At 40.8% G+C, this 72,089-nt stretch overlaps 1 long non-coding RNA gene across 2 annotated transcripts; it reads right to left on the reverse strand.

Annotated features, from left to right (window-relative positions):
* Positions 1 to 16,618: 16,618 nt before the first annotated feature.
* On the reverse strand, positions 16,619 to 35,217 carry LOC120406907. 2 transcript variants are annotated; one of them, XR_005599656.1, is made up of 4 exons: positions 34,990 to 35,217; positions 30,057 to 30,215; positions 20,682 to 20,945; positions 20,387 to 20,541 (listed from the first exon to the last, which is right to left on the reverse strand). It is a non-coding gene; the product is annotated as an uncharacterized LOC120406907 (long non-coding RNA). The 2 variants fall into 2 exon arrangements; XR_005599655.1 differs by lacking the exons at positions 20,387 to 20,541; positions 20,682 to 20,945 and adding an exon at positions 16,619 to 16,767.
* Positions 35,218 to 72,089: the final 36,872 nt, after the last annotated feature.

The raw sequence follows: 72,089 nt of genomic DNA on the forward strand, positions 1-72,089 counted from the left end.
TGGCCTACCAGTAATAGCTAAATCCAGATATGGCAGATCCAGGAGTGAAGCCAAGGATTGTAGCTGGGAGTCAGAAACCAAAGCCAAAGGGTTAGCCGGAATCGTAATCCGATCATGAAGGAGCTGGGGCTGGAGCAGGGGCAAGGCAATGAAGGCAGGGACAGGAACAAGTGCAGCTGCAGGCTAGAATATGTTGAACAGCCACTGGCCTGCTGCTATTGAGCTTAAGTATGGCTGCAGGAGTCTGCAAGCTGAATCAGGTGGTACAGTCAGATAGCTTCTGTAAGGGCCCCCTGTGTTTGCTGGGTGGCCAGGAGACTGGTTATGCTGCAGGCTGGTTCCTGACAGTACTCCCCCTTTAAGGCCACCTTGTAAGAGCCATAGGACCTCATTTCAGGAGGTATTTCTGATAGGAGGCACATACGAGTTCTGGATCATGGACGGTTGACTGGCTCTCATGATTGTTCTTCCAGTTCATAGCCCTCCTAGTCCCCCCGATTATAGCTTGCCTCAAACTCACTTGAAGTCTAGAATTTCCTGGACCTCATACTCCTCTTGGCCCTGGGCATCTATGGGAGGTGGTGGTGGAATGGAGCAGCTGGAAAAGTGGTTCTCCATGTAAGGTTTCAGAGGGACACATGGAAAACTGGGTGGGCCTTCAAGGATTCCAGGAACTGGAGCCTAATTTGCTACAGGGCTAATTTGTTCTGCCCAATTTGGTGTGTGGCTTTTGAAGTGTGTGGAGGACAGCCGGGTCTTATCTCCTACAGGGTCAGTGTGGCTTGGCACTTTCAGTCAGTATGATGTTTATATGCCACCTGAGAGGCTTCAAAGTGTTTGGTAGGTTCTTGGTAGACCCAGTGAAGGTGGGCACCTAGGCCTGCTGTGTCGGGGACTTGGGATTCTGGACATGGAGGGTGGAAAATGTAGTTTGCATAGAATGGGCTGTGTGTGGGGATGCCTGTGTGTTCACAAACTCTGCATATGGCAGGACGATGGTCCAGTCATCTGGATTATAACTGAAAAAGCAATGTAGGTACTGCTGAGGACCTAGTTCCCTTAGCCTCCCCAGTTAGCAGATGAGTAAGTCCTGTTTGGCTCTGGTCAGTGGAGGATGACTGGGGCCAAAGCATGAACATGTGCCAGCACTGTTCTGTGGTTTCATGAACTTGTTTTGGTCCCCATCAAACTTAACCAGCATTGGAATCCCCAGCTCCCTAGAAGCAGGGGAGACAGCTATGGTCAGGGGATAGCTTGAGCTTGTAGGGCTGCAGTTTGCACTTGCAAGGATGTAAGCTGGGCCTGTAGGGTCTGGAAGATTTCCCCCAGTGTCCGGCACCACTGCCTCTGTGGAATCTGTCTGAAGGGCAGTCTAGCTACTCACTGCCCTTGTTCATTCTTTTGGGCTGCTCAACCTGTGCGCAGTGTGGCCTACTGGTTGGAGCAAGAATCCGGCCCATCAGTTGGAGCTGAATCCAGATGTGTAGATCCATGTGTGAAGCCAACGGTTGTAGCTGAGAGTCAGAGACCAAAGCCTAAGCTGAAGGGTTAGCCAGAGTTATAGTCAGCAGGCAGAGCTGAGGCCTGAGCTGGGAGTCAGAGATCAGGAAGGAGCTAGGAGCAAGGCTAGAGACAGGGACAGAACCAAGTGCAGCTATAGGCTAGAATGCATTGAGCAGTTCAATGACTGCTCATGCTACTGAGCTTAAGTATCTGGCTGCAGAGTCCAGCAGCCAATCAGACAGTTTCTGTTAGGGCCAACTGTGCTCTTTGGGTTGCCAGGAGATTGCCTCTGTTGCAGCCTGGATATATATATATATAGATATAGATAGATATATAGATATAGATATATCTCACACACACACACACCTTTTGCTGGGGCTTAGTGGATCAGCCACAGGGACTCCTGCTCAGACACCTGGCTCCATTTCTTCAGTAGCTGGATTCTGGCGGTGGCTTGAAAACTCTTCCCCCTTTTCCCTTCCTGTTGTATATAAGTCAGTTATGTTTGAGGGTGCTCTAGGGAATCCTCTCAGTGATCCTTCTTCAGATCCGAAGGCCACCCTTGTACATAAAGCTGTGGTCACAATGGGCATGTGGCATTTACACTTGAATTGACAATTAAAACTGGTAGCTTTCAACATTTAGAGATGCAAAAATGTACTTTGCTGGCACGAATGTTCACACAAAAGTGAAGTCTGGATCTAGTTGCAGATATAGTACTGCATGGAGGGAGGGGATGAGAAGCACCCAGTGACTGAGGCCAATGGTGAACAGGCACAAATGAAGCCCGAAGGAATAACGTTTAAAAAGCAGGAACGGGGAGAATAAGGAGCTTCACAGAGATATTGAAGGAGTAACTAAGCAAATACAGTGGAGGCAACTTAAAAGTACAGTCTCTCTGGGTGGAAAGGATTAGAAAAAGATAAGAAATATATATCTGTAGCTAAGACCAAATTCAGAGAGGATGTAGCTGGAAATGTAAGTTGTATAGCGGTATTGTAAATCAGAGTAAACGGCTGTAACTTTCTCACCAAAGGGATAGAAGCAACAGCTTCTGTCTCGAGAGGCTGTATCCAGCTTCCCACTCCGGCCCATTGGCTATTTACTGCCCACAGATTCAGAAGAGGCTGTCACAGCATCACTTGACGTGTCTGTCTGCGTATAGACAGGGCCTGCCCACTTCCTGATCCTGCCAGATATGGGGCCTCGGTATTCCCTCCTCCAGAAGTCCATCTCTGTGTGCAAAATGGGCATGCTCAGGTCTGTCATATCATTTGCATTTGCAAATCCAGGTTTTGCAGTTGGCTTTCATAGATGTGCTATTTCTGTTGATGGCCTTTATAGGTGCCACACTGTTTAATCTCTCTTATGGCCAAATCACATCCGTATGGTGGTATTTAGTTTAATTACTTTTACACATTTTTGATGAATTACTGACATTGCAGCCGATCACCTTCATATGTATGTTGTTCAGAACTCATTGAGTGACCCAAATGTCATAGGACTTCATGCAAAATATTAAATTATGTGAGGCTTTATGTACATTTTGGTAAATTCTCCCCAGTGTCCCCTTTGTCCCCTTCTGAACAACTCAGCAATGCCAGAGAATTTCTCTTGAACGAAAGATATTTTTTTCCATGCTAGTAAACTTTGAAAAGTCTTCTAACTTTTGAGGTATCATCATCATCATCCTGGCAAATAAGGTCAAAATACAAGAGCTAAATTATGAGTTCTAATGTATATGTGCACAACTGACAGACTGTAGTGTCAAAGTGGGAATCAATTTACTTTTTCATCTTTATCTCAAGCAATTGATGATGTACTCTAATTTGGTTGCTTGGAAATTATGATTGTTTGGAGGAGTAGTGGTGTCTGTTAGAAGTTAGAAACCTGCTGAACTCTGCTAAGAATGTTTGTACAAAAAGACTGTAATTATTAGATTGTTCTGTTCAAAGCTGTTTATGAAATTTAGTAGTCTTGCGGTTATTTTTAGGCTCAAGTCAGCTGTCAATTAGCTTCTTAAATCCTTCCTACAGAGACCACTTCAGTTCTTCATGCGTACACTTAAAACAAATGTTCTGTTGTTCTTCTGTAATCTTTAACTCAGTTGGTCTAGACAATGTGACCCAAGAGCTGAGTGGTTTTCCCCCCTCCTCTCTCCATCCCTGGTGTGTGTATGGATTTTAAAGTCTTAGTATTACTTCTTAAAAAACTGGGAAAGCAGAACTGTGCCTCAGGATCAGCTCTGTCACTTTGGATCTTTTTAATCTCCCATGTGACTTGTCACCTCTAAAGTATTTGCTATATTCTTACATATTCTACTTTTTTTTTCTGTTGGCACAAAAACATGCAGATCATACAAGGAAAAAACCTGAAAAACAGCGTTCTATTAGCAAGTTATTCTTGAGGTGTCCAATTCACACAATACATGCTTGACAAGTCACAGCTAAGATTTTTGCATATAGAATAGATTTTGGGGTATTGATTGCAATATAGTTGGTAGTAAAATAATAGGAGAATCCACGGTGACATCATAAATATTTACAAGAAGGTGAAAAACAAGTAGATGAAGATGGAGTTTGCAGTAACGGGGAACGGCATTTTTGGGCTTTGCAGGTATCCATGAGACTTATTGATGACTAATGGGACAGTCCTTTTGTCTTGAATAAAACTTTAATCTTTCCACCTCTGAGCTAATCACTTTCTTTGCCATCTATAAGAAAAATTGTATCATTCAAATAACCATACTTTAGCATATCTGATAATGCTGTTTATAGTTAAAGTTGACTCGGACTTTGCATTATAAAATCAATTTTTCCCCTGTTTTAATATCTCAGCCATTTCAAATTAGATCAAGCTGTAATTTCGTATAAAAGATAATGTTACAAAAGAATAGTTGAAATCAGCTATCTTCTTGAACTGTACAGCTTCAAATATGCCATTTGGTCTGAACATGATGTTCTTTGTCAGTATGCAGAAAAAGGAAAAAAAAAAGTTGGCTGGGCAGAGGTGGGGGTGGGAGGGAGAAGGAAAGAAGGGAAGTTTGTGTATTTGATATACAATCGAAGTTCTTCTAGGTGTATTGTGTCTTTTAAAATTTTTTTGGAATCCTTACAGTAGAAAATTATTTATGGAGCTTACCTAGCAGTTAGTTTTTTATGATCTAGGTCCTTATCCTGCAATGAGTTCCCTCTGGACAGACTACTGTCTCTATATGGAATGTATTGTAGGACCTGGGGATGTGGTTTGACTTATTGATATGTATTCTGAACTATTCTTTTTATTTAGTTTTATCCCTGTGTAACTCCTTTCACAATGCAAAAACTTCTTGGTGCAGACAAAACCCAGGAAAATCAAGGATGAGGCAAAGCTACAGCTGTGATCTTGTCTGTTATCATTCAGAAAATCATTATGGGTGTAGTTCAGCTCTTCCACAGAAGTTGACAGGAGTCAAGTGTCTGTATGTGAGGACTGAATTTGACTGTATGACTTTAAAAAGATATTTGAATAGACTTGTTAATATGCTATTTTGGTCCTCTTCTTGGTTTTCTTTCATCAAATTATATCTTGATGATAAACTTGTAATTCTATTACATTTAAATCTAGACCACTCAAGATGAAACAAAGTATTTTGAGATGTTTAAGGTCCATTTTGGTCAATTTCATGGTCACAGGATTTAAAAAATCATAAATTTCATGATTTCAGTTATTTAAATGTGAAATTTCACGGTGTTGTAACTGTAGGGGTCCTGACCAGAAAAGGAGTTAGGGGTGTGTGGGGTCACAAGGTTATTGTAATGGTAGCAGTACTGCAATACCCCCAACTTCTGCACTGCTGCTGGTATTGGTGCTGCCTTCTCAGCTGGGCATCTGGAGAGCAGCAGCTGCTGTCTGGGAGCCCGATCTGACGGCAGAGCCACCATCAGCAGCAGCGCAGAAGGAAGGATGGCATGGTGTATGGTACTGCCACCCTTTCTTTTGTGCTGCTCCCTGCGGAGTTGGGCCCTCAGTCAGCAACTTCCACCCTCCTGCTGCCCAACTCTGAAGGCAGCAGCACAGAAGTAAGGGTGGCATGGTATTAGGGTTACCAGATGTCTCGATTTTTATAGAGACAGTCCTGATTTTGGGGTCTTTTTCTTATATAGGCTCTTATTACCTCCCACCTTCTGTCCTGAATTTTCACACTTGCTGTCTGGTCACCCTACATGGTATGGTATTGCCACCCTTACTTAGCTGCTGTGTTCAGAGCTGGGCGCCCAGACAACAGCCACTGCTCTCCAGCTTCCCAACTCTGAAGGCAGCAGAGTAAGGGTGGCAAGACTGCAACCCTCCTAAAATAACCTTGTGACCCCTTGCAAATCCATTCCTCTAATACAAATCTCCAAATAAAATCATTGAGAGTTTTCTACAAGTATAGCAAGTTGGATTTGTGCCCCTACCAGCTGCTTCTTCATCATGAGATGTAAGGTACACTGATCTGATAACATATGTAAATTAATAACATATCTATAATTCTTTTAATTAAGAAAATGCTTTATAAACTATATCCCATTCAAATATCTTTTGTATATGTATTAAATGCATTCCTTAATTACATGAAAATGTACTATTTGTCAAATATTACAATATGTCACACTTTTTATACAGCCTTGGAAACATAAGTGGAATTTTCTAGGAGTGTGTGTGAATCCATGCCTTATTTACTTCAAAATAATTTTGAATGTTTAAATGGGACTTGAGTGGTATGTAGACCTCCATGCTGGCCTTCTTCACTGGGGTGAATTCCATCCTGATTGCACAACTATAAATTAGCCATATATGGAACATTGTCTTTCTTAGCAGCAATCCTTAATTATATTAGTAATGTATAATACACAGCATTAAAATAAATCTTTGTCTCATGTTAAAGCATCTATATTGTTTACCATACTGTACATATAGTGTGTGTATATATATTACAGCCTACAGTAGTAATAGTATTCAAAATCTAGTTATCCAGTTAACAGTTGTATGTATTTGTCACAAACTGAAATTAAACAGGTGTTTGATGTCAGGCAGTTAATTTGTTTCTTGGAATTTTTATAATTGTCAAATATTTTTATAGGAGTCTTTCAAGTATTATGAATTTGGCATTAGGCTGCATCCTCTTTTTATAAAAACAGTTAAAACAGGATACCATTCATTTCGTCACTGTACGTTTATTTCCCACTCTTCCAGCCCCAAGCTCTTGTCTTTGCAATCTGTTGAACTTCATGTGTGCTTTTAGTAGAACTGAACATTGTTTTCCTTCGTTTCATTGAAAAATTTTGTGCTCCAGACTTGTGAAAGAACCTGTTCGGTAGCCATGTTCTTGTTTTCATTAACTAACTTGTAGTCCCATCTCAGATACTTTACTTAAAAGTCTTATAGCCGGTGATCACTATCCTAAATACAGCAGTTTTTTCTTTGAAATTGTTTAACAGCATGCATAAAGGTAGTCAATTTACAAGGACTGCAAAATTCCATTGTTTATGAAAATGATGCCTAGTATTTGATTTGGTTCTTTTAATCCCTGAATTGTAGCCTTTTGAGTATGGACACTCAAGTATTTGTGCAGCACTTGCAGAATAAGGGCATAACCATGTACCTTAGATCATTCATTTTAAAAGTGCTGTCATCTCCCAAAGAACCATGAAACCATTGTTTGACAGTTATCTAAAAATATCAGCAATGTTCATTTCAAGTATTAAGCCATCATACAGTGCACATGGTATCAATGTATTGCCTTATCACAGCCATGGTGCATGCTGTCCTTGAGGATGAAAGCAAGCCATAGGAAAAAAGCTGCTGTAATGAAATGTCTTTAATGTTCAATGTAATAGGGAGGGTCAAGAAATTGGTGGCAACCATAAGTAAAGCAATGATTAATTCATAGGTGGGAAACTACTTGCAAAAGAGAGTGGTGATCCTGTTAACCTATTCCATATGGCAGTGGATGACAACTTAAATGGTCCCTCATCATAAATTTATGTTTAAAATTATTGGCCATTGGATGTTGTGAATCAGCAACGGGCTTTGAACACAAGGAATGAAGTTGTGGGGAAAGCATTTCAGCATCTTTTTGTTTCACTTCTTGGAGGAAGGTCCTGCTGTGCTTCTACTTTGTTTCAGTTTATTCTCTTACCAAAGGACTCTGATTTCAGTCCTTCATACTCCTCCACCTCAATCATTTTATTCTGCCAAAACCTCTCATCCTGTCCTTTTCCCACTTATTTTCATGGCTTCTTCCATGCTTCCCCTTTTATGCCTGGAACTCCTCTGCCCCTTGGGCACAATACAATCAGTCTTCATTCAGATCCTTCATTAAATCACACTTCTGCAAAAATGATCCATGGTAATCCACCAAAGATAGTGCTACCTGTGTAATCTGTCACCATGCTGTCGGAGCACTGTAAAATAAAAAAAAAGCTCCAAGGGCCAGCAGCTGTGTTATTCTCCAGGTGCTCTAGGGGTGAGCACACTAAATCAGTGACATAAATCGATCTTACGCTGCATTTTGATTCTCAGTCTTTTGTGTCAGATGTCTGGATTACCAACATGCTTCCACAATTTGTTTTGGGTCAGCTTTTAAAAACAATACAACAAAATTTGGTCCACTGGGGCAGGAGACCACAGGTATAAGATCACTAAGGTTTGGAGCTCAGTATTATGCTTTTAGCATTCTTACCTTTCTTTCCTCAATCTGTAATGCTCTGTTGTTCCCTTTCATTTATCAGTTTAATTCATCAAGTGAATTCAGCCAATAAGTTTTAGATTTACTCAATGTAAGCCATTTATCTGATTAAGATTTATTAGCTGAGTGCTAAAAACATTTCAGCCAGACAAAATTAGTGAGTGGTGGAATTCAAGATGGGGAAAATGTGAGTGTATTAGTAAAATGCCCCCTCCTGTGGACCAGTAGTCCATACCCTCTTTACAGACCTCCACAACTGAGGTATTTCTAGGCATTAAAAACATTTCTAATGGGCTTGGAGTTAATGTTAGCAACAGTTAACCCTTAAAATGGCTGAATCTTTTCTAGATTACAGTACTTTGGGATCACCATTGGGAAATGAGAATTGCCTATTTACGTACCCTAATAGTGAATCTAAATTATAACTTAGTACTATAGACATTATATAAATGATCTAATTTTGAAACTGAACTGACTAATTTCACAGAAGTGCAGGAAAAATTCTGTGGCACAACTTCAATGGCCACTGGTGCAAGGGCCACTTTTCTGGATGTATATCAAAATATCTATATAAATATCTATATCTATAAAAGTGTGTAGGCCTTAAGGTTGAGGGGTATGGTTATTTGTTCTCTTAGTGTTGACCACCCCAACTTAAAGTTGCTGCCAACTAACTTTGTTATACCACTGGCTTAGGGTCCTTGGGATTGCTGCGACAGAACAGAGCTCCAACATGAGGAAGAGGAGGAGATTCAGGACCAAGTGGAAGTGCAGATTCACCAGCAGGGAATTCCTCCTCTAACAGGATAATTCTCTACCGGGCATTTGTATGGCCCCTTTGTACCATTTGAGAGGCACAATGAGGGTCAGAACCCAGTTTGTGAAGCTGGTTCATCTTCATATTTCCTCTTCAGGTTGTGGTATAGCAGGTAAGCTGATGCATGGTTTCTTCTGCTGCTCATAGGCTATGTAAAAAATACACTGGCTGTGCATTCATCTCCAGTACACCCTAATGTACAGCTGCAGGAGAACTCTATGGAGCACAGATTTGCAGCATTCTGGTAACCAGCCTCAGGAAATATTCTAGTGTTCCAGCCTATGGAGCTATACACATTTGCAGAGAGCGGGAAGGGAATTTATTCCATTATTTTGCCATTTATTCTGGCTGATATGTAGGTAAAGTGTGTATTACACACTTTGGAAATATCCCCTAAAGCCATCCGTTTGACTTTCTACACTCGTCCAAATCTTAATGTGGAAACATTTAATTCTGTTTTGTTTCCTGAAGTGACCTAAATCTTTCTGTGGGAACCTGCTCAAATATTGCCAGGAAGCTTTTAAGAGATGATTGTGTGTACAAAGAATTCCCTTGACACAGATTTCAGATGTGAGCTAGTTTCATAAACAAGTAGTACCTATTGCTCACTTTTGGTTTTGCTTAATGAAAGAAAGTGTAGAATATGAAATTATTTTCTTTGACATTTTAGGATGGCAAATGTATTGTACATTGGGGGGTGGGGGTGGGGGAAATATAGACACCTCTTCAGAATTGGCCATAAATTCTAAGTGCCTCAGTTTTTGGGTGTCCAACTTTAGACACCCAACACATAAGTTTAGGAGGTGCTGAGCACTGGCTGCCCCCAATGAAATCAATGAGGGCTGTGGGTACTCAGCATCTCTGCAAATAAGGTCACTGGGGGTGTCTAGTCTATTCTGTTCAGGTTCTTATGCCATGCTCATCACCACACTATCTGCTTAGTGCACTCCTGGAAGGCACTCGATTTGACTATACACATGTGGTGTTTGTTCCCTCATCCTCTTTCTCCCAGAGGAAGTGTGTCTCGGGTACAGCTGGTTGGGATCTTTTTGACAAAATGTTTTTCCATTTAAAAAAATACTGATTTTTTTCTAAACTGAATCCTTTTGAAGGAAAGGGTCAGTCTTGGGCGGGGGGGGGGAAATTGAGGGGGAGAGAGAATTGTAATTGTCAAAATCAGAAGGGATTTTGTTTTTCAAAAATCTCAAATTTCTTCAAATGGGAAAACTGTTTCCTGTTTCCCACCCAGGTTGAGTGTCAAGTTTTATATCCAAATATAGTAGTCACTTCTGAAAATGATGACCATATATATATATTAGGGGATCACACATTTGCCATCTCTCTATGTTTTTTATGTTCCCACATACTGTGCATGTTTGTGATTGATTTCGTTTACATAAAATGTTAGATAGGCAAAACTAAACTGTAAAAACCTGTGATAAGTAAATTATACCATAATCTATAACACCATAATTCCCTATCTGTAAAATGGGTTGGTTAATGATACTGACCTCCCTTTGTAAACACTTTGATATCTGCTGATGAAAAGCATTATATAAGAGTGAGGTGGCATTTATTTATTTATCTTGGTTAAACATGAATATAATACAGTGTGCAAGAACTTTATTGGCTTCAGAGTCACATTACACTGAACAAATAAGCTATACACATAAAATTTTAGCTTACTGTATGGATTGTTATAAAATAAATGCTCCCCTAGGTTATTTTTCCCCATAGCCAAAAAAGTACAAAATCTCATTAAATTTAGTTCTCTACCAAGTGATATATAGATCACAAGCACCATAAAGAATATTTCCACTTATTGATGGTTAAGTTCCTTTGTTCTTTCTAGTGCAAATATAATATTTCATTGAAAGCTAGCAGAGTTTTACAATACATAATACTACTATAATACATTATTTTTCAAAGTGAAGGTTGGGTACAAGATTTAGTTTCCTTCCTTTTTACTCACACATAAATAAAGCATTTAACCAGCTCAGGATTTGCTGGTTTACTTAAGAAATCACCATTTCCATAAAAACAGTTACACATAAGAAAAGAACCATTAATCAGGAATAATCTTTGAGTACAAACTTAAATTTTATTTACTAATATAACAAACCATTTGAAGACCGTCTGGGGTGCAGTCCAGTTTGTAATTAGCTATATTTCATTATGTACCCTAGAGGTGATAAGACATTTCCTGATGCCTCTAGAAAGAACAATAACTAAGGATGCCTTTGTTTTACTACAATGTGTTAAATTAGTGTACATATTTATGAGAAAGACAGAAGAAAGTTGCTGTTTGGGTAAGAATTATACTGTAACTTTAAAGAATAACAGCTTCCTAGAAAGAAGAAAATGACAGTAAGTATCTTTGAACTGTTGATACCATCAAAAATGCAACTCACCAATGTCCCATCCCTTATGAATTTTGTCAAGATGCAGTAATAAAATGTATGTCCTACAGATTAATAATCTCTACCTACATTTATAATGTATTTTATTCTAAGTGATGTATTGCAGTAAGCAGGCTTGTTTTTTTAATGATGCTGAGTTACTGCCATTTAGAAAAGCAAAATAACTCTGGCCTGTGTGATTCTGCAGGGCCTCTAATAGATCAGCCATCTCTAGACGGACATTGTTCAAGGTGACCTTGTGGCTCCTCTGAGAGGCAGTGTACTTCTGTTGGTAATATTTGTCCTTTGCAGTGTCTTCCACTCCAAAATTTGGTTAACTTGTATCTAGCTTGACTCTCTAGTCCAGGATTCAAACACGTCAAAATAGAAGTAGTAGTGGTATCTAGGTTATCCAGGTACATCTGGCATTGGCTGAGCTGTCTGAATGTTAATTTGGCTGGTGTTAGTCATCAAGACATACCGTCCTGGCTTATTTTAACATCCAGATGGATGATGAGTCCTCTCTAGTGACAATCTTGAAAACCATATGACTACCCCAGGTGATTTCTGTAGGTGGCCATAGTGTGGATTTTATTTTGGGGCCAGGATTAGCAATTTGGGTAGTGAGGATTACATCCTTCTCATGGGCTGACTTGTCTCATTCAGTATGAGGTCTGGCTCTCACTGAGAGAGGGGACCTCTGTTGTTAGTCTACCCAGTTGGATTTCAGAACTCTGAAGGATAATGCTATTTATCCAGCCTACCACTCTTTTGGTGATTTACAGGCCCAGTAACCAGGGTCTAATAACCATTTTATGTCATTGACAGTCACTCATGTTCACTTGTAATGGCTCTTTCCTTCTTTGCAATTCTCTCAGGCTACCATAGTTTATGATGGAGACTCTCAGTGGATGGAGTGTGAAGGGAGAAGGCTAGTGCCAGTGGCAGCAAATGCACTCTTAATTTTATCACTCCTGGCATAAACTTCAAATGTTATGCTGTGGCTGTGATAGAAATGAAGAAAGTCTTCACTGCCACCACAGCGGCATCTGCAAGGTTCTGAATGTGCACTTCTGGACACAGACCTGATATAAAGCCTTACATTTTTTGCTGAAGGATTTGTTTTTTGTATTCTGCAAATACATTTGATTAGACTTGGAATATTTTGACTGCTTGCATGGTAACAGAGCTGTGTTGTGTTCTCAGCCAGTTTTGATCACAGAGGTTCTGGAAGTTCTGCAGGACCTCTTGGCTATGACTTGCAATCTGGACTTGGAAAAGATGTCTCACATAGCTGTTAAAATCTAGTAGGGATAAAACTGGATTCTTTATAGATAAACACTTGAAACTGTCAGTGTTGCCAGTTTTTTCCTTGTCTCTAATCTTTTTAGAGAAGACTATTGAAGGTTGAGACTTGTCATACCGTTGGTCCTGAGATATTGCAGATGCTTTGGATTCTGTTTTTCTCTGAGATGGTAGAGGTAAGGGTTTGCTCATCAGCATCAAGAACTTTCTTATGGGATACCATAGGTCAACTCTTCTCAGTGTGGATGTGATGCTAGAAGAGGCAATTTGAGCTGTAGCACCCTCAATATGTTGATGATACTTAATTCTGTGGTAGGTCTGAATTTCATTAGACCTGAGCAATGTGTGTGGTGTTTGGCTTTGCCAGTGTCTGGCTGAAATTAAGGCTAGTGGGCTGGGAAAACATCCAGAGGAGAAGGTGGTAATCCTATTTGTTTTTGACTGAGGGAGTATTTGCCCACCTTTTGTTATAATTTAATTCTTTTTCTTAACCATTTATGGGATACTGTCCAAAACTGTTACCTGTGAAATATAAATGACAGTAATGAAGATGTATTAAGTATGCAGTTTTTATATAGCTTTCCAATATGTGTATTGTAATTTGCGTTGGGAAGTTTTAGTTTGGGTTTGACTATGTAACGATGAGAGACTGAATGATGAGAGATGGAGCTTGAGCCAGCACTCTGTTCACTATGATCACCAATTAGATTCCCCCAAGAAGGTCTAATTGGCTAGGAGTGTGCCTGACTCCTAGGCCAGACCAAGGCTAGGAAGGTAATGAGATAATTAGCCCATTATCAGGCAAGTGCCTTTTAAAAAGAGCAAAGGAAGGAAGTGTTTAAGGAAGAAAGGGGGGAGCAGGAGGGAGGTACAACAGATGGATGGACTAGGAACCTGATAAGGGGAGCTCTCTGAGTAGAGATGCCTCAACCCCTGCCCCCTACGCTCCCCCCCCACACCCACCACATGAAGGGTGGAAAGCTGGAGAAGAGGGCAAAGGCGCGGCTGCATCAATATGTATTGGTGGTGGGATTGAGACACTGTAAATGAAGTACATGCTAATGTTTACTGGGAAGAAGGTCTCAGGGCGATCTGTGCTCAAGGAAGAGGTGGTGGTATGGTAGCTGAGCCCCTGTCATACCTGGGGACTTGTCTGGGATCTCACCTGTACTCATGTGAATGGAGAAGCTGGTGTAGTGGTTTTTGCAGTCCAGGTGATGGAGGGAACACTGCAATGGTTGGTGGAACAGTGTGGGGGAGTGGGCTGGTGTCTCGCTTGCCGCGGTCCCTTGTGTTCCCCTCCTTCTCCCCCCCCCAGCAGAGCCCCACACTCTCTTGGTCTCCCCTCCCTGAGGAACCCCAAACCCTGTAAACCCACTTGCCTCAGTGGCTATTGCCAGTCATCATCTAGTCCACGCTCCCTGGGGAAGACTGTAGTCTGTAAACCACTCATTGGCAAGGGGGTTGGGACCTGCTGACTTTGCCTGTCTCTGGGCTGTATCTCTGCAGCCCCAGTACCTTTCATAGGCCCTTTTCAAGGCCTGAAGCCTGGGTTTTTCTAGGCTGGAGCTCCCCAGCTCCCTCTACCCTTCCCCAGAACTGCTCCACCCTAGGTACCCGCCTCATCTTCCCAGGCAGCCAGATCCTTCTCTCTCGAGAGCGAGAGAGAGAGAGTCTGTGCTAGCTTCTGGCCCACGGCCCTCTTAAAAGGGCCGGCTGGGCCCTGATTAAGCTGGCGTCAGCTGTGGCTGCTTTCCCCATCATCCTACCTTTTTCCAGCTGCAGCCCTCTCCAGGGCTGCTTTAACCCCTTCTGGGCCAGAGTGGGGTGACCACCCCATTACAAGCAGCAAAAAGAGATGCTGAAGACTGCAGACCATCCACAGTCCCAGCATGCAGAGAAGTAGTCCTTGCTTGCCTAGAAGGCTGAGCAGAAAAAGAGCCTGCAGGAATTTATATGAGAGGAAACCCAGGTACAGCAACAACTCCTGCAAAGTTTAGAGAGTCCTGCAATGGGAAACAAAAACCAGGCACAAGTGATAAGATACTTTAAGATGGAACCTGCAGACAACCATGATGTCTTTGGTTACTTTCAAAAGAGTGTCAATGGGAGCCACTTGGGACAGAACAATGTGGGTCTTTCAGCTGGCACCCTATTTAACCATGGATGTACAGGTAGAATATATGGCTCTCAAGGATGAGCAGGCTTTGACATGGTTAAGGCAGCTGTCTTGGACCAGGTGGGCCTGCCCACATTAAAATACTGTCCAAAATATAGAGCTGCAAAATGGACTGGAGGATTACACAGGAAATTAACAGACTGGGCGTGTTTTGGTTATGGTCAGATGCACAAACGGTGGGGGAGATTATGGATTCTGTGATCCTGGAATAGTTTCTTCAGAGTCTCCCTGAAAATACCCAAGTATAGGTCAGGCAGCACCAGCCTGTTAATCTGGAGGCTACAGTTAAACTAACAGGAGTTTGCAGAGGTGGATGGTCCCAGAGTTGGTCACCAGTTTAAGGGACTAGATCTGGGGGGAAAAAAAGACAAGGGACTCTATGGTGGGAAAGGGCATTGAGAGGAAGAGGGAGGAATCCTAAAGAACTCTGGCAGGGGCTCAGGCCACTGTGTGTTTCCAATGTGGCCATGAAGGACACACACAGTATCATGTGTAGGTTTGCAGAATTGTTGTGTCTGGGCCAGGACTCTTAGGCAAGAAGAAAAAGGAAGAAATCTCCTACCATCTTAGCAATGGTAGGGGGAAGGTACCAGAGGGGCTTAGTGGAGATGTCTCCAGCCTGTTTGATAATCTAGTGAAGCCCCACTGGATACTTCCCAGAGGTACTGTCAAAATTGAATGTGTACATGGGGACAATAAATTCTACCTAATGGCAGAGGTGCCCCTGGCAGTCAAAGGGAAGTTTAGGTGGAAACACTCAGGAGTAGTGATTGGAAGTAGAAAAGGGCTATACAGTGCTCCCTTGGGCAAGATAAGGAGGAGGCCAGCACAGAGGGGCTGGAGAGACCGAGACACACAATTACAAGCTGTAGAGAGCAGGATGACAGAAGTCCCCCAAGGGTACTCAGGGGGAAGAGACCAAAAAAACAAAGATACAAGATCAAGGGGTGAGGGTAACACAAGCTTGTCCACGGAGGTTGAACCGTTAGCTGACCTCTGGCCTCTAGAATGACAGGAGCAGGCATCCCTGGAACTCTTTGGAGGGTTGGGCAAAACAGAGACCCAGGGTACTCAGGAGGTAAAAGAACAAGAGCAAACCCTGACATCAAACAAAGAAGGTGAAAGCAGGGAGAATAATTCGACAGGCTGCCCTTGGTGTGAGGACCTGTGAGCTGAGACAGAACTAGAGGGGCGATCTCCTCCCACAAAATGTGACTTTTGTGGATGGAGAATGGATGGACTTTATAGGAGGATCCAAGATGATCACCTTGAGGATGAGGAGCAGCATTGCTTTAATAAAACGTCCAGAAAAGGAGGGAGAGTGAGAGGGAACAAACTGCCTTCTGTTAGAAAATTGGGGGAGGTATGAGACAGAGTGCTGAGAGTTGGGGCTTGAGCCAGCACTCTGGCCACTGTTATAACCAATTAGGTTCCCCTGAAAAGGTCTAATTTATCAAGGGGTGTGCCCAATTAACTTCCTAACACCAGTTTGGCCTAGTAATGAGCTAAATAGCCCATTAACAGACATGCCTTAAAAAGATCACAGGAAAAGTGCTTGGGAAGGGCAGACAGAGCCTGAGAATGGGAACTCTGAGTAGACATAACTCAACCACACCGGGAAAATGGGCTGGACAGCTGGAAAATGGTGCAAAGGTGTGAATGCACTAATATATATTGGTGGCGGGATCGAGACCCTGAAATATAGTACACACCAGCATTTGCAAAGAAGGTGGTCTCAGCTGTTAGCATTTGTGGAAGGCGGGGATATAGCAGCTGTGCCCCTGTCACAAGATAGCATGTCCCAGCTCAGCAGATCCGCGCCTTGTATACATCCAGTGGCAGATCTGTTTACCTAGTGGCAAAATAAGAAGTCGGTTTTACTCTCAACCCTGCACAGCCCACACAGCTAATTTAGAGGGTGCTAGATTTTATTTCTCCTTCTGACTCTTCAACAAATGACTTTTGTTATCTAGTTCCAATCAGTTACACCTGTGCTGTGTCACGGAGGACAGAAGCAGAAGAAAATGGATAAGCTATATTTGGCATGTAAAACCATTATTACTGATAATGTTTGAGAATGAAATAAGCCAGTTTGGCTTTTAGATTCTAGGTTGAATTTGAAGCATTGACATGTAACATTCCTGACCTTCATTATTCTACTTATCAAATGTAATGTGCTCACTTTACATAGAAGCTTTAAGAGATGACAAACAGAGCCCCATAATGCTATTTTTAGAATAATTTTTCAAAGGAAAGCCACAGATCTAAACCTAAGTTGTTTTCCATTATGCTTATTTAACCAACAGCAGGCTAATCTTGATCTCTTGTTTTTAAATGTCTGTTTTTAACTGGTTCATAATACTGATGTCTATGGAAAAGTGAAATGCTTCCCATGCTTGCTCAGATGCTTTTGAATGTAGTTAAGGTGCAGTGGAACAGCTTTCAGTGATTTAGTATGATATTTCTGGTTTCCTAGAGACCAAGTGTTAAGGTTGTTAGACATTTCCTGCTATTCTTTTGAACTGTAAATACTGTTCTTGTAAATTGAAAAGACCAGTGTAGGAAGAGATTAATGCAATTTCCCATCTATTAAAATTAAGACTTCAGAATGAAGAAAAAATAAAAGGATTTTACACAGAAATTAAGAAGCACTGTAGATGGAATTTCCACTAGTCATGCACAGGGGACAAATTTGGAATTCCACAATCATTTTATTTTTCTCATGATCAGCTTGAAGAAAATATCAGCAGATCATTGTTAATCAAAGGCAGGTTCTGATCTCAGCTTTACTGATGGAAATCTGTAGTAATTCCATTAATTTCAATGAAGTTACTCAGTAGCATAACTGAGATTGGTATCTGGCCTTCTGCTTTTTGTCATTTTTAGAAAGTTCTTTGGTATACAAATGCAGATGTTGCAATTCTTAAATTAAACTATTTGTTTAGCATTTGGAATTGCAGCCTGATAACACATAGGGCTGTAGGCATGCGGACTCGCCCCTGTGGCACCTTCTGCTGGTGACTTCTGGAAATTAGCTCTCCAGCCTCCAAAGCGCCCTCTGCAGGCTGGTGATCTGCTTGTCCTCTGCCCCCCGGGTCCCTCCCTGGACCCCGGTGCCCCTTTAACTGGGGTGCTGCCCCTGGCAGTAACCCCTTAGTCTTAGGGTCTCCCCTCCCCAGGGAATCCCCACCTTGCCTCAGTATCTAGCCCCCGCGCCCTGGGGCAGACTGCAGTATCAGCCTACTCATCACTGGCAAGGGTGGGGTTTGGACCTGCTGCCTTTGCCTACCCCGGGCTGCCCTCTGCAACCCCCAGTACCTGTTAGCCCAATGCTAGGCCACAGCCTGGGGCTTTCCAGGCTGGAGCTCCCCAGTTCCTCAGCCTGTCCCCAGCCCTGCTCCACTCAGGTACTTTGTCTCTAGCTCCCTGCAGCCAGGCCCATCTCCCTCTACAAACAGAGACTTTTGGCTCACAGCCTCTTAAAGGGACCAGCTAGGCCTGATTGGGGCATGGCCACAGCTGAGCCTACTTTCCCCAATAAGCCCAGGCTTCTTGCCCCAGCCACAGCCCTCTCCTGGGCTGTTTTAAGCCCTTCAGGGCAGGAGCAGGGGACCACCCTGCTACAAGAGCGCTTACAGCCCCAGTGCACACTGTTTTTGAGGATCTGACGTTTATAGCAGGGCACAGCTGATTTTGGTGGGGGGTGGGAGAAATTACACAATCTAGTTACTCAGCATGTCAGTCTGAAGATGTAGGGGACCACCCATGCAGAAGACAAGTGAGGATAACTTTTTCTTAGAAATCTGGCCTGCTTTGAAATGCAATATCTTATACGACAGCTTCAGTGAAGATATTAACCAATTTTAAATACAGGTATAGCCATAATGCTTTCCAGGCCTGAAATACATTCTGTAGCCTATGTTTATACCCCTTAATTTTGAATAAAAAACAGTTGTTGGGCTTGATTCATCCCCACTGGTGCTGGGGAATGCAGATTGCACTGTGCTGTGCTTCAGAGGGCAGGTGTTTGCATTGCTACTCTCTCACAGGGGTTCTGCCAAAGAAAAGCAGCTTTCACATGTGGTTCAGGCTCTACAGGAGCTAGTAGAGAATGCATTAAGAATTTTTGGAATCGGCCTGCTCCGTGAGTGCTGAGAGCATGGACCCTCCCAAGCGGTTCCATCTACTTTTGAGGTTGCTCTACTACTAGCTCTGCCTCGACGCATGCATTTCAAGTGGTCTTGTGACCTCGTTCCAGGCAAACCTTTCATTCCTGGGAATATTGCACTTTCATGCCACGAGAGACCAGCGTAACTGTGGCAGGGCGATGACTCACTGGTGTGGCACCTCCTGTTGGTCATCCTGGCAATTAGCTCTTCCAGCCTGGAGTGCCCTCTGTAGGCTGGTGTCCCTCCCGGACCCCGGTGCCCCTCTACATCAGGGTTCTGCCCCAGCAGTAACCCACAATCTTGGTCTCCCCACCCAGAGGAACCCAACCCTCTATCCCCACCTTGCCTCAGTGGCTACTGCCAGTCACCATCCAGCCCCCACTCACTGTAAATGACCTGTGCTTTTTGCCTGACACAGCATAAGACAAGCGGGGAAGCTTTCAGCATCCTGAGTACCCTAGGTCAGTTTTGGCCCTGACAAGATCTATGAAATACATGTAAGCAGAGAACAGCAGGGCAATGGCAGAATGGCACTTCTTCCAGGACCTTTACAAGGTTTCCACACATTTTGCCCCTCAGCCTTCTGTCAGGTCTTCAGGAAGACTGCAGTGATGCATGCGTTCAGAGGCAGAAAGTCTGAAGGTGCAGCTGTGTTTTTCTTTTGAATGTTTGACATGTGAAAGTAAGCTCTTCCTTTCTTGTACTCACAATGGGTGTGCTTTGTTCTTTAAAATAAATGTTGTCCAGTTTACAGAATGAGATTTTTTTTTCCGACTAGCTGTGAGGCCTGACTTGATCCTGCCAAAAGCCCCATTTTCAAATGCTCTCCCATTGCTAGATATGGTGGAGTGATGGCTCTCATCATAGCTCTCCTCTGTTGGAGAGAAGGGGGCTATAAAAGGGAAGGTATTCAGGAAAAATCCCTTTCTCATAGCCAAAAAATGGTTAGTGTCTGATTAATAGTGCTTCATCCTGCAAATCCTTTATGTGGGAGTCCACAAATTCCAGTATATTCTGTTCAGTCTTTCACTTGTACAATATGGTGGGCTTTAATACTGTGGGCTTTTATACATAGATTGATTTATCTCCACATATCAAGAAGAATACTTACAAAAAGTTTATATAGCCAATAAATAAGGGAAGTGAGGATAAACAAGATAAAATGTTATATTGCCTTCTATATAGTACCAAAAGTCCTAGTTTGCATGGATTTTAATCCAGAGAACATAATACTTTGCACAAAATTCTTGGATGGTGACATCCATCCAAGAATCTCATATGACTTTAAAAAGTGGTTAAATATGATCACCCCCCATTTTACAGAGGGATGAAGTAGTACACAGAAGGACTTTCCCAAGGAAACACAATGAGCCCAAGTGAGAGGTTAGGGGACTTGGGTTCTCCCAATATTTGTAGCAGAATGCTTCATCCATCTGCCTTGAAGAGTTCCAAGGGTTCTGGAAAAAGAAACAAAATATTGCTGGTGTTTTGCTGTGCTGTACTGTACACATGATTTAAATTGATATGCAACATGTGCTTGTAAATGTTTAGGGCAGTATTTGAAGCTTGCAACAAAAATAATAAAATCTTGACTTACTGCATGCTGCCTCAGGTCACCACAAATCTAGCTGAAATAGCCTAGCCAGGACAGTAATATGGAATAAGGGAGATGAAAGTGATCAGATGTCCTCCACCTATGTGCTACTGTAATAGTTGTCAATCTTTTTTCCATTCCAGAATGTCCACTATTCTGCATCCCACCAAATCCCGTTTCTCATTTAGCAGGATCAGATGGGGAGTGTGGTTGCATTACCACATCACCATGCAGGATGGTGGCATAAAAACAGTCAGGCCACCATTCCTATGGAAAAGAGAGAGTAGAGATTTGTGGGGTTTTTGTTTTACCTTTTTTCCTTTTAAAGATCTTGTCATCAAAACTTCTTGGTTCTGGGAGTGTTGGGAGTAACTGTATTTTGTATTAGCCTGTTGCACTGGGAAATTCTGGTACTAAAGAACACTTTCCTTTTTCCATAGATGCCAGACAAGATATGCTGGTGGGAGAAGGACTATTTATTTGAAAATATTTAAATGATCCCTTGTTGAGTCATGGCATCTTATCTTTTAAAACTACCTGCTTATTAATGAGTAATCTGTATATTAGATGTGTGCTCTCCAATAGATGGCATTGCTGAAACCACAATTTTACATGACCTGCTATGCCATATTAACACACAGAGCAAGAGCTGCTTGTTCTTTATATAATTAAGGATTACTTGCTAATGAAATGCTACCAGAAGTCTAGTAGCTTAGGAGAAGGAGGGTGAGTGAGGGGATGGAATTTGTGCACAAGTCGGACAAAATGACAGGATAAGGGCATTGGCTATGGGTGCAAACACAAGTATAAGGTAAACATCTAGCCACCTCAGAAACGTATTAAAATATGAGAAAATGCTATTTTAGGAGCATTTGGTCAGAAATGGATTCTACAAAGAAGCCAAGGAGGACATGGTATAGAAAAAAGTGTGGTGAACAGAGACACAGAAGATGGAGGTCCATCAGGCAGTGCAAGTCAAGCAGACAAAATTGACAAGGAGAAGTCACTAAAGCTGCTACAAGATAAGAGTTAAAGTGGTAATTAAGTGAACAAAGAGAAATGTGCTAGCCATAAGAGAAAGAGTTGACAAAAAAGAGCAGCAGGCTGGGAATTTTATCTCTTGATTCTGCGGAAAGGGGGAGTTAAGACACAGATAATTTGTTGCTAGTGTGTCTCTTTTGGAAATGTCAGAATCAACCATTTCAACATTATAAAAATGAAACATTTTGATTTTTTTCAGGCTATATTCACAAGGAGATTTAGGCACCATGGGAGGAAGAAGAGGGTGGTGGTGTTGCTCACCTTATACGCACAAACCAGTGGTTAAGGCATTCACTTGGGATGTGGGAGAGAGGACCTGAACCCAGGTCTTCCTTCTCCCTGGTGAGTGCCCTAACAATCAGGCTATTGGGTATTCTGGGGTAAGCTCTCTTAATCTCTCCTTCCGCTTAATCTCTGTTCCACTTAGTGTATAAAGCTTAAATAGTCACTTGACCAGTGAGAAGTATTCTCTAACCTCGTGATTATTACACTCTCCTGGTAGACCTGAGTTCTAGGAGCTGCTTCAATAAATATCACTAGGTGAGTGTCTTATCCACTGGGCTTTCTGGGGTATACCATTACCACTGCCTCCATTTTTTGTGGATCTAGCCTTTCACTCCCTTTGCTTTTATTAAAAATACCCCAAACAAAATATTTTGTTCAACCTGCAACAAAACTTTTCCATCTTTTTTGATTTGCTGACAATTCCAAAAAAAAATGTTTGATTCAAAATCCCCCCCCTGCAGAACTGCCACTGAAAAGAAAAATCTATGTGTTCCCCATCCCCCCCCGCCACAGCTCTATAAATAAGTTCAGGGGCCAAGGACAGGGAGGTCACAAAAGCCATTTTAGCACCACCCTACACCAGGTGCTATGAGTTTTATGCCATGCCTCTAACCTCATGTATTGGCTGCTGCAGATTCAAGTTCTTACAAGTTCTGCTCAGATGAATTTTGAAAATGTAACTTCTGTAATAAAGTCTAAAAGTCCTAGGTGCTGAACTAGGGATGCTGCCCCACCCCCTTGCCTTGAAGTGGTTTCTGTTCTATACAGGATTTACAGTTTGGTTCAATGGCTCTTAGCACTCCAGTTATATAAAATGTTCTAGCAGCCCTGTTAAAAGTTAGCTTTGTACAGTCTTTCAGATTACTGCTGACTTTAATTCCAAGTTATTTAATGTTTTTTCCTTCAGGTCACCCAAAAAGACAAGTAAGCTGTGATTCTGTATTATTTGGGGCCTAATGCTTAGCAGAAGCACCTTTTGATTCTGCACATTTATTTTATATCTGGAAGTTAAACAAAATTAGTTTAGCTCAGAAATTGGGCCTGAGAGAACACCTGAGGCCTAATCAAATAGAGAGGTTCATCCCTCACCTATAATGTGATTTGTCTGTTCATTGCCAGGGTCTTCAAATCAGATATAAAATTATTTATTATGATTTGTTCTACAAGGGGAAAAATGTAAAGAAGAGAATATATCCGTGCCATGTTCCTCCAGTTACGTGTATTTCCTCTGAGTTCTGTCTGCAGATATTGCATGTCCTTTTCCCAGTATATCAGCACATTCAGTGGCTATACATGCATCCGTCCTTTTCTGTATTTTTGGGTTGTTTTTTTTTTCTTCTTTTTTTCTGCCAGCTGATGTCTACCGTCTGGTTTGGTACAGAGCCTGTTCCAGTTTCTTTGTGAAGGTCCGGCTTTGAGCAGCACACATCCCCTGATAGAGCTCTTCCTCATCTTCAAAGTGTCTCATTGTCTTTCAAAAGTGCTTGCTTATAAGAATGTTAGTTCATCAGTAGTCCAAAAGCTCTGTGCAGCTGGATTCCGCATGCCTTTCAGTAAAATGTGGCATATAGACTCTGTCTCTGATCCATTTAAAAAAAAAACTAACCAACTGACCAAAACAAGGAATCAGATTCAAACAGTATAACTTAATTGACTAAAGAAAGAGATCTTGGAGTCATTGTGGACAGTTCTCTGAAAAAATCAGCCCCACGTGAAGCAGCAATCAAAAAAGCTAACAACGTTAGGAACCCTTAGGAAAGGGATAGATAAAAGACAGTAAATATCATAAGGTCACTACATAAATCCATGGTATGCCCACAGCTTGAATACTTCATGCAGTTCTCATCTCCCCATCTCAAAAAAGATGTATTAGAATTGGAAAAGGTACAGTGAAGGGCAACAAAAATGATTAACGGTTTAGAACAGCTTACGTATAAAGACAGATTAAAAAGACTGGGACAGTTCAGTTTAGAAAAGATGACTACAGGGGCATAAGATAGAGGTCTATAAAATCATGACTGGTGTGGAGAAAGTGAATAAGGAAATGTTATTTACTCCTTCACATAACACAAGAACCAGAGGTCACTCAATAAAATTAATAGGCAGCAGGTTTAAAGCAATCAGCGCTCAGTTAACCTGTGGAACTCATTGCTGGAGATGTAACTTCATGCTCTCGGTGTCTCTAGCCATTGACTGTTGGGAGTGGACAACAGGTGATGGATCACTTGATAATTGCCCTCTTCTGTTCATTCCTGCTGAAGCACTTGGCATTGGCCATTGTTGGAAGACAGGATACTTGGCTAGATTGACCATACTGGGGGCTTGGCTACACTCGAAAAGTGTGAGTGTGGTCGCAGCGCCAGCACTGGGAGAGAGCTCTCCCAGCGCTGCACGTACTCCACCTCCCCGTGGGGATTAGCTTGCAGCGCTAGGAGCCGCGCTCCCAGCGCTGCAGCACTGTTTACACTGGTGCTTTACAGCGCTGTAACTTGCAGCTCTCAGGGGGGTGTTTTTTCACACCCCTGAGCGAGAAACTTGCAGCGCTGTAAAGCGCCAGTGTAGCCAAGGCCTATGGGTCAGACCAATGGTGGTTCTTATGACTGCAGTGCAGTTGTGCTGGCTTATACCAAGACTGACTTTGGCCTGTTGGTGGAAGTGAACAGTAGTTCAGCTCATAATGGAACGTGGGCCCAACAATGGAAGAGTTGCTTCAGTGACTTCAGTTGGATCAGGATTTAGTATGGTGCATATGCTTCCCTGGTATTATTTTCATTCTGTATTTGGGAGCAATTTTGGATTGCTATGGGTGTGGCAGGAAGCTTATACAATCTCCTCTTTTCCTGCTGCCAGTCATTTACTTTTTAAAGGCACTAAATGTTAAAACAAAATTTATTGCATATCTATAAGCACTTCCTTTGATTAAAGTATACAAGTGTCATTTGAAACAAAGTGAACTCTATGATTGATTAGAATAGAACATTCCACTGGAGTATGTTTCAGTCAAGGCCACTTTTTTTTTTTTAACATCCCAGCTGGGGTAACTACAGTTTTAGTTAACTTTCCTTATAACAAATGATGAATCCCAAGATGGCCTAACAGAAGAGAACTGGTGTGACCAAGACTAAAAGAGGCATATCCTGCTACTGACTCTATGAAGAACTCACCATTACAGATATTAGTAAATGGATACTTTTGAAGAGACTTGTTATCTACTTTTAAAGTACATGTTAATGATGACAAAAGAGTAATCAAGATGCAACAGCAAGTGTTCTGTCACTCTAATTTATACATTTCCTTACATTTTAAAATAAACACCAAAGAGGTAATGAATACACACTATAACCACCATTATATTCAGTACCATTTTAATATTAAATAGAATATATGTAGATGATCAAATTTTTCCAGTATTGTTGTTAAAATTCTAATATAAAAATGTAGATTGAACAGATATAAAAATGTAGAAACTGTTACAATTCTTCATTTCCTGTACCAAAATCTAAAGTCCTTGAAAATAGACATTTCTATTCAAGAATATGAGCTGCAGAAACAATAAAAATGTGTATACAAATTAAGGACCATCCTTGTTCAGCACATACAAGTGAACATAGTTTAGTCAATTGGCAAAATACGTAAGATCCAAGTCTCCACTAATTTACACTTGTGTAAATCAGGAGGACTTCTATTAGTCATTGGAGTTATATCTGGTATAAAACTGGTGAGAGTATAAAATCAGGCCACAGTGCTTTGTGATGTGGTGTGTACCCCACACAGGCAACCAAAGGGTTAAGGGTGAGAGGCCAGTTATACTACCTGGTTGCACCTATTGGGTGGGCCAGCCTTAATTAAAGATGAAGCTCAGCTGAGGAAGAAGCTAGGTGATGACTATAAAGAAAGGAAGCACAGATAGCACTCCACAAGGGAGCATCATCAGCCCTAACTTATTCAACATAATGGCAAACAACTTCCTGAAAAGGATGAGTGCAGGAATGGACATTTCCTTTTTTTTGGCAGATGACTGTGCCATATGGGCTAAAGTCAGAAACCAGGAAATAGCTGAGAAGCGAGTTAATGAAGCACTTAGGAAAAATGTGGAATGGGGAAACATGGGGCTTCTAATTTTCAGTTCTCAGAACTGAAGGAACCATATTCACTAAAAGGAAAACTAAAACAGACTGTTACCTGTCTCTATATGGACAGCAAATATTCTAAAACTATAACCAACTACATATTCCTCAGTGTGACATTTGATAGCAAGCTAACATGGAAGGATCACATTGCAAATGTTGTAGATGAATGTGAAGGTAAAATCAGTCTACTTAAAAGTATTTACGGAACCAGCCGGGATGCAGATAATAGAGCATTAATAAGAACAGTTTTTCTGAGTATGGATGCCAAGCATTTATTTCAGGACCAAAAATGAAACTACAGAAGCTAGACCTGAAGTGCAGACATTATTCATTGCATGTGGTGCCTTCATCATGACCACTTTTGTGTATAATGCAGGTAGCTGCTGCTGAAATGCCTGTATCATTAAGAATTAAATGATTGGCCTTTACCTTCTGGGCAAAGGTAATAGGAAACAGGGAAGATGGAAACACTAAACAAATTTGTGGAGAATGCTGGAAAGTCAGCGGACAACATGGGTGGGGAAACCAAAAATATCTTATGTTAATGGGATTAAAATATGGACAAAGGAATGGAGAGAAAAGAAATTAGCATATATATCCTTGGAAAATGCATTATAAATGGAAAATTTTTCTTCCTGTCCCACAGCCAATATAAATGCAGAACTACATACTGAAATTAAAACTGGAAAGGAACAGCTAAATGTATTAAATATAACAATATGTATGTGATAAATAGGGAAAACATTGCCAAATATTATAGATGGCTATAAAGATGAGACAACTGGAAGAGTGGGAACAGCATTCAGCATCCCGACATTTGGAATAAAGAAACTAATTAGACTATCAATTTTTGTAGCCAATATGGAATAATGTTGATATTGTATTGGATACTGCATATGTGACCTGCCTCCATTGTCATCTTGTCAGATTCACGATCAGCACTACAGGCACTCAAAATGGGAATTCAGATTCATGATACAATTAATGAAATATTGTTACTAACAGAATTGGTACAGGTGGGAGTAAACATTGAAATAACATGGATCCCAGTGCACGTTGGGGTAACAGGAAACAAGGTGGCATACATAGTAACAAAAAATTTTTGTAAAATGAAAGAAAAATGGATGTAGAGGTCCCTCTAAGTGAACAGGACTTTAAAAACCTCATTAAAATCAACTCAGAGGGGAGTGGCACGAAGCATGGACAAAAGAAACAAGGGGGAAAAGATTTCATGATGTATGCCCTAGAATTGAAAATGATGATATCCTGCAAGAACCTGAGAGAGAGTAAAGTAGCTCTACTCTGAATACTTGCTGGACACTCCCTCTGTGGCTTAAACAGTAACTTGGCTTTTATTAATAAACACAAAGATTGGCTGTATGAGACCTGCAAGGTCAAAGAAACAGTTGATCATATCCTCTAGGAGTGTAACGCTAATGGGGGATTTTATGTGACAAAGTCAGGCACCTAAAAGTGATGAAGTTTACACTAAAATACCTAGTATGATCAACAGGAAAATGGGGCACCATTAAGAAAGCAATATGATAATTTAAAAAAATTCTGGGAAAAGAGAGAGACTATAACTATATATAATGAAATCCAACAGCTGGTGGAGTGCGAGTCTACTATGCCATAAAATATAAGGAGAAGGCTGCAGGAAAAGAACTGTCATTTTTCTGTGAGTCGTTGAGAGGACAGGAGAGCGATGGAGCAGTCACTGGGGGTGACAGGCTTTGGTGTTGAGCCCTGATAATAGGGCATGATCTGGTCTTCCAAAGAGAGAGAGTCTGGGGGGGCATTCAGTTGAAGAACAGGGAAGGATGAAAAGTCAAGCCGAAGGAGGGCAGAATGGGGTTTTGTTTGTACTTTTAATTTGGGTTTTTGTTGGGGGATTCTAGAGGAGAGCTGTGGGTGTTCTGGCTCTGAGACAAAGGTGACTGTAGGGAGGTGTGGAGAGAAGGCCTGAAAAGAGGCTACCATAGGAAGAAGTTCAGGTAGGCAGCACCAGGAGTCTGGGGACAGACTTTGCTGCTGGTTATAGGTTTCCTGGACTGCAACCCAGTGTAGTACAAGGCCCTGGGTTCTCCTTCCAGCCACTGGGGAATTGGCAGGAGGCCTCTGAGAAGAGGATAAGGACAACTGAAAACCCTGAAGGAAGGATGTGGGCACTGGAGTCTGGGCCACAGACCTTTTGTAAAGACATTGGACTCTTTCTATTGGTGTGTCTGTCCATCTGGAAGGGCTGGAACTAAAATGTGACCTGCCAGAGGGCTGAGTCACAAGAAGTGAGGCTGCCAGCAGGGTGTACTAGGCAGGAAAGAGCTGCTACGAGAAGCTTGGCCATCAGAAGGGGGTGCCAATGGTGAATCTGTTCTTCTACATGTCTATACTTGTACATTACAACCTCAATGCCAACCATTTTCCATCTGTAACACCATTAATTTTCATGTGTAAAAAGGCCAGCAATATTAAAGTCAATTTAATTCCTTGCCCCAATCTCCTGTATACAAGGACACTGAAGAAAATGTAATTTAAAATCATAAGGCAAAATAAGCAGAAGTTGTTAGTTATAGGAATGTTAGAGGGAAATATTCAAATAAAAAACAAAAATTATAGATTATGTTCAGTATGTTCAAACACTATGAAATAGTAAATCATGCATCTTGAGAACCAGAGACATTTTACACACACTTCTTAGGCTTGGAACAAGGAGTGAAAAAAATAAAATGCATGCATTGGTGATGTGCTCTGTGCAACACATTCCTGTAACTATTGAGGTATTTCAGGAATAAATAAGCTGAGATGCAGCTGAGAACAAAAAAGGAGAAACATTTCCCCAGCAAGTTTTGTGCAGTGCTTTCAAAGGGTAGCTAGCTTGCCTGAGACAGAGGGCTCCATGTTTTCTCTCCTAAGTAAAGGTGTTCTTCTTTCACTTCTCCTGTCTGACTGCTCTACTCGGGGGGGAACTCTTCTGTCAACTGAATGATGGCTTTTACAACTTTTCTCTTCAGCAAGGATATAGTCCAGCACTTCTCTTGATTTGCTAGAACAGCTTGCTCCTCTTACTCTAATGGGGCCTGATCCAACTTGGACTAAAGTAATAGATAGACTTCCATTGATTTGAACAGGAGTTGGATTGAGCCTCTGGAGCAGAACTATAGTGCTCTTCACTGATGACCAACCAATGGTGATGAGTGTTTTCTTGGCCATCTCATTTGTCATATATTTAGCTGACACACCCAGGCTGCTCAGCTTGTAGAAACGTTTTGCTAGATTGGGGCCAGAGAGCTGAGCAACCCATGAAAATATAATATCCTGCTTGAGACATTTGGAATCCTTGGAATGAGAGGAGGAAAGATCTAGCTAATTATTTTTTTTCCCCTTAAATTTCTTATGAGAGCCCAATCCTCTCCTCCCCATAGCAAACATTTTTAGGATATCTAATAAAGGCTGAGAACTTTTGAGTCCATAGACAAACTTTTTTTTTTTTTTTTTTTACACTGGTGCTGTAATTGTAACTTTCAAATCCTCTTGTGATAGGAAGCAGTTGTTATAGTCTGAGGGTTACGGAATTTAGGTAAAATAGTACTAATATATACAATAATATAAAATCACTCAATTGAGTGACAAAAATAGTAAACCTGTTTAAGGCAGTGTGTGCTTCTTTTGGTTTTCTTGCTTCTATCTTGTATCTTGCCAAATATAGGTGAATTAATTAATATTTTTATGTAAATATGAGCAATGACAATTAGTGTTTTTGAGATTAATTCTATAAAATTGTGATTTGCTTAGATTTTTTTTCTCTCCAGGATGTTTGATTACTTATCTACACAAAATGTTATGAATTATTGATATATTTTAAACATTTTCTTTCATGAATTAATGCAATGAGTACAAAATGTGAAATAAAATAAAAAAGTACCTGCCAAGTGTCTGTATAAAAACATACTCGAATCCCCAATATATTGAAATTACAGACAATATTAGTGTACCATGTTTGTCACAATGACCATAGAGAAAAGTGTAACAATTTAAATGTGAGTGGATATTTTCCATCTCTCTGCTTTTGCCAAACAGCAATCTGTAAGAAAGAAAGTTTTGGAATAAGTGACAATTCTAACAGATTTTAAATGGACTAGTCATTCAAAAGACAGCTTTATCACCCCTACCTACCGACACCCCCACCCCCGGGATAGAAAATACTATATGTTCAGTTTTTAATGAGTATAATAGATTGTCTAAAGCACTTAAATTCTAGTACTATGGAACTATCATTTTCGCTGAGTTATATATTTGACAATTTCCCCACATTTTTTCAATGTTCGCATTTTGGTAGTCAAGAAGTTTTTATTTAACAAGTCACAGTATATAGCACTAGTGGAAAAAACATTTTTCAAGTTCTACATAGTACACAAACTACATTAGAGTAAATGTACAAGCTGCAGCTTTACTACAAAGAAAGACTCAACCTAATCCTATCTGGTTAAGAGCAACATGCAGGACATTCCCATTTCTTTAGTTCTTGATGTGCAGACAAACACATTCTCCTCACGGAAATATAGTGTGCTCTATATTGGTAATTGATCTAAATGGATATTAAACTGTATGAATGAGTTAGCAGAAACACAAATTCCAATTTAATTTTGTTTTCAATATAGATTCCTCCATCCCACACACATGCATCCTTCCCAGCAGCTTCTTTTGGCATTTCTCTTTGTCAAGAATTAGTGTTATAGATACTGGAATACAAAGGGACTTTATAATTTCAGGATCAGAACTCAAGTCACAACCACTGAGTTTATGAAATCTGGAAAATGATTTATTTTAATGATTTCTTAATTTTCATGGGAAAAGAGCTAACAGACTCTAAGAATGCAGTGGCAGTTATAAGAATTGGAGGTAACAATTGACTTAATTCACAGAATGCGGAATTGTCTAATCCCTTTAACCACAACCATCTAAATGTTTCAGTTTATATACTGTGTACTTTATAATTGAATTTAGTGCCCCTTTTCTATCTTCTAAACTGGAGATTGACCTATCTTCCTTCTAAATCAAATAGCTCATCTTCCCCAAATGGTCTCTCTTTCCTGATGTCCCCCGGCATCAAAGAATAAGTATAGAAAAAAATTATACTGTGAAGCACATCAGTGAGTCACAAAATGCAAATCACGGTGTAAATAAATATTTTAGGGTAACCCCACTCCAGCACATCTTTGTTGCAACGGATTTAACATCATACATGGCTCCTATGTTCTTTTTTGCTTTAAACCAGATGCCAATAGGATTACTGTGTAACCCTTTAAATCACAATACACCTGTATGGATGTTACTGTATTATCCAATTCAAAGGACCTTTTTTATTTCCGATGACACTGATTTTAATTTGTCAAAAAATGTCTTAACTAGCTCCTTCAAGTTGGATATAGGATTCAGCCCCAGTTTAACCATGAAAACAGGGGCCAAGTGGAGCATCTGCTGATTCTAACCAGTAAAATACTGGAGAAAATACCATAGAGCAATGGTGGAGACAGTAGGGTTTGTTTGATTTGTGTTGTCATGTTGGACATTGGATTAGCCCATATACTTATGGGTTGTGAGCCAAGTGATGCCTTTTGAATCTGATTTCAAAGACAACAGCAGGAGTCTCAGCTGATGAAAGCCCTAAAGGAGTTGTTGTTTCTGTCCATTTAGTAGACGTAATGGATGACTGACTGTAAAGCTGAAGCATGTCAGAACGTATTTGCCATTTAGTTCAATGTATCTTAAGCATGAGATGAAATAAGATTGATATATTTCATACAAGTGATCTGACAATTTGATTCTCCGAGCAACTTTTTCATGCTTCCAACCCTCTCAAAGAATCTTATGTACAACAGTGGTTGAAAAGCCCATCTTTGTATTTTGCAGCAAAGCAATAAGAGATTAAATCGTTATCATCCATTTCTTCTCTCTGTAGCTCTAGCCATGAAATCACATGTTTTGGTAGTGTAATATGAATGTTGCATATTTAGGGCTTGCTTTTGCTGTCAGTATGTAAAATAAAACTTGTATTGAATTTAGTGGGAATTTTGACTGTGTTAAGACTGAGATTAGATCCTTTTAGGTTTCAAATTTGTGGTTTGGACATAGTAAGTTACAGAAGTCTTTCCAGACTGTTCCCTGTGCATAGAAGGCACAAAGAAAAGATGTGAGAAGATGATGAATGGGCTGAAGAGATTGGTGGTGTTGGGGGAGCCAAGGGAGATGAAGGACTGAGGAAATAGGGAAAGGGAATTGTGACTATCAGAGTGAACAGTGAGGTTCATTACATTGTGCAGTTCTAGGGTATGTGTGTAACACTATAGAAGGGAAGCAAAAAATGATTGCTTCTCAAGCAAGTGGTGGAAGCCTCTTTTACAAACTAGCCTGGGCAAAAAACTGGCACATGTACCATGCAAAACAATCATGCACTAACATAAGAATTGCCATCTTGGATCAGACCTATGGTCCATCATATCCAGTATCTTGTCTTTGACTATGTCAATAGATCCTTCAGAGGAAGGTGCAAAAATTCTCCTAATCCCTAGCAGTTAGAGATTTGTCATAAATTTTGAAGCATGAGGCTTAATATCGCTTCTAGAATGTGTTAAGATGAAGTGTTTTATAACTTTGGATATTCCGTATCCCTTTTTGAATGCTGCTAAATTTTTTGCCTCAAAGATATCCTGTGGCAATGAGTTCCACATTTGAGTTACATGTTTGAAAATCTCCTGACCTACTTTCCTACACAGTTCATTTTATACGCGTTCACCATGTTCCCCCTTGTCCTGATGAATTAGATAACTCCAAGTCTTTTTCATCTATAATCTCTTATTCTGTGGTAAAACAGGTTATTTCTTGTTTCCCTTCTAAAATATTACACAAACATTTATATAATCTCAGGGATAGAACACTTTTTTTTTTTTTTGCTTTTTGAACTTAAATTAAAAAACATGATGAATTAGGAGAATAACTAACTTAGTTCCATCAGGAGAAGATGACAGAACTGCTCAGATTTGTCAGCTGCTTCTAGTTTTCTAAAATGCTACAAGAATTAATTGCTTCCTTAATGGAGGCAGCTGACTACTTCTCTGTCAACTTGGACTTCAACTCTTCTTTGCCTGGCCTTCAATGGCGCTCTCTGTCTGCAAATTTGGAGGTGAATATTTCATCCCCTCCCAGGGCAAGAGGGAAGGAGAAATTAAATCCAAAGTTATTGGAGATGCAGAGCTTGCAAGTCCACTAGCAAGACAGTTGTTATCTAATGAATGTGTGCCCAACATGGGATCTGCTTGGATGGAGTGAAGTTCATTAGAATACAAATGAGCAGTACAGGCCTAACCAGTGGTGGGAAGTTTGTGCAGGAAGGGAAGTACAGAAATGTTGTGAGGGTTGGGCTTGCAGTGGGCTTGGAAAGCATGGCTAAATCCCAGGGGTAAGGACAAGTGGGCAGAAGAGTCAAAGGAGAGCTCTTCTGCCAGCTGTGCTCCCCGTGCTGCTCCTTAGCCCTGTTGTGAACTTGAATTTATCCAAAACTCATTCAGGCTTCATCCAGCCTCCTCATCAATGCATTTTGCCATCCCTCTCCAATTCTGTCACTTGTTAAATCTGAGAAACTCACTCCCAGTCAGATGGACTTCACCCTGTCTGTCAAAATGGGGTCCTTTCAAGGAAACCTCACGAGGTTCATCAGAAGGAGCAGCTGCCCTTGGAGCAGAGGTTCAAGCTCCACATCTCTGGCAACTTTGAAGAATTCCTCGCTACCTGTCATGGTTCCTTGAGCCAGCATGTGGTGGGAATGGCCATTAATTGAGGGAGATGGAGGATACCACAGGTTAAGTTGTCAGAGACATGGAGCTTGCAGCTGGGCTATGGAGGCATCAGCTCCTTCTATGGGGATATGAATGTTGTCTTAACTGGTATTTTCCTGGATTTTTATTGTTGTACTGATAGAAATGCAATTTAGCAGTCTTAACTCAAAGTTAATGATGTTTTTCTGTGGTATATTCTGTACTGCAATATTCTATGCCTGGTCTTCACTAGCTGGGAGTTCAATTTCTCAGGTCAAAGAAACCCTGGTTCAGTTATCGATCCTAACAAAATAAATACAAAAATAAAAAAAAATGTGCTTCACGCACTTTCTTTCAATCATCTCAGGCATATTTCTTTGATATTTTAATGACCATTTCCTTCTTAGTTCACTTTTAGTTGTTAGTATATGAAGGAGCTGTCATTTGGGAAGTGTCTGTCTGTCTATCATAGATCAGAACATACCAATGTACAGTTGTCTGGACTGGATATCAGTTTAACAAGATTGTGTTGGAACATTAATAGTCAAGCAAGCTTAAGGTATCATTTTGGTTTTTTGCTGTCTAATGACAAAATCTGGCCCTAGATGGTAACTTGAATACTAATATGGCATCAAAATGATACCCTGGAGTGTCACTGAAATGTTTAAGCATGCTCAAAAGAGTTTCAAAGTCTCTGTTCCTCTCTAGCTGATATCACTAGTTGGAAAAAAAATTACTACAAATAGAAGCCTAAACATTGACTTGTGATTTGAGCTTTACTTCAAATATTTAAACATTATGAACAAAATTACCATGGCTTGGGTCTAGACTGTTGTAAATTTTGACATAGAAAATACCCAAAATCATTGGGGAAAAACACTTTCAGGTCAGGACATACAGTAGAGACACTATATGTTCAAAGGTTCTTATTTCCAAGAAGAAATGCAAACCATTCAATATACCATAGGAAAGAAAACAATGGAAAACATCTTCAAAAGGCCACAGGTCAATCTATTTGAACTGCGCTCTCAAAAAGATTAGTACCTTTGAATATACAGTTAGTGGAAAAACTGCCTCCATGCAGTGGACACTGCCATGTAGTTTTCCATTGTTCTTCAGAAGAACCTGCCACAAAGGTAAATATTTCTGAGGATGATGGGCTAAATTCTGTCCTGATTTACATCCTGTGTAATTCTGTTTGAAGCCAGTGGGATTAGACAGAGTGAATTGCAGCTGCTCAGCTCCTCTAAAGACCTTGCTAAATATTGTTGTTGTTTTTAAGGATATGGAATGTATACATGTAGAGAATGCATCACAATTGACATGTTCTAACTGCATATTATTGAAAATACAAAACCAGTTGTACTACATTGGGGAGGCTTGGCAGAATTTTTTTTTATAATTTTTGACTGATAATATAGAGGTTTATTTTAAAGCTCTTTTTTAGATTTTTATCCACTTAAATTTTCAGTTATGGGAAACTATGGGGGGAGTGTCAGATAATCAGTTAGTGACAGTAGACAGAGAGATTTAAAAAGTCCAAAGCTTTATAAACCAATTGTCGATATCTCTTGTAAAAATATACAGAGTAAAGATCCTTAAATCAACAAATAATTCCTGTTTTTACTATTCATTCACTAGTCCATTTGTAACAAGCCTAATTCAAAAGTCTAAATCACTGGATTGTGGATGTAATAAGTACTCAAGCAGCCTTTTTATTATTTTGCCTGTCTGTGAATTTTCTTTTCATCAGTTTGTGTGTATGGTAAAATTGACATTAACTGATTAAAAATCTAACCCTTCCAAGCCTAATTATGAAGAATGTCTAACGTGGGGCTTTGGTGACAAATGACTACCTCTAATATTGTGTTTAATGAAGTCACCAGAACACTTTGATGGAATATGTCTTTGTTAAGGGTTAATTATCCATTATTACTAGAAATAGATCTATCAGATTACAGTGAACTAAAGTCTAGAGAATTCTGACCCTTAATAGTCTAAACCACTCTGACCACTTGCATCCGAAGAAGTGGGTATTCACCCACGAAAGCTCATGCTGCAAAACGTCTGTTAATCTATAAGGTGCCACAGGATTCTTTGTTGCTTAGTCTAAAAAGAGTAGAGTGGGGTGTCAGTCTTGTTCTGTGTTGAGGGATGCATTGAATTTGTATTTGTGGTCTATGAGATGGGATATAAGGTTAGGAAGCCTATAGGCTACCCTTAGTTCACAGTAGAACTCCCCTTGATGTGAATGACAGATTTGCACAAAGATCAAAGATATAATTTACCTTCTATGTAGTAATTAAACATATAGGTGCCAAATTGTGGATCAGCCCTATGCAGCCTACAGAGGCATGAAGGAAAGTAAGACACCCCTCCCCACTCTTTGCAGACGTTGCTGGAGAGCAGGATCTTTGTACCCAGTATCCCCCATCTCCTCCTCTTCCCCACCATATATATATATAGACAGAGAATGGGCAGATAAGGGTGGGAAATGGATGGAGCTTTTGTTCAACCTTCCCCAACAGCTGGTTATTACAGGTGAGAAGGTGCATAATTATGAAAGTATAGCTTTCTACTACTGATCAGGGACAGTAGCGAGCTATGTGCTGCACCTTACTCAAAGGGACAGTCTTGTTCTAGCTCTTAGTCATCATTATTTGTTCATACCTTTTATTGTTAAATTCAGCATCACATAGTGAGAAAATATATTCACCTGTAACACCACTGCTGTTTCTGACCTTTGTTATATTTCATTTCCCATCCTCCAGTCTCCACATTTCCCTAACCCTTTTACATTTTCCTGCTTCTAATGCCTAATTCCCACCACCTATTTCTCTTTTTAAAATTTTTTTGGCTGTAGTTTCTTGGGGACTAAAGGTGGCTCTCCATCATCCCCATCATAGTTCCTGATGATATAGTGCAGAATTTAGCCCTCAGTATTCAGACTAACATGCAGAACGTCATTAAGATTCATACTCAGGCAGCATATAAAGCACAGTCACCATCTTGTTTCTGTACATCAGATTTCACCTTGGTATGATACAATAATTCCAAAGTCAAGCGATTTGGGAGTTAGTCATTCATCCATCTTGTTGCAATTTCTGGACTGTGTTTAGAGAAATGTTGTCCTTCCCCAATCCCCAGTCCTTTCCCACACAATGCCGTATGTGTCCTCTTACTCTTTGTTTTGGCTATCGTCATAGCAGAGAAATTAAGCTAGGAATATTGCCAAATATGTTGTTTTATATGGATATTTGTATTACCTCTGGCTCACATTTCTTGGGATATGAGAGTGATAATCTTTGTCTCTTGAGGTTGTAGATGAAATTAATCTTGACTGCAAAGCTTCATAAAGCTGTGTAATAGACTTCTGGACAAAATATCCAGGAAAGAACATGGTGGTATGAATCTGGTCCAGCCACAGAGATTTTTCAAAGGTTCCTTGAAAACCGCAGAATGATTACATGACAATGGATGTTGTCAATCTGTAATATTTAGTCCATGCCTGGGGAACTGAATGACTCTCTGTATTTAGTTTTGAAGGCTACAATTTCATGTTGGCCTATTGACCAAGAAAAGTAGTATATGAGGCTCTGGTTTTATGATTTTTAAGAGGTCTGAGGGAGGTCTATACCATTTCTAGTGTAAAGAGATGTGAAAAACATTTGGGTTTTGATTAGCACCTTTTTTGCTTTCCTTTTTGCTATGAAATGCATTCTCCAAGTTTTCAAAATAAATAAATCTTAGTGTAATATACTTGCTCAATACATTTGGATGTAATTTAATTCTGGAATGAATTTAATGCAATTGTATTTACATATAAATAAAAGACCTTTTTTGTAGGGTTTGGATAGTGTAGTGATCTGGTATGATCAATAACATAACAGAGGCGAGGAAGGCAAACAGACATGTAACCCAATGTACAAAAGAAATTAAAGGGAAGACCCCAAGCATTCAAGAGGTGGGGGACATGACCACTAGCCTTTTCGGAGAGAGAGGCAAGAGGAGATGGCTACTGAGAAGGGAAAGAAAATTTAACACCCAAGCTGGGCAAGGAGAAAAATGACTGTGTGCTCTTTTACCAGCCATGAGGCTGGCACAGATTTCAAAATGTTCTCTAATGTGCTCAACTAGCCAATTGAAAGGAGTAAAATGAAACTACTTAATATTTTCCAGCTCAGCAAGTGATAGTCTTGGAGTTTGCGTCTGAGATCAGCTACAAAGGGCTAGATTATGGCTTTACTTTATACACCCATGCAGGAGAATAAGAGGGAGCAAGACTCTTACTCCTATGCCACTGCAATCTTTCATCATCTGCCTTTCAGTCCTCTTAGTCTGGTATGACTTTTATAATCTTCAGACCCCTGCCTCTTCCTCCCCTTCTCCCTTCAGAGCAGTTGGAAGTGTTTTCCCATTGTTTATGAAAGAGGAGTGTGGAAGTACCAATACTTGTTCTACTTTAAATAGCCTTTGCTCCAGTAAGTTTAAAAATCAATTGGAATTGATGGAAGTATTTTTCCTATATTTTTTTAAGTGAGTTGGGCCTGAGTATAGAAGATTTTTGCAGTTACATTTTTTTAATCAATGGCAAAAAAATTACATAAAATATTCAAGGCCATTTTGACTTTGTTCGTGATTACAATATGTTGAGGCCTTGAACACCTGCTTCCAATGATGTTAATAGAAGTTGAGGACTCAGTACCTTTTGCAAATCAAGTTGGTAGCATCTGTAGTGAAGACCAGCCACTGATTTCACTATTCTCATACCAATTTTATCACCCATTAGATAAAAATGAACTACTGTTTCATTTCTTAGGCTGACGTGTATATTTTTTATTCTGTTTTTTTCCTTCTCAAACAATGCAGTGTAACTGTTACAAAGAAAATCTGAGTCAATGAATTTTTAAAATCTTTTTTAAAACATCTGCATATAGTGACAGAACACAGTACTTTGAAAAAGTAATCTTGGACACTGGGTAGCCCCTTGTAGTTACAAACAAGCATAGATATTTTATAATTCACTTCATGCTGGCTAACGAATAACTCTGAACACAAAGCAGTACATTTTTCTGACCTCTCTTTTTCATAAGGCCTTCGATCAATGTTGGGATGCTGCTTTAGCTACCATTTATATCCAAATTCATGGCTCACCTCTCCCACTGTTCTATGCATTTAATTCCTTCGAATTTTATATCCAGTTACTTACATTCTTTACTTTAAAACACACAAATTAAAAGTTTTAATTTTTTTTCTAATGCCTGTCAATTTTGAGTTGATATATATGAAATTAATTGGTGGTTAAATAATAGAGGTATTAATTGAGGAAGCATTCACCCTTGAATAAATCGTAATAGGTGATCTTACATACAGAATTAATTTCACTTATGTCATAGTTGTAAATAAAATATAGATTAAAGTACAGTTACCACGCAGAATATCTGTTTTTGTTATAAATATTTTTATATTCATAATACACAGCTATATCAAAAGTACTTCCATTCTGAAAGGTACATTGTTTTTGTCAAGTCACAGGCATCAAATGTTCTTCAGAATTATTCGTGTAATTACTTAATGGAACAAATTCCCAAGAGAGACTTGCATGCTAAACTGCCACTATAGGCTGCTGAGCCCAACATTTAAGGTATGTCTATACTTAAATGGCTACGGCGGCACAGTTGCAGCGCTTCAGTGTAGACACCATTGCCATTTTCAAAACACCTCCTCAGTTGATGTCTAATCCTGTAAGCACCTAAATTCCCAAGGCACCTAAAATTCTGCTGGTGAGCATGCGCATAGCCACCTCAGTCCTGATACGCTTGAGCAGCTTGCCACCAAACTCATGCCTAAGCCCCGGTGGGATTCACAAAGTAGGGTCTCCCTTGTCTATTTTGCCTATGGGGTCCAATCTGGTAGAGCTCAGAGGCTGCCTTAGAACATAAAGTCCGAAATGGATCTGAGTATCTATTGGATCAGGCCCCACACAAAATAGAGGCAGTGATGGTGGTGTTCCCCCTCTTATCCAACAGACCAGTGGATAGAATACTCACCCAGGATGTCGGAGATCCAGAGTGAAATCCCTCCTCTGCTTGATGTAAAGCAGATACCCACCTCCCAAGTGAGTGTCCTAATGACGGGGCTATGGGTACTCTGGGGTGAGTTGCTCTCGCTTTCTCTCCTGACAAAGATGTTTCACTTTGTATAAAATACTTAAATATTTCTTACCCCATATCACCAACAATGTGTGCAACACCTGAAACTTAATATGGTGATGCATGTCTCAGACACATTTTCAATTAGGAGCTGTTGGCAGCTGATAAGTTAGAGTAGCCCTGAGGCTTCTCTAAATTATGCAGCCTAGCAATTGTTTCACTTAGGATTGGGGGGAGCATAAAGGTGGCTTGAATCCACTTTTCCACATTCCTCCTATCTTCCCTGCCACCAGGAGCAGTGATGGAGTACAGTTCAGGATCAGGGCTTGTCTTTTTTTTAATGTAGAAATTTTTTTTATCTTAACATATGCAAAACATTTTGAATCTTATGACTTTTTTTGAAAGCAAAAAATATACAGAATTAATGTACAACTGTATAGTTGGAAAATTATTAATTTTCATAAAGGCTTCAGACAAGATGTAGAAGCAGATTTTTATGCTACACTATAGTCATTAGCAGCAGGGACATCCATGGGAACATAGACATATTAATGTGGGGATTGAGGGCTGATGTTTTCTATTATCGCAACAGAAAGATGTTGAGACGAGCTACAAATCAAATATAAGAGCCATACAAGTTTGAACAAAGTGCATTCCTTAATTCTTAGTTCATACCAAGATTCTACATTCTGCTAAATTTTGTGCAGATTAAATCCTATTTCCTGTTTGCCTGCCTTAAATAGGGCTAGAATTGGAAAAACAAAAGTAGAGAGATTCTCTGAACCTCTGCTCATAAACCGAACTTTGTATGTTTCAGTTACACCAGCATAATTTAGGCTCCCTAAAATTAAAGAGGAAAATTTTAATTTAAAATGAAAGACTCATAGGGCCAGAGCCAAAGCCCCTTGAAGTTAATGGGAATCTTTTAATTGACTTCAGGTGGTTTTAGATCAGGCTCATAGTTAGCCAAATAAAAAAAAGAGAAATGGTTATCTACTGTTGTTACCCAACTACCTACATTGGTCTTTGGACTCTTTTGGGCTGATGCTTTTGTTCCATCCAGTGGAATGGATTAAATTATGGAATAATAAAACTGGGTTATAACAACCACCCAAAACTGTACTTTCTCAGTTGGATCCTGGTCTCCCACTGAGGTTGCGTGGTCCAGATCTGTTTTCCTGTGTGGCTTGCACTCAGGCCTGGTCTACACTACGCATTTAAACCGGTTTTAGGAGCGTTAAACCGATTTAACGCCACACCCGTCCACACTAAGAGGCCCTTTATATCGATATAAAGGGCTCTTTAAACCGGTTTCTGTACTCCTCCCTAACGAGAGGAGTAGCACTAATATTGGTATTACCATATTGGATTAGGGTTAGTGTGGCCGCAAATCGACGGTATTGGCCTCCGGGCAGTATCCCACAGTGCACCACTGACCGCTCTGGACAGCAATCTGAACTTGGATGCAGTGGCCAGGTAGACAGGAAAAGCCCCGCGAACTTTTGAATATCATTTCCTGTTTGCCCAGCGTGGAGCTTCGATCAGCACGGGTGGCGATGCAGTCCGAAATCAAAATCCAAAAAGAGCTCCAGCATGGACCGTACGGATGTGATCACTGTATGGGCAGGCAAATCTGTTCTATCAGAGCTCCGTTACAGAAGACGAAATTCCAAAGCATTTTTTAAAAATCTCCAGACAGAGGCCACAACAGGGACTCAGCACACTGCTGCGTGACAAACGTAATGGAAAGCCAAAGAATCAAATGGACGCTCATGGAGGGAGGGAGGGGGGACTGAGGACTCAAGCTATCCCACAGTTCCTGCAGTCTCCGAAAAGCATTTGCATTCTTGGCTGAGCTCCCAATGCCTGTAGTGTCAAACACATTGTCCGCGGTGGTTCAGGGCATAGCTCGTCAATTTACCCCCCTCACCCACCCCCAGAAGTAAAAGAGAAAAAAATCCTCTCTTGACTCTTTTAAATGTCACCCTATGTTTACTGAATGCTGCTGATAAACGCGATGCTGCAGCAGTCAACTGCAGCATCCTCGCCCCCCCCCCCTTGGTGGCTGATGGTACAATATGGCTGATATCCATCGTCATCATCAGCCTTGTGGCAGATGGTGCAGTGCAGTAGGACTGCTATCCGTCCTCATCATCAGCCCGTGAGTGCTCCTGGCTGGCCTCCGGTGAGGTCGGCCGGGGGCGCCTGGGAAAAAAAACTCCTGATCATTCCCAGTAGATGGTACAGAATGGCTGGTAATCATCTTCATCATAGCAACAGGGGGCTGAGCTCCATCAGCCCCCGCCCTTCATGTGTAAAGAAAAGATTCTGTTCTGCCTGGACTATCATAGCAGCGGGATGCTGGGCTCCTCTCCCCCACACTGCTTAATGTCCTGTCTGGACTATCATAGCAGCTGGAGGCTGCCTTCCCCTCATTTTATCTCAGTAACAAGTCACTGTTTCTTATTCCTGCATTCTTTATTACTTCATCACACAAATGGGGGACACTGCAACGGTAGCCCAGGAAGGCTGGGGGAGGAGGGAATCAACAGGTGGGGTTGTTGCAGGGGCACCCCCTGTGAATGGCATACAGCTCATCATTTCTGCGGGATCTGACACAGAGCGGCTGTGCTCTCTGGTTCTCTGATACACTGGTTCTCTAGTACGCTTGCCCCATATTCTAGGCAGGACTGATTCTATTTTTAGACACCATAAAGGAGGGATTGACTCGGGGAGTCATTCCCATTTTTGTCTTTTGCGCCCCCGGCCGATCTCAGCCAGGGGCACCTATGACAGCAGCAGATGGTGCAGCACAAAAGGACTGGTAACCGTCATCTCGTTGCCAATTTACAATGGCATGGTAGATGGTACAGAACGGCTGATAACCATCGCTGCTATCAGGCAAAAGCAAATGAATGCTGCTGTGTAGCGCTGCCGAATCGCCTCTGTCAGTGGCATCTAGTACACATACGGTGACAGTGACAAGAGGCAAAACAGGCTCCATGGTTGCCATGATATGGCGTCTGCCAGGGCAATCCAGGGAAAAAGGGCATGAAATGATTGTCTGCCGTTGCTTCCCCGGAGGAAGAAATGACTGACGACATTTAGCCAGAACCACCCGCGACAATGATTTTTGCCCCATCAGGCACTGGGATCTCAACCCAGAATTCCAAGGGGCGGGGGAGACTGCGGGAACTATGGGATAGCTACGGAATAGCTACCCACAGTGCAACGCTCAAGAAATCGATGCTAGCCTCGGACCGTGGACGCACACCACCGATTTAATGTGCTTAGTGTGGCCGTGTGCACTCAATTTTATACAATCTGTTTTACTAAACCGGTTTATGTAAATTCGGAATAATCCCATAGTGTAGACATACCCTCAGTGAGGCCCCAATGCCCCTTGACACTCCCCTAGGTTTAGCACTTCCATGCTGAGGCTCTGATACTGCCCGGTCTCTGCTGAACATGACACACCCTTTGTGATTCTTAACCCTGGTCTACACTAGGAGCTTAGGTCAAATTTAGCAGCGTTAGATCAATTTAATCTTGCACCCATTCATGTGAAGAAGCCATTTTTTTCTACTTAAAGGGTTCTTAAAATTGATTTCTGTACTCCTCCCTGATGACTGGAAAAAGGCTAATGTAGTGCTCATCTTTAAAAAAGGGAAGAAGGAAGATCCAGGGAACTACAGGCCAGTCAATCTCACCTCAGTCCCTGGAAAAATCATGGAACAGGTCCTCAAGGAATCAATTCTGAACCACTTAAAGGAGGGGAAAGTGATCAGGAACAGTCAGCATGGATTCACCAAGGGCAAGTCATGCCTGACTAATCTAATTGCCTTCTATGATGAGATAACCGGCTCTGTGGATGAGGGGAAAGCAGTGGATGTGCTATTTCTGGACTTTAGCAAAGCTTTTGATACAGTTTCCCACAGTATTCTTGCCAGCAAGTTAAAGAAGTATGGGCTGGATGAATGGACGGTAAGGTGGATAGAAAACTGGCTAGACGGTCGGGCTCAACGGGTATTGATCAATGGTTCCATGTCTATTTGGCAGCCGGTATCAAGTGGAGTGCCCCAAGGGTCGGTGCTGGGGCCAGTTTTATTCAATATCTTCATTAACGATCTGGAGGATGGTGTGGACTGCACCCTTAGCAAGTTTGCAGATGACACTAAACTGGGAGGAGTGGTTGATACGCTGGAGGGTAGGGATAGGATACAGAGGGACCTAGACAAATTAGAGGATTGGGCCAAAAGAAATATGATGAGGTTCAACAAGGACAAGTGCAGGACTCTGCACTTAGGACGGAAGAATCCCATGCACTGCTACAGACTAGGGACCGAATGGCTGGGCAGCAGTTCTGCAGGAAAGGACCTAGGGGTTATGGTGGACGAAAAGCTGAATATGAGTCAACAGTGTGCCCTTGTTGCCAAGAAGGCTAATGGCATTTTGGGTTGTATAAGTAGGGGCATTTCCAGCAGATCGAGGGATGTGATCATTCCCCTCTACTCAGCACTGGTGAGGCCTCATTTGGAGTACTGTGTCCAGTTTTGGGCCCCACACTACAAGAAGGATGTGGATAAATTGGAGAGAGTCCAGCGGAGGGCAACAAAAATGATTAGGGGGCTGGAGCACATGACTTATGAGGAGAGGCTGAGGGAACTGGGATTGTTTAGTCTGCAGAAGAGAAGAATGAGGGGGGATTTGATAGCTGCTTTCAACTACCTGAAAGGGGGTTCCAAAGAGGATGGATCTAGACTGTTCTCAGTGGTAGAAGATGACAGAACAAGGAGTAATGGTCTCAAGTTGCAGAGGGGGAGGTTTAAGTTGGATATTAGGAAAAACTTTTTCACTAGTAGGGTGGTGAAGAACTGGAATGGGTTACCTAGGGAGGTGGTGGAATCTCCTTCCTTAGAGGTTTTTAAGGTCAGGCTTGACAAAGCCCTGGTTGGGATGACTTAGTTGGGTTTGGTCCTGCTTTGAGCAGGGGGTTGGACTAGATGACCTCCTGAGGTCCCTTCCAACCCTGAGATTCTATGAGGGGATTAGCACTGAAATCGACATTGCCAGTTCAAATTTGGGGTACTGTGGATGCAATTCGATGGTATTGGAGCACTCTGGGATAGCTCCCGGAGGCCATTGTGACCACTCTGGACAGAGCTCTCGACACAGATGCACTAGCCAGGTACACAGCAAAAGCCCCAGGAACTTTTGAATTTCATTTCCTGTTTGGCCAGCATGGCGAGCTCATCAGCACAGGTGACCATGCAGTCCCAGAATCGCAAAAGAGCTCCAGCATGGACTAAACGGGAGGTACTGCATCTGATCGCTGTTTGGGGAGACAAATCCATGCTATCAGAACTCTGTTCCAAAAGACGAAATGCCAAAATATTTGAAAAAATCTCCAAAGACATGATGGACAGAGGCTACAACAGGGACCCGCAGCAGTGCTGCGTGAAAATTAAGGAGCTCAGGCAAGCCTACCAAAGAGGCAAACGGCTGCTCCGGGTCAGAGCCCCAGAGATACCGCTTCTATGATGAGCTGCATGCAATTCTAGGGGGTGCCCCTACCACTACCCCACCCCAGTCCATGGACACTTGCAAGGGGGGAGTCTTGTGCAACAGGGATGAGGATTTGGGGGACGAGGAGGATGAGGATAGCACATAAGCAGAGAAACCATTCTCCTGGACAGGAACTGTTTATCACCCTGGAGCCAATACCCTCCCAAGGCGGGATCACGGACCATGAAGCTGGAGAAGGCACCTCTGGTGATTGTAGCTTTGTAAATATAATGCATGGTTTAAAAGCAAGTGTGTTTAATGATTAATTTGCTCTGAGGACTTGGGATGCATTTGCGACCAGTAGAGTGAACCTCCTTTTAAATGGCCAACCCAACAGGTGCTTGGTATGGGAAAGGAAGGTGCTGCTGTTTGAAACCATTTCCACATGTTATGAAGGTTGAAGAGGTGAAAGACTGTAGCTTACCATGGCTGCCTGCAAGCCAAATTCTGTTGCCTGTGTGTGTGTGATCTCTCACACCAAACTGGCAGGCCCTCAGTATAAGAGGCAAAATGTGACCTTGTACCGAAAGTACACATGCTATGTAATGTTAACAGCTTGGTTCACCGTGAAAGTCTACCCATTGTTCTCTAAAATGTGTCTTTTAAAATACTACTCTCCCTTTTTTTCCTTCCACAGCTGCAAATGTTTCAACGCTCCCCCTATCATCTCCGTCCCAGAGGCTAGCGCAGATAAGGTGTAAAAATGCACTCGAAATGAAATGTTCTCTGAGGTCATGCAGTCCTCCTGCACTGAAAAAGCTCAGCAGAATGTGTGGAGACAAACAATGTCAGAGTCCAGGAAAGCAGAAAATGAACACAAGGACAGGAGGGACAAGCGAGATGAGAGGTGGTGTCAGCGTGATGAGAGGAGGCAGGATGCAATGCTGAGGCTACTGGCGGATCAAACTGATATGCTCTGGCTTCTGGTGGAGCTGCAGGAAAGGCAGCAGATGCACAGAACGCTGCTGCAGCCCCTCTGTAACCTCCTACCCACCTTCCCAAGTTCCATAGCCTCCTCACCCAGATGCCCAAGAACGTGTGGCGGGGGGACCCTCTGGGCATCCAACCACTCCACCCCAGAGGACTGCCTAAGCAACAGAAAGCTGGCATTCAATAAGTTTTGAAGAGCAGTGTGGCCTTGTCCTTCCCTCCTCCCCTCATCCACTAACCCACCTCCCCCACCCATCCTGGGCTACCTTGGCAGTTATCCCCCTATTTGTGTGATGAATTAATATAGAATGTGTGATTTTGAAACAATAATGACTTTATTGCCTCTGCAAGCAGTGATTGAAGTGGGGAGGGCGGTTGGCTTACAGGGAAGTAGAGTGAACCAAGGGGGAGGGTTTTCATCAAGGAGAAACAAACAGAACTGTCACACTGTAGCCTGGCCAGTCATGAAACTGGTTTTCAAAGTTTCTCGGATGTGCAGCGTGCCCTGCTGTGCTCTTCTAACCGTCCTGGTGTCTGGCTGCGCGTGATCAGTGGCCAGGTGATTTGCCTCAACCTGCCACCCTGCCATAAACGTCTCCCCCTTACTCTCACAGATATTGTGGAGCATGCAGCAAGTAGTAATAACAATTGGAATATTGGTTTAGCTGAGGTCTATCCGAGTCAGTAAACTGTGCCAGCAAGCTTTTAAATGTCCAAATGCACATTCTGCACATTCTGCCCTTGCTCAGCCTATACTTGAACAGCTCCTGACTTCTGTCCAGGCTGCCTGTGTATGGCTTTGTGAACCATGGCATTAAGGGGTAGGCTGGGTCCCCAAGGATAACTATAGGCATTTCAACATCCCCAACGGTTATTTGCTGGTCTGGGAAGTAAGTCCCTTCCTGCAGCTGTTCAAATAGACCAGAGTTCTTGAAGATGCGAGTGCCATGTACCTTTCCCAGCCATCCCACATTGATGTTGGTGAAATGTCTCTTGAGATCCACCAGTGCTTGCAGCATCATTGAAAAGTACCCCTTGCGGTTTATGTACTGATTGCCAAGGTGGTCTGGTCCCAAGATAGGGATATGCGTTCCGTCTATTGTCCCACCACAGTTAGGGAATTCCATTGCAGCAAAGCCATCTGCTATGACCTGCACATTTCCCAGAGTCACTACCCTTGATAGCAGCAGCTCAGTGATTGCATTGGCTACGTGGATCACAGCAGCCCCCCAGTAGATTTACCCACTCTAAATTGATTCCCGACTGACCAGCAGCTGTCTAGCATTACAACCTTCCAGAGGGCTATTGCCACGCACTTCTCAACTGCGAGGGCTGCTCTCATCTTGGTAGTCTTGTGCTTCAGGTCAGGGGAAAGCAAGTCACAAAATTCCATGAAAGTGTCCTTATGCATGAGAAAATTTTGCAGCCACTGGGAATCATCGCAGACCCGCAACACTATGCAGTCCCACCAGTCTGTGCTTGTTTCCCGGTCCCAGAATCAACGTTCCACGGCATGAACCTGCCCCATTAACACCAGGATGTACAAATTGCCAGGGCCCATGCTTTGAGAGAAGTCTGTGTCCATATCCTCATCACTATCGTGATCGCGCTGTTGTTGCCTCCTTGCCTGCTTTTGCAGGTTCTGCACTTACTGCAGGATAATGCGCGAGGTGTTTACAATGCTCACAACAGCAGCGGTGAGCTGAGCGGGCTCCATGCTTGCTGTGGTATGGAGTCTGCAGGAGAGCAGAGTTGCAGTGGAAGTGGTGGATGATGACGGATGCCACGAGAATATATATTTATACCGAATGATTAGAGGACCTGCGAGGTGGATTCATGGTACCAGGAGACCAAAGTTGCAGTGGAAGCAGTGGATGACAATGGTTTGCAGACCTACTGAACCATCTGCTGCCAGCAGCACCCAAGATGCAACAGCAGCGGTGATGGTGAGCTGAGCTGAGTGGGCTCCATGCTTGCCGTGGTATGGCATCTGCATGGAAAAAAGGCGCAAAACCATTGTCTGCCGTTGCTTTCACGGAGGAAGGGGTGACTGACAACATGTACTCAACCCCTCCCCCCACGACAATGTTTTTGCCCCATCAGGCATTGGGAGCTTAACCCAGAATTTCAATGGGCGGCAGAGACCGCGGGAACTGTGGGATAGCTACCCACAGTGCACCATTCCGTGAGTTGATGCTAGCCATGCTATTGAGGATGCACTCCACCGACCTACAGCACTTAGTGTGGACATACACGATCGACTGTATAAAATCGCTTTCTAAAGATCGACTTATATAAATTTGACCTAATTTCTTAATATAGACATACCCTTAGATGCTTCCAAGCTCTTATGGGCTTTGCTTGCTCTTAGTGCAATATGTCTAATGCCCCCTTGGGATTGGCAGGCTTGTTGGTTTCCCTGTTGCTGTGGCTTGAGGTTGCTACTTGTACAGTTAATCCTCCTGTGTTACTGAGGAATTGCTGTTCCTGCCTATCCCTAATGCCCTTTTGGGAAGAAATGCTTCTTACTGCTGCATTACCTAACAACCAGCACTAATGGGTGGCTGCAGGAGCCAAGCCCAGGAGAGCTGTGCGAGTGTTTGGCTCCTACTAGCAGCAGTTGGCACTAGCAGATGAGGTCTCTCTCTAGTGACCCATCAGATAGGTAAGAGCTGGGCTTTTAGATAGGCCAATTATGTATGTATTTAGTATCACTGGGCCTCTAATTGACCAGAGGTGTGGTTGACAATATAAGATGGCTGCTGAATGGGAGCCAGACAGGAATTTGGCTCCAGGAGTGAAGTAAAATGTCAGTGGGCCAAAAAGAAGTGGGTTTCCTCTTAAAAGATGCAAACAAAAATAGGTACACTGTTATAAAGGAAATGTTACAGTATTTCAAAACCTGTATCCCCCTGATATAGGAGTTGTAGGAAATGGAGCTCAAGGTATTAGAAACAGCTGCTTATCAACAAACTGTATTTACTAGTATGAACAAATGTAATGACCCTCATCTTGGTAATCAGTGGAAAGTGAACCAGAAGGCCTCCAGAGCTAAATCATGAACGTTTATAATTTGAACTAGGACTCAAGGACTACAATCACTAAATGTGAGCTGTAGTAGCCACATCCTCCTGAGATCAAGCACAAAGGAGGATATGTAATATACATTGAATAGAGGGTTACTCAGATATCTTGTAAATGTTTAGGGGCCTAATTATGCTGAATATTCACTGTGTATTTAAATAGATGGCCACAGAACCAGGCCTTTTTCACCACCTCTCCTATTCAATGAGCACTAGAGTATTGGTTTTCATTTAGCCATTAAATGGCTTTTACATGCTTAAGTTCAGCATTTTCAACAGGAAGAAGTAGGTGGTATGCCATGTTAGAGTGAAGATCCATTTATCTAATTAGGGTGCACCTTATTGAAATCAGTGGTGCACTTTTTTTGGAACCAGTGAATTACCTTGTATGTAATAAGCCAGTTTTATTCTTGCAGCTAGATTTAGACCACTACCTTATGTAACTGAAACATGCCATAGAAAACTCAGTACTGACAATATATATGTAGAGAACGGCAACCATAAAATGTATATCTATGCAGTTTTTTAAAAATGAATTATATATCAAGTTGGTATTGTACAATCAGATTAAGTATTTGAGGATTTAAATTGTTTTTTTAACTAAGAATCAATCTTAATCTTGTAACAACAAACCAAAATATGTCAAATACCTTTGTCAAATTTACAGTTTTTTAACCCAATGGTACAATATGTTTTCGCATTTGCCCCTCTATATTAATGTACATCACAGATAAAAATGCAAAGTTTTAAGAGTGAAGAAAGGAAACATGCTGTAATTACTTGATGAATTTGAATACCGTCAAATTTGGCAATCATACCTACAATGCAGAAACAATCCTGTAACTGTGTGCCATCCCCCCACTCCACTGATTGTGACTAAAAGGGAGTGTTCTCTTCTTCACAATAAGAGGAAATCTCATTTGTTAGACTAAGACTTTTAATATCATCTTCGTAAGCACTGCTTCAAGACAAATCACAATGCCAAACACTGGTTTAATGGGAAAAAATGTGACTGAACGTGGGAAAAATGTACTATTTGATAATATGAAGATCATTTTCTTCATCTTCATTACTTTTATGTAACCTATTTAAAAAAAGAAGACTATTGCTAAAGAAATCAGTTTTCGTTGTTGAACTGAGCCCAAAGTCCTCACAGAGTGTTTCCAAGAGGCTTTTAATATTTCATCTTTTTACCACAATGGAACATTAAATCTTGTAACTAAATGATTCTCTATCTGCAACACTGCAGTGGGTTTGACCGTTCCCTCTTCACCTTCATCCAAAGTCATCTGTTTTGTTCCTTTTGACAGTTTAAAATACAAGGGGGAAGATTTGGGGATTTGGATCTGATATCTGCATCCCTGATACTATACCACTGCGATTTATGGGAAGTTTTCCATTCACTTCACTGAGCATAGGATCAAGTCCTGAGTGACTGGGCAACATGTCCATAAACTTTGTGAATTACAGTGATAGAATATAATGAAAAAATAAGGGATAAGCAATGTTTCTCAGCTATGCTTGGCTGGCCTATTTCTAAATTAAGATGATATAATGTTTTTTAGTCAAATGTCTAAATACCCTAGACACATTATATTGACTTGTATAGGAGATTGGAATCAGTTTAATACCAAACAGGCTCGCATTTTCAGGAAGAAATCCTAGACTTGCCACAGACTGTATCTGATGGTAGGTCCTTATCCATTGTGACAAAGTTCCTCCTCTACCTTGGTGGGTCCTGCGCTTATTGGCAGATTTGCTCACCTCAGTGATCTTCCCCTCTGGTGGAACCCACAGTCTGGGTCAACTCCTCCTGTGTCTGATCAGGAGTTGGGAGATTTGGGGGGAACCCGGGCCCGCCCTCTACTCCAGGTTCCAGCCCAGGGTCCTGTGGATCGCAGCTGTAACAGCTGCTTGACAGCTGACAACTCCCTGGGCTACTTCCCCATGGCTTCCTCCAAACACCTTCTTTATCCTCACCACAGGACCTTCCTCCTGGTGTCTGATAATGCTTGTACTCCTCAATCCTCCAGCAGCACACCCTCTCACTCTCAGTTCCTTGCACACTTGCTCCCAGCTCCTCACACGCACACCTCTCTGACTATCTGGGAGGCTTTTAACTAGTTCCAGTCAGCCCTTGATTGGCTTCAGGTGTCCCAATCAATGTAGCTATCTCCACTGCCTTCTAGAAAGATCTTAATTGGCCCAGGTGTCTTGATTAACCTGGAGCAACTGCCATTTGGTTACCATGGTATCAGGGATTTGTTTAGCCTGGGGCTAACATACCTGTTCCTCTCTACTTTACTGTAGCCATCTGGCCTTGCCCCAGCACACCATCCAAATTCTATGATTCTCTAAGATGATTGAAATATTTTGATATAGTTTTTATAATATATTATCTTTTGCTGTCAAGTATCAGAGGGGTAGCCGTGTTAGTCTGGATCTGTAAAAGCAACAAAGAATCCTGTGGCACCTTATAGACTAACAGACGTTCCGCAGCATGAGCTTTCGTGGGTGAATACCCACTTCTTCAGATGCAAGACATACATCTGAAGAAGTGGGTATTCACCCACGAAAGCTCATGCTGCGGAACGTCTGTTAGTCTATAAGGTGCCACAGGATTCTTTGTTGCTTTTATCTTTTGCTGTTCTTCTTCACGGGGCTAACGAAGCTACGTAACTGATGCAATTCAACAGGGGGTTGGACTAGATGACCTCTTGAGGTCCCTTCCAACCCTGATAGTCTATGATTCTATGATTCAATTCTCTACAGAAGTGCACTGAAACTACTATCTAAATGTATCAATATTTTCTATCTGGCAATAGGTACTTTAAATTAAATTTAAAAAAATTACATAGGGGAAGGGTGGTCATTTTTAAAAGGCACAGGAGTGGAAACCAGAAGGCTGGGGTTCCATTCCTCGTGTGCCCTTGGAAAGTCATTTATCCTCTGTGTGACTCAATTTCCTAGTCTGTAAAATGGAGATGAATCATTCTTATGACAAGGGATTAACTTCTTAATGCTTGTTAAGGATTACTTTATTAATGCTTGTTAAAGCACGTTGAGATCCTGGGCTGGAACATGCTATAGAATGCAATGTACTATTTTTAGTATTGGCTTTGTAGAGGCTGGTTTACAGCATGTTTTGCCCACTCATGTGACACATGGTTTTCTAGAGTAGTATGATCCATTTGGATAAAATGGAACAAAAAGAGGAAAATATTGTTCTATAGCACATGCAAAAATAGAAGCAAGATGATAACTTGCTAGTCAAACATTTTATAAAGCTGATTATCTTTTATTTATATGGCAGTATTTCAGCTATCACTATCCTCAGTCCACAATGTTACAATAGAAAAATCTATTTAAACTCCCATTTTATTCCAGGCAACTCGAGTGAATTCTCAAAGGGGTGGCATCTTTTTGCAGTGAGAAGAAGTAGAAAATTAAGCACAGAATTGCATGTGTGATAGATAATGTGATTTATGGGATTAAACGTTCTGCTAGAGTGTTGTGGGTGGATGAAATTAAACACATGTTTAAATTAAGGATTACAGAACATAAAAGTGCCATATAAAGACAGGACAAAATATCACCTGTGGCCATACATTTTGTTGATGAGAAACATGAGGTTACATCCAGGAGGCTGTTTTGGAATGCAGGACGTGAGAAAGCAAAGTAGAAGTAGTGACAAGAAACCCAAGAAGAAAATCCTGTGGGCTCCTGGATGGGCAGATACTCAGTGGGGAATACAGACTTCATTGAGAAGGGCTGTGAAACAGAGAGAAGAATTTTGATCCATTATCCCTGGAGGAAAAGAGTAGGGAATAGAATAAGAGTGTAAAGTGTGTGTGTCCTAGACCAAAAAAGAATCAATCCATGTAAAGATGGAGTTAAGTTTCAGAATACGTATCAGTAATTTAAGGGTAAAATACATTACATAAATGTTCTAATTATACCAAAATAAGGTGTTTTGTTAGAGTTAAGGTTACACTAAAAATCCAAATATGATAAGGTCAAAATGAGTAGTTAGGGTACCCAAACAACCTCAATAAGTCTTCAAAAATCAGCTCAATCTAATCTGGGACCACACACATCTGAATCATAATTATATAGCTCTTTAAAAGCAACAAAGAATCCTGTGGCACCTTATAGACTAACAGACGTTCTGCAGCATGAGCTTTCGTGGGTGAATACCCACTTCTTCAGATGCAAGTGAAGAATAGCTCTTGCATATCATCACACTGAGGTAGAGCTACAGTTGTATGCGTTCGTTAATTGAGCATTTCTTATAATGTTTGAACTTCCTGCATACGTAATGCATGATTTTCGGATAACTACAACATCCCTGTAATGTGTTTTATCTTACTGGCATGTACTTTGATACATAACTCCATCCTAAAATAACTTTTGTCTAGGAATATATCCTGGAATAATTGCTTACTTATATTTTGTACACATTTATCGATGTCTGATGCTATATACTGGTTGTCGTCTGAATTTAGCAGGATAAAATGGAAGGTTAGGATTGGCTTCTGTCACTGTTATGTGATCTGAGGGCGGATAAGGGTAATTGAAATAAAATATTAGTAACTTCATATTTATAATTGTATAGTGTCCAAGTACTTTTACTTTGTGTCACAGTAAGCTTTGGTGAACAATTATCCACCAGAACAAACAACATCATCTTTCAAATTGTTTGCTGATAAAATAAAGACTATGATTTGGAGCACTAGTCTCTTCAGTTTTAAAAAGAGAGTGCACATTGTATGAATGCCTTATGCACCTATGTGGTATTGTTCATTAATTCCTCTAAACCTCCAAAAGGCAGTCAGACTCAGAGGGATACAAAGAAAGCTTGGAATCAGTTTTAGCTGAGAGAAAAGAGGATCATTATTACACTGACTCCCAATTTCTTTTATTCAGAATGGAAATCTGTTAAGTAGCACGTACGGTGCAGCCGGTGTAAATCCGCTTCATGGGCTTCAGTGGGCCTATGCCAGTAAATCAATATTGACATATTTAGAGGGAGAATGAGAGGTCTGTAAGAGGTTTTAGAAATCTTTGTACAGTCATTTGCCAGGAGCAGGGGCAGGAAAGTTGAAGGTGATGTGTTAGCAGCAGAATGAGAGAGGAGAAGATAAGGACTCAAAATACAGGAAAATTAGTTTATGTAAGAAGAATCTGACTGAGAATTGGAGATCCAAAAGATGGTGTAAATGGACACAGATAACCAGACAAAACTAAACTTGACTCATTGATCAAGTACATCTTGTCAGGTCATAATCACATTTTTCTGCTTTCTGTGATTCAGAGGTATAGGTATTTGGGATCTAGTATGTCTTGTTTTAATTTCTACAGCATATGCTGAAAAAACTTTTAATTTTAGACTTGTGGTAAGTTGCTATATAGTAAAATAATTTGAAGTTCAGATATTCTGGAAGAAGGAAATATCCAGAAAACAGTAATTCTGAAAGGAAACTAATGGTGGTTGTCATTTAAATAGTTATTAGCTTCCCATGTGGTACTGTGGAAAAACACCAAATAGTGTTTTTTACTGTGGGCCACATTATGTCATTGAGCAGGGAGATGACCGCTCCTCTCCTTAAGACTGATGAAAACTTACCTAGAACAGTGCCTTAAGTTACGGGCACATCAATACCAAAAAGACAGATGTAGATAGCAGGAAATTCAGCAGAGAAATAAAAATGTAGAAAGATCTTGACTTATGTGGAAAGAAAGTCTTACTTAGAGGGAAGAAAAAACATCTAAATATATTTAGGTGAGCAAATGATGAATGGAGAGAGAAGTTTCTACAAATACCTGAAAGATGAAAACCCAGCTGAAGAAGAGGAAAATTTTTATGGTTGTCCAAGGGAGTAGACCTTGTAACTTGTATGAAATTAAGAAAGGGAAAACAGACTAAATATCAGCGACTTTTTACAAATGATGAGGCCTGAGAAATAGTCTTTCTTGGAAAGTGGTGGAAATGCCATTGTTTTGGATCATTTTATAATGGGCAATATAACATAAGAGAATATAGTGAAGGAAACCATTCTGCGTCAGCAGGGAGATGGACTAGATGACTTAAGAGATCTTACTTTGCTTTGTAAAGCACATAAATGAGGAATTGATTTAGGATTTTAAGGACAACCTAGGTAAAGATTTTTTTCCATTAGAAAAAAACAATGAGTTTTTCATGGTGCACAGCCCTCCCAAGCACTCTCTTCCTTGTTTGGCCCTACATAAGACATAAGTGCCATAGCTGTCGTCCAAGCCTTGGCGTAAAGTACAGAATTATCTTGCTAGATCTTCAAGATCATGCCTAAACTGAGTGGGCTATGTTGAGTTCTGCTGTTTTGAAATATGTAGTGAGGCATTCTTTCTTTGTATTCTTTGGAAGATACTATGGATACTTTAACAACAACGTATGTTTCTACTCATATGTCTGTTTACTAAGTTCACAGTGACTTGTTGGAAATTGGCAAGTATGTTTCAAGTTTAGTGGTCATGAAAAGTATCTAATTTTGGAATGCTTCATAGACTAGCTCTAACTATGTCAGTATTGTCTATAAATAGCAGATATGCAAACAGGCTATGCCTGCGCCTCCCTCAAAAGCCCAAGTAAAACCAAAACCTCTACATGTGTTCAGAATAACATGTTGTGCCAATTTCATCCTGAAGTATGTATAAGACTTTCATGAGAACCAGGTCAAATTCAGAGGTGATAGAAATGGTGATGTATGTTGTTTATAATGTAAGAGCCATCAGTGACTGTACAAAGAAAATATATCTTGCACACTGAAAACAGATGGAGGTATAAGAGGGAATATAATTTTAAGATAAGGGTGCTTTGTTACCTATATTAAAGTAAATAAACTGTAAGTTTTGGGCCCATTTTGCCTAAATGAAGATTTAGACAAAGATTTTCAAATTTGCATATTTAAGAAGTTAGACTCCTACATCCATGTTTAGGCACCTAACTTTTGCCTTGTTTTCAAAGGGGCTGATCATCTGTAGCTCCCATTACTTCATTGAAATTTGTGGGTGCTCAGCGATTTTGAAAATGAGACCATTTCTATTTAAACATGTAAATATTGATTTAGGAATGCAACTGTAGCACCCTGTTCTGAAATTACAACAATGTCTTGCTTACATACTCCTGCTAATATATCCTAGGTTGATGTATGCTTTTTTTTGCAATAGTGTTATGCTGTTGACTCATATTAAGCTTGTGATCTGCTATGACCCCCAGATCCCTTTCCGCAGTACTCCTTCCTAGGCAGTCATTTCCCATTTTGTATCTGTGCAACTGATATTTCCTTCCTAAGTGGAGTATGTTGCATTTGTCCTTATTAAATTTTATCCTATTTACTTCAGACCATTTCTCCAGTTTGTCCAGATCATTCTGAATTTTAATCCTATCCTCCAAAGCACGTGCAACCTCCTCCCAACATGGTATGGTCTGCAAACTTTATAAGTGTACTCTCTATGCCATTTCTGTGATGGGTTGCCCCCGATCCACCTCTCCCTCAATGTGAAGAGGGCTATGCACACTTGTAGTAACCAAGCTGAGATTTTCCCCAGACACCTTAGTCAAATGCACTCTGGTTAGGATTAAAACATAAAATAATTTTAGTGACTACAAAATAGATTTTAAGTGATTATAAGTGATAGCGAACAGATCAAAGCAGATTACCTAGTAAATAAACAAAAACACAAACTGAGCTTAACATACTAGATAGGATATGAATGAACAAATTCTCACACTGAGTGAAACACAGACTGGCAGATTCTTAAAGCACAATTCTTTGCAGCTTGCGTTTCCCAGGTTTTCATACATAGGCTAGAAATCCCTTTGGACTGGGACGATCACTTCCCTCAGTTCAAGTCTTTGTTCCTCTGGTGTTTCCAGGTATGTTTTTGTAGGGAGAGTGAGGCACCATCATGATGTCATTTCCCCCTTTTATATCTTCTTCACACTTGCTGGAAAGCTCTTTTGCTGTGACCTGGGTCAAACAGTTCCTATTATGTAGTGCTATCTCGGAGAGGTTTCTATTGTACACAGTTCTTGGGGTAATCCTTGTGTGCATTTGTCAGGTAGCCATTAACATTGTTTGGTCTTTTTACTGTTGTAACTGAAAAGCTGCTTGTGGGTGATTTCAGTCTCACAACATGTTTCAGTAACACATACATAGCCACACTTCATAACATAGCACATACAATCCAATGAGATATTAATGTCTAGCAGAGCAAGACTTTTAGAGTGATACCTCACAAGGCATACTTTGTATAAAACATCCTAATTATGTGACAGTGGTGAATAAGGGGGTGCCAGAGTGTCACAATTACTTTCATCAATGATTTAGATATCGAAGAGACCCAGAACTGATCCTTGCAGGACCCCACTTGATATGCCTTTGCAGCTTGACTGTGAACCACTGATAAGTACTCTCTGGGAACAGTTTTTCAACCAGTTATGCACCCACCTCATAATAGCTCCATCTAGATAGTATTTTCCTAGTTTGTTTGAGACGGTCAGGTGTGACATCAAAAGCCTCACTGAAGTCAAGATATACCACATCTACTGCTTTCCCCCTTAGCCACAAAGCTTGTTACCCTGTCAAAGACAGTTATTAGGTGGTTTTGACGTGGTTTGTTCTTTACGAATCCATGCTGAGTGTTACTTATCACCTTATTATCTTTTAGGTGTTTGCAAATTGATTGCTTAATTATTTGCTCCATTATCTTTCTGGGTACTGAAGTTAAGCTGACTGGTCTGTAATTGCCCAGGTTGTCCTTCTTTCCCTTTTTTATAAATTAGCTCTATATTTGCCCTTTTCGAATCCTCTGGAATCTTTCCGCTCTTCTATGATTTTTCAAAGATAATTGCTAATGGCTCAGATATCTCCTCAGTCAGCTCCTTGAGTATTCTAGGATGTATTTCACTCCTTGAGTATTCTAGGATGTATTTCATCAGGCCCTGGTGACTTGAAAGACATCTAATTTGTCTAAGTAATTTTTAACTTGTCCTTCCCCTATTTTAGCCTCTGCTCCTACCTCATTTTTACTGGCATTCACTATATGTCCAATCTCTACTAACCTTTGTGGTAAAAACTGAAACAAAAAAGTCATGTAGTGCTTCTGCCATTTCCACATTTTCTGTTACTGTTTTTCTTCACCTCACTGAGTAACAGGCCTACCTTGTCCTTGGTCTTCCTCTTGCTTCTAAAGTATTTGTAAAATGTTTTCTTGTTACCCTTTGTCCCTTTAGGTAGTTTAATCTCATTTCGTGCCTTTGCCTTTCTAATTTTATCCCTACATACTTGTGTTATTTGTTTATATTCATCCTTTGTAATTTGACCCAGTTTCCACTTTTTGTAGGAGTCTTTTTTGAGGTTCAGATCATTGAAGATCTTCTGGGTAAGTCAGGGTGGTCTCTTGCCATACTTCCTATCTTTCCTACGCAGTGGGATAGTTTGCTCTTGTGCCCTTAATAATGTCTCTTTGAGAAACTGACAACTCTCTTGAACTGTTTTCCCTCTTAGACTTGCTTCCCATGGGATCTTACCTACCAATTCCCTGAGTTTACAACAGTTTGCCTAGGATGGTAAGTAAACCTACATTTTTAAAGAAAGCTTTGTATAAAACATCCTAATTATGTGACAGTGGTGAATAAGGGGGTTCCAGAGTGTCACAATTACTTTCATCAATGATTTAGATATCGAAGAGACCCAGAACTGATCCTTGCAGGACCCCACTTGATATGCCTTTGCAGCTTGACTGTGAACCACTGATAAGTACTCTCTGGGAACAGTTTTTCAACCAGTTATGCACCCACCTCATAATAGCTCCATCTAGATAGTATTTTCCTAGTTTGTTTGAGACGGTCAGGTGTGACATCAAAAGCCTCACTGAAGTCAAGATATACCACATCTACTGCTTTCCCCCTTAGCCACAAAGCTTGTTACCCTGTCAAAGACAGTTATTAGGTGGTTTTGACGTGATTTGTTCTTTACGAATCCATGCTGAGTGTTACTTATCACCTTATTATCTTTTAGGTGTTTGCAAATTGATTGCTTAATTATTTGCTCCATTATCTTTCTGGGTACTGAAGTTAAGCTGACTGGTCTGTAATTGCCCAGGTTGTCCTTCTTTCCCTTTTTTATAAATTAGCTCTATATTTGCCCTTTTCGAATCCTCTGGAATCTTTCCGCTCTTCTATGATTTTTCAAAGATAATTGCTAATGGCTCAGATATCTCCTCAGTCAGCTCCTTGAGTATTCTAGGATGTATTTCATCAGGCCCTGGTGACTTGAAAGACATCTAATTTGTCTAAGTAATTTTTAACTTGTCCTTCCCCTATTTTAGCCTCTGCTCCTACCTCATTTTTACTGGGATTCACTATATGTCCAATCTCTACTAACCTTTGTGGTAAAAACTGAAACAAAAAAGTCATGTAGTGCTTCTGCCATTTCCACATTTTCTGTTACTGTTTTTCTTCACCTCATTGAGTAACAGGCCTACCTTGTCCTTGGTCTTCCTCTTGCTTCTAAAGTATTTGTAAAATGTTTTCTTGTTACCCTTTGTCCCTTTAGGTAGTTTAATCTCATTTCGTGCCTTTGCCTTTCTAATTTTATCCCTACATACTTGTGTTATTTGTTTATATTCATCCTTTGTAATTTGACCCAGTTTCCACTTTTTGTAGGAGTCTTTTTTGAGGTTCAGATCATTGAAGATCTTCTGGGTAAGTCAGGGTGGTCTCTTGCCATACTTCCTATCTTTCCTACGCAGTGGGATAGTTTGCTCTTGTGCCCTTAATAATGTCTCTTTGAGAAACTGACAACTCTCTTGAACTGTTTTCCCTCTTAGACTTGCTTCCCATGGGATCTTACCTACCAATTCCCTGAGTTTACAACAGTTTGCCTAGGATGGTAAGTAAACCTACATTTTTAAAGAAAGCTTTATAGGTAAAGACAAGAAATGTTACAAGATCAGAGTAATGGGTCAGGAAGATGATCTTAGCCGCAGTATTTTGGATGGGTTTGAGAGGGGTGAGGTTGCAGTCATAAAGGTCGAAAAGGAGAAGGCCACAGTAGTCTGGAAATGAGATAATTAGAACGTGGACAAGAGTTTTAGTAGTGTAGGTAGAGAGAGAAGGTCAGATATTGGATTTGTCTTACTTTCTGTGATAGAGGAATCATAGAAATGTAGGGATGGAAGGGAACTTGAAAAGACATCAAGTCCAGCCCCCTGCACTGTGGCAGGACCAAGTAAACATCTCTGACAGGTGTTTGTCCAACTTGTTTTTTAAATACTTCCAATGATGAGGACTCCGTGACCTCTCTTGGAAGCCTATTCCAGAGCTTAACTACCCTCGTAGTTAGAAAGTTTTTCCTAATAGTTAACCTATATCTCCCTCACTTCAGATTAAACCCATTGCTACTTGTTCTGCCTTCAGTGGACATGGAGAACAATTGATCAATGCCCTCTTTATAACAGCCCTTAACATATTGGAAGGCTGTTACCAGGTCACCCATCACTCTCCTTTTTATTAAGACTAAACAGACCTAGTTTTTTCAACCTTTCCTCATAGGTCTGGTTTTATAAATCTTTTATTATTTTTGTTGCTCTTCTCTGGACTCTTTCCAATTTGTCTGCATCCTTCCTAAACTGTGGTACCCAGAATTGGACACGGAACTCCAGCTGGGCCTTCACCAGTGCCGAGTAGAGCAGGACAACTACCCCCTACGTCTTACATACAACACTCCTGTTAATATATGCAAGAATCATATTAGCCTTTTTTGCAGCTGCATCACATTGACAACTTCTATTTGGTTTGTGGTCCACTGTAACCCCCAGGTCCTTTTCAGCAGCACTACCACTGAGACCATTGTTCCTCATGTTGTAGTTGTGTGTGGAGAAGGAAGATAGTGTGAGGTCAATAGAGTAGTGGAGAGGGGAGCTTAGATTTGAGTCCTGCAAAATTCAAGTTGTTGCTCTGCAGCAGCAGTTTTGCTTTTAAAACAAATCTCTAGTGAAACCATCTTTCCTTTGTGTGATAGGGTCTAACTGAATATGCTGCTCTCTAGGAGTTCTCAGAAATTAGATGACTTCTCAGGTAATTATGGTTTACATTGGTATTACCAAAAAAATTTATGAAATGGATTAGAAAGTATACTCAGAAAAATTAAGACACCTAATAAAGTAATGAAAGGCAAACATTATTGCTTTGGACAGAGATTTAATGACTGAATGATGGCATATCCTCTAGTTACTATAGATCCTATAGCAGGTAAATGAACTTACCTTTTGTTGAATGCAATGCCAAAACAAACTCAGTTGAAGTGGATGCCTATTCCCCATCAGATTTATTTCATCTGAAACTGAGATAATAAATTATTGAAGTGAAGCCAGAAAGACAATCAAGCTAATCACAACACCAGACCTTTAAACAATTACATTCCTCTATTGTATAGAAGTTCATATTTGGCTGATGAATGGACTTTAATCTATTTTGATGTGTTACTCACATTACACCTTTTGATTATGGCTATCCTGACAGTAATAAATGGGTTCACAACATAAGCAGCTGATTAAATGACAACCTGGATACCAATAAACATCAAAACATAGAAACCAAAGATTTAACTCTGCGTGAAGTAGTGTGTTGTAGCCCTTTTTTTACTAAAAACTTTGATATGAGAAGAGGAGCTTCTAAATACAAGCACAGGACAATTATTGTGATCAGTCATCTTCTCAGAGTATGAGAATATAGCCATATTTTCAATCAAGAGGTCATTTTTAACCTTTTTCTATGCCCAGCCAAGACTCTGCCATTCCCTTCTTGAGGAGACAGTAAACAAAGATTCACCTGGCAGTCACAGGATATTATTTCATTAATTTCTATAGTCTATAGTCTATAATTTCATTAATTTCATGGTGTCTATCACCATGGCAAGTCTGGGTGTTTCCATTAAAAAATAAAAATGGCAAACTTAAATAAATCGGGCCCTTCATCATGCCATGAAAGTCATTAGCCTTAGGTTCTGATAGACTACAAAGACAAATGTATTCCAAAGAAGAGGGTCTGCAACTCAAAGAACCCTGTCTGAATCTCCTGTCACTTACACCAATTTTACAGTAGCGTAATTTCATTGAATTCAGTGACGTTATTCCTGGTTTAAATGAAAAGAGGATCTGGCCTGGAGTGTTCAAAGCATCTGTACTTATCATAAAAGGCTTCCAGATGATCTTAACTGCAGAAATTGGCTTCAGGTTGGGTTCCAGATAATTTAGGGGGTTAAATTATCACCAGCAATACAAACTGCATCCAGATATAAACATGAAGCCAATTCTGACACTTAAATGCAGGTGTTATTCATTCACAGCCATCTGCTTCACTTAAGAAGTAGGTAGCTGCACTCTGAACCCACTGGTGCTTCTTGATGGACTTCAAGGATAGACCTAAACAGAACTCATTACAATGATTTAACTTGGAAGGAACTTTTATGTAAGCTGAGAGTTTGTTGTCACAAAAGTATGGAAGACCATTGCAAGGTCTGTATCTGAGAGGAAATGTTACAGTTCCTTGACTAGCATACTGGGTAAAATACACAGAGGGCCACCCCTATCTGAGGCCATAAGACTCATGGGAAAAGTTTATAGAGGACTCCCAGGCTACATACCATTTTGGTTAAAGGTGATTATGTAGTACACCCTCAATAGGAATTGCAAACCCCTCTCTCACCCTCGCATTCAAATGGAATGTAACTCCCTCCAACAAGAATTCCTTCAAACTTATCTGGGTTGAGAGGCAGCCTGTTTGCTTACATTAGGATTCCTATCTCAATTAGACAGTGGGAGTGTAGAATCTAGGTTTAAAAAAAGCTGAGTCTTGCTAGCATATTGATGCTGCAGCTGAAAACATTCCACGATACCCCCTTAGCGGCTTCCCATACACATGGAAACTTACAGAACTTTACCTGCAAGAGCCCTCAAGGATGATGAGCAGTTGACCCAGCACTATTCCTTTGGCATATTTTGAAGATGAAGAAGTGATTCCATTGAAAGTCCATTCTGACAACTCTAGCAAATACCCATAGGCTAGTAGATTATAGATCATGGTCATTGGTATTAGAAGCTGTTGACGAATATACAGAATAATCATGGGCCCATTAACCTTGTGCATGAATAAAATGAAATGATCAACGATAAAAATCACTACATTCTCTGTTTTATACCCAGAGGATATTAAAAAATGGCTAATAGCTTATAGGCCAGAAGATCAAAATACCTGAAATACCCATGGGTGCTCAGAGGCCCATGTACTTATGGAATATTTATTAAATTTCTAGCCAGAACTAGTTGTGGTTTTATCTAGCAGCTCTGTTCTGCCCAGTACTGATTTGAGCCTTTTCAAGTGACCACAGACAAAATAAAAATTGTCACAGACTTGCAGGTGTTTTTTCTGCTATTTAGGGCCAGATTATGCTGCTCCTAAATCACATTGGGCAGTAGTTGCTCACGTGACTAGTCCCTGGTGAGGAAAATAACTGCTCATTAATGTGTGTGGGTGAGATTCTGTGGCCTGCATTGTGCAGGAGGTCAGACTAGATGATCATAATGGTCCCTTCTGACCTTAAAGTCTATGAGTAAGAGGGTCACAATACAACCTTTAGTGCTCTCCCCGTCCCAGGCCCATTTTGTTACCAATTGCAGTGAAGACAATTTTGAGTGGGTATTATGAGGAAAAATACATTAAAGATTGTGAGGCACTCAGATACAGTACTACAAATAATTTGTAACTATTGCAATTTTGGGGTGAAACTTCCAGTTTCAGAGGAAATAATTCCCCAAGATGTTTCTTAAATATACAGTGTATTTTCTGGCTCTCCACTCAATAATCAGTGATGAGACAAACAGGAAACACAATGAAAATAATACAAGGAAACCTTTTCATCAACACCCATCCCTAAAGCTTCATCCAGCAAGTCATTGTTTTGCTTTTCTAGGGGACTGTTCACAACACAGCCAATGTGGGAATCTCTGATCTTAAACCAAGCTGATGAATAATATTTTCAAACTGACATAAGCATGTTAAGTATTGCCAACTTCACCTCTATTAAAATATTTCTTCTTTTTTAAGAACTGCATGTTTATATTACAAGCTCCCTCTCTCTCTCTCTTTCACACACACACATGCGCGCACATGCTCTTCATTGCATATACTGGATGTGAGGTAACTCAGTGGATACAGCACAATATGACAAACACAGAGATTGTTTATGCAGTGCATCAGTCCATAACTGAGTCTTTAAAGCACTATTTTGAATGGATCCAATAATACTCTGGGTACACCACCACTTTGCATTATTAAACCCTCAGATCTCTCTTCTTGGTGTAAAATGATTTACCAATATTCTTATATTTTAGCTTATAAGGGGGGAATTGGCTTGCTTTATGTTTCTAAGATGAACTGGCCTTAACTGTCCCTTTAAAAATGATTGCAACACTTATTCTGGTTTGAAAGGAAATATGAAAAGGAGTCTCATTAACCTTAAGGAGTGTAAATCACACAACACTGTATTTGTTTAAGTAGTCAGAGTTACGTGATAGGGAGGAGGCAGGATATCCTAATCATCAAACACTTTCCCCTATAATTATGGGCCCTCATCAGCACATTGTGCTCACTCTTTACTCAAGCAAATCTCTCACCAACGTCAATGGGAGTTTTGCCTGAGGAAGGACTGCTGTCCTGGGCCCTGCAGTAACTATCACACCATGATCTCTGTATGTGTTGTGAGTGCATAGATAGAAAAGAAGCATCAGAATTCACCCTAACACTAGTTTCCTCTGTATTAAACTAAACAGTTTATGAAATATGACAGGCATTTTCAGGGATTTCTCAAAGCCTTGGCTATTGCTGCTATCTGCCTACAGGATGGAAGCTGGATTTACCAGTATGGAACACATAGCCTCTCCCATCTGAAGCACAGTGGATAATGGTGAGCATGCAAAATAATGAGACAATACTGATGTCCACTGTGGGGTAGGGATGCCTCTTTAAAACCTTAACTGATGTTTCTAGGTTGCTTCAGTTCCACCAGTGCAAGCCTGTTGGAAGCCCTCGAGTGGGATGGCTGCTACTGCCATTTTAAGCAACCTCTCACCTAACCTGCTCAGGGCAAGTCTAATCAGCTCGGTGCTGAAAATGGCTGCCAGAGGTCATCCACATTGACTCCCAATATTGTTAATACCAGTAGAGCTTAATTGGTGCTGGCAGTAGTGGCATTTTTTTTAAAGATCCCTAGTGTAGACAAGTTTATTAACATCAGTAATATTGCTCCAGATTTACAGTGGTCCAATTGAGAGAAAAAACTAGCCTATTTACTCCCGAAGATCTGCCATTCAGCCTAACTGAATAACTAGATAAAAAATTCAAGCCCAAAGTTTAGTTATGAAATTACTTTTCAGCCTCTGAAGAACATAGTAAATCACATAGACTATGCATGTTTATTTTTTCACCACTCAGCACAACTACAGTAGGAGTCATCTGTATCCCTAATGAGAGAATAGAATAAAATAATTTTAAAAAAGACTACTGTCTTTGCTCTTATTTCTGGTGGGGAAACAATGCCTTTGACACCTCCCTATCTAAAATTGCAAAGCCAAATTCTTCCTAAAGGCATGTACATGTGCAACAACCATTGACTGCAATGAGAGGTAAATATGTATATTTGAGAAAAGACTTCATCCCTCATTATAATATATTGTTCGACACTCACATTTTTTCTCTCTCTCTCTCTCACACACACACTCTCTCTCTCTCTCCAATTACAGGCAGAACAATACTGTCCTCCCTGAAGAGCTGCAGTGACTTTTTTCTGACACTGTCTGTTGTTGCTTTCTTGAGCAGCTGCTTTGACATATTGTGATATTTCTTTATCTCAGCTTCTTTTTAAAAAACCCTCTTTTTCCCTAAAGTTGAAATTTGGATTATATTTGCCCATATCTGCACATTTTAGACAACTTGCTTTAGATATATTTACTTAGACCACTTTAGGGGTCCAAAATTAGGCTTTTAAATCCATATTTATTCACCTAAATATAGATGGGTTTTTTTTGAGATAGTGCCAAGCACCCATGAATCACACTGAAGCCAAAGGGAAATGCAGGTGTTCAGCAACTTTTAAAATCAAAACACTCTTATTTAGCTGCCTAAATATGGATTTAGACACCCAGTTTGAAAATTTTGGCCTGAGTGCTTATATATTACAAGGAAGAATTCTCTGCGGTAAGGCATTTTCAGTGCATCATGTTGATGCTCCTTCATTCCATTCCCTTCTATATTGATGCAAGTAACCTTCTTTGCTGATGCTTTGGTGTTCTCCCATTCTTTGTTGATTCTGGTTACTCCATGTTGATGCTATTTTCTCCTTGCACTCCATTAATGCACTGTTGCTAAAGCTATCAGTAGAGTTTACTGATGTAAGAAGTGCGTAGGTTGGGATTGTAATCACTTTCATGTTGTTGTTGTCATCAACAACAGCAATACAGCAGTTGGAAGGACTGGAAGGGAGACATGGGAGTATTAGAAGGGGAGCGCCTTTAAGTGACTCCCATGAACCTTTACAGCAACAGTTTCCTAGTAAAGCCGGTGTACGTCTCCTTATCATATGCATTTTACTAATAAAGAAGATGATGAGGTACCCTGGCTCTCAATGGGGTGCTGGCGAAAAGAATATTGTGGGCTAGTCTCTGTAGAAATGTATTGCTTGCTTGTTTACTCACCTCCTCCAGCCAATAAGACAGGCTGGTCATTACTTGAGAAAAAGTTTTTTAAAAAGTGCATGGAGGGGAGTAATCCCAGTTTTACAACCAACTTTGTCTTTAGTGGGAGCACTAATTTTAGTTAGTTTTCAAGGCTGAATTTGTTCTTCAGTATTAAAGTTCCATGGTGTAATGAATGTCCTGTGTGTCCCATATAGAATCATAGAATATTAGGGTTGTAAGGGACCTCAGGAGATGATGTAGTCCACCTTTCTGCTCAAAGCAGGACCAATCCCCAGATTTTTACCCCAGTTCCCTAAATGGCCCCCCCTTTAAGGATTGAACTCTCAACCCTGGGTTTAGTAGGCCAATGCTCAAACCACCAAGCTATCCCTCCACTCCTGTTTCTAGTTGTGTCCCAAATGTCCTATATGTTTCTAGTTGCTATTGAGTTTGTTTGCTAAATAATTACACAATAAAAAAAAGTTACTCTCCTAGTTATTGACCAAGAGAGTGATGACTTCAACTCTGGCACTATGGTGCCAAAAATAGAGCCTGTGAAACTGAATTCATATCACTGTAGATATCAAATTCCAGGAAAGCAGCTTAAAGTACAACTTGTATCTTACTGACCTGTTTTCTATTGTTAATCTGAGCTTGCTCCTGGAACTGCTCTTTAATAGATAATGCTCACTTTTAAATAATACCCAGTCAGTTTTCCTTTCTCTAATGATAAATTGCACTAGCCCAGTGTATTGTCAGTGACTGTAAGAGAATGTTTATATATGTCATTAAAGTAACAGTTTCCTAAAGAGTGGCTCCCAAGGAAAAAGAGACCAAAAAAATTGATTTGATTTGAAATCAAGGACAAAAGGCATGCCATTAAGGCACCCAGTGTGCATTGTGGTGTTGAGTAGAATTGGCTTATTGTAGGACTTCATTTCTGTTGGAAAATTTAAATAAATTCAAAGTATACATTTTGTGTGTTTTTAGACTTACTGTTCTCACAGTGAGGGAGATCAGATTCTTGATTTTGTTAAACTCAATGCTATTAACAATTACTTCTAAAAATTTATACTTGTTACAATTTAAGACAAAGTGATAAAGACGTTGTGATTTAGTTATAATATATTATTCAAGACAGAGGATAACTGAGACAATCCCAAATTTTCAGTCTGTCTTTTCACACTTTGGATCACAGTTCTGTCCCAGTCTTAATATTAGTGACTGTGTCTAATAACTAGATAATTATAAAGTCTGTTTGGTAAGAAATGTCCTTATAATATACCTAGTGCAGTGCCACATACATCATCAACACTTCAAAAATAATAATGGTATTGTAATTTATCAACTTAATAATGGCAAGTGATAATTTCCTAAACATATAGAAATATTTATGTAAAAAGTCAACTTTCCCTCTTTGTTTACTCATTTCCTTTTATGTTTAAAAAGTCTGTGTCAAACACTACTTCCACTGGCCTAAAAGGATCAGTTCAGATTTACATAGGTGTCACTGAGACCAGGAATTGGCCTTTAGTACTGAATAGTACATTAGGAGATTTACCGGGGTAAGTCCAATACCTTATTACATGGGCTGATGTAGGTAGGTTCTGGTGCTGGAAAATTTCATTGCTGAGGTTTGAACAGGCAAATATCAAAAGGAGTGTGGTGCTTCAGATAGAACCCATGTCAAATCAAAGTTCAGGGAGCTTAGATAAAAGGCTTCAGTTTTGTCCTGTCTTCATTGTAGGTATATCCAGGTGTTTTATTTTTTCAAAAAATGTAATTGGTCAGTATTTAGATAGACTTTAGCTCGTTTTACGTGGACTCTTCATTACTGAAATCGACAAGCCAAGTCTAATGATTATTTTAAGTGTTGATCTGTTGTGGTAATATCCCTTTTCTTATGCTTTTAATAGTCACATTAAAATGTTGTAAGATTAGAAACGATGATGGCGTTTCATTGGTTAGTGATGGCTGCAGGTCAGAATTATACGTGAGGCACCTTAATTCCCACTGCATCCATAGCTACTCATGTACTCATTCACTAAGGGCTCTTTTAAAAGTGTCCTCCCTGTTCTCCTGTGATTGATAAATAACTTCACAAAATATAGGGACTTTCTTAAGTCCTCCTGCTACTGCTTTGGGGCCCCTTACAGAACTGTGCATTAACATAGCCTGGGGCACTGGAGTAACTGTCATACATGAATCCTTCATATTGAAGACGAATGCACTATGCTGGTGGTTTAATAGCTGTGAATGGCACAGAGAATTGGGACGAGGGACATTTTATACTTTGATTTTACCTTATTTTTCTGAGTGGGACAATTCCTGTTGGAAAACCACCACTGGTGGGTAATTTGACTTCTCTGACTGAGCAGAATCATTAGTAGGGCCCTACAAAATTCACCGCCATGAAAAATGCGTCACAGACTGTGAAATCTGGTGTTCTGTGTGCTTTTACCCTGTACTAAACCAATTTCATGGGGGAGACCAGCATTTCTCAAATTGGGAGTCCTGACCCAAAGAAGAGTTTAGAGGGAGTCGCAAGGTTATTTTAGGGGGCTCATGGCATTGCCACTCTTTCTTCTGTGCTGCCTTCAGAACTGGGCAGCCAGAAAGCGAAAGCTATTGGCAGGGTTTCTAGCTCTGAAGGCAGCGCCCTGCCAGCAGCAGCACAGAAGTAAGGGTGGCAATATCACACCATGCCATCCTTACTTCTGCACTGCTGCTGGAGGTGGCTCTGCCTTCAGAGCTGAGCTTCTGGCCTGCAGCCGCCACTCTCAGGCCACTCAGCTCTAAGGCCGCACCACCACCAGCAGCAGCGCAGAAGTAGGAGTAGCAGTACTGCAACCATCCCTTCAATAACCTTGTGACACGCCCCCCCCCAACTACTTTTTGGGTCAGGACCCCTACAATTACAACACCATGAATTTTCGGATTTAAATGTCTGAAATCATGAAATTTTTGATATTTAAAATCCTATGACCATGAAATTGACTACAATGGACCGTGAATTTGGTAGATCCCTAATCATTAGGGAAGCAAAATTCAGTTTCTAGAACAAAGTTGACTAGGGTCTGAATTCAGTTCCTTTATATTAATCTAAATCTATACTTTCAGGGATTGAAGTTTGGGTTTCACTTGTGAACCTAGACCAGCGGTGGGCAACCTGAGGTCTGTGGGCCGCACGTGGCCCGTCAGGGTAATCCACTGGCAGGCTGCAAGACATTGTTTACATTGATCATCCGCAGGCATGGCCGCCTGCAGCTCCCAGTGGCCGCGGTTCATGGTTCCCGGCCAATGGGAGCTGCAAGAAGTGGAGTGGGCCACAGAGACATGGCCACTGGGAGCTGCGGGTGGCCATGCCTGCGGACAGTCAATGTAAACAAACTGTGGCCTGCCAGCGGATTACCCTGATGGAGTGGGTGCGGTCCGTGGGCTGCAGGTTGCCCACAACTGACCTAGTCTGAAACAGGATATATGGTATTAATCAATCTTCTCTTGTCCTTAGGATTTGAAGGGAGTTTATCCAAAGACTGTTTTAGCTAAAATTTCAAGTCACTTTGCAAAAAGGTGAAGGAGGGAAAACTCCTCAACAGTGCTTCACTTCCTGAATGCCTTAATTGTCAAGGCTGTAAAATCTTGAGCTTTATCAGATTTCACGGGTCTACAGCAAGGATGACCCCATCATGTTTTCCCATTGTCTGATTGCTCATCCGTTTACTCATGGCTGTCAAACAAGTAATAGGTGGTGGTCCAATGGGCTGGTACTTCCTTTTCACTTCCAGATGTACTGTTAAAAATTTCTTTGCTTGCAGGTCTCTTAGGATTTTGGGGGTTCTTGGAGCATAGCTAAAGTTTTTCCCAGGTCATAAATAAAAATATAGCAGCAGTGTTAGAGAAGGTCTCTAAAGAAAAAAAGAATGCTCTTAAATTCAAGGTTGTGTAACTATAAATTTTACTTCAGTTTCATTATAGTTTCATATCCTTCCTGAATAATAAAAAAAACCCATAGTATTGATTTTTTGTCTTGTTATTAATAGACTATCAGCTGCAATTCAATGTATAACCAGCGCTTAACTTTGATAAATAAAATAGCAGAACCATGCTTACTTTAAAAAAACAAAACCAGACACCTTTAAAATATTCTGGAAACTAAAGTCTTTTCTCTGACTATTCTTTTAAGAGCTCCTACCCACAACTGTACCTCAGGAAAGAAAACTGAGCACTACACATTACATATTCCCAATTTGGTTTTCTTAACGAGAATACCCAAAACTTGGTGTGGTGTTTCTATCTGAAAATTGTTACAACACAAATGAATATTTAAGGGCATAATCCTGCTTTTAAGCATTAATTTTGGTAACAGTTTTATAGCTACATGGAAGTCATCAATGATTTCTGTCATATTACTGACTCTGATCCGGATCAGCAAGTATGTCTGTAATTTTAAATTTTCTCAATGCTATGTCAAATTTAGCATTGGAGTTATATATGGTGAATTAAAAATCTGCTGTAAATTTGCAGTTCATTAAAGATTATTTAAAACCATTATTGCATGGGCTATGGATTTCTCCTAAATATAACTGTAATTTGTCAGCTGTGTGTAGCTATTTTGGCACTTGGTTGAGTGGCACAG

This window comes from Mauremys reevesii, linkage group 5, assembly GCF_016161935.1.
Source record: "Mauremys reevesii isolate NIE-2019 linkage group 5, ASM1616193v1, whole genome shotgun sequence".
NCBI classification, from domain to species: Eukaryota; Metazoa; Chordata; order Testudines; family Geoemydidae; genus Mauremys; species Mauremys reevesii.